This window comes from Hypanus sabinus, chromosome 22, assembly GCF_030144855.1.
Source record: "Hypanus sabinus isolate sHypSab1 chromosome 22, sHypSab1.hap1, whole genome shotgun sequence".
Taxonomy (NCBI): domain Eukaryota; kingdom Metazoa; phylum Chordata; class Chondrichthyes; order Myliobatiformes; family Dasyatidae; genus Hypanus; species Hypanus sabinus.
This window is the reverse complement of record NC_082727.1, coordinates 36,894,868-36,966,956: the sequence shown is the minus strand read 5'-3', so window position 1 is coordinate 36,966,956 and position 72,089 is coordinate 36,894,868. Positions and strand designations below refer to the sequence as shown.

The 72,089-nt window shown below is 43.5% G+C and overlaps 2 protein-coding genes and 1 pseudogene across 2 annotated transcripts; all 3 read right to left on the bottom strand.

Moving 5' to 3' along the window:
- Positions 1-9,131: 9,131 nt before the first annotated feature.
- On the bottom strand, positions 9,132-12,206 carry LOC132379701 (interferon-induced protein with tetratricopeptide repeats 1-like). The gene is made up of 2 exons (XM_059947990.1): positions 12,202-12,206; positions 9,132-10,566 (listed from the first exon to the last, which is right to left on the bottom strand). Exons 1-2 carry the CDS (start codon positions 12,204-12,206, stop codon positions 9,132-9,134), a joined length of 1,440 nt encoding a protein of 479 aa, XP_059803973.1.
- A 16,699-nt stretch (positions 12,207-28,905) lies between these two features.
- Positions 28,906-42,279, bottom strand: LOC132379838 (interferon-induced protein with tetratricopeptide repeats 1-like). Its single transcript, XM_059948114.1, has 3 exons — positions 42,041-42,279; positions 40,947-41,054; positions 28,906-30,358 (listed from the first exon to the last, which is right to left on the bottom strand). The coding sequence occupies exons 1-3, from the start codon at positions 42,277-42,279 to the stop codon at positions 28,906-28,908; spliced, it is 1,800 nt and encodes a 599-aa protein (XP_059804097.1).
- An 8,865-nt stretch (positions 42,280-51,144) lies between these two features.
- On the bottom strand, positions 51,145-69,291 carry LOC132379837 (interferon-induced protein with tetratricopeptide repeats 1-like; annotated as a pseudogene).
- Between the last annotated feature and the right edge of the window lie 2,798 nt (positions 69,292-72,089).

The window sequence follows — 72,089 nt, the reverse complement described above, 5'->3', positions numbered from 1 at the left end:
AGAGTGTGGCGACTAGTCACCCATGAGAAGACCAGTGATACACGGGTGATGCACCCTTCTTCATGTCTGATGAGGAAAGGGGGAAGACGCCAGATTAAAAAAAAGGTGGGGATGTGGAAGGGGAACAGTTAGAAGGTGGTCAGTGAATCCAGGAGGGTCGGAAAGATAAAGGGCTAGAGAGGAAGGAACCCGATCAGATAGGAGAGAGGACCAGAGGAGAAAAGGGAGGAGGAAGGGACCCAGAGGGAATTGATGGAGAGGTGAGAAGAGGTAAGAGGCCAGAGTGGGTAAGAGTAGAAGAGGGAAAGGGGTGGGAATTTTTTCACCCCAGTAGGAGAAATTGATAGGCATGTAATCAGATTGGAGGCTGCCCAGACGGAATGTAAGGTGTTGCTCCTCCATCCTGAGGGTGACCTCAAGAGGAGAACATGGACTGAGATGTCAGAATGAGAGTGGGATTAAAACGTTTTGCCACCAGGGTCAACATCTGTACCTGCTAGTCAATTCTGTCTAAAAAAAGATATTCCTCTGTTCAGACTTCAGAACAGTGTGGTGACAGGAGACACGCTCTTCTCCTTGTGCACAAGTAAATGAAGTTTAATTATATTTTATTTAGACATACAGCATGGAACAGCCCCTACAGGGACAATGAGACTCACCACCCAACAACACACCTATATAACCCTAGTGTAATATCAGGACAGTTTACAATGACAAATCAGCCTGCTGACAGGTTTGACTTTGTAATGAGGGAGTAAAATCGGAGCATCCGGAGGAAACTCGTGTATTCACGAGGAGGAATGGAAAAACTGCTTATACACGGAATCAGAATGAAACTCTGAACTCCGATGCCCCAGCTGTGCTAACCACTGTGCAACCGTGGTGACTGAGAAACAAGTGTCCAGTTAATTGGCGACGACACGTTCTCCCTTTGGAATTTCAGATGATTGATCCTGAGCTGGTGGTCATATGCTCTCTTTTCTCTTTTCTGCATCTTCCTTCTCATTCTTCCCCACCCCTGAAAATTTTATGGGACAATAGCTCACTTAATCTATAACCATATCTGATTTCCATCTCTTACTTACAGGATTATTACCTATCAGCAGCCGAGCTCATGGTTGCCTTTTGGCTATCAGTATAGCACCAGGTCAGGTCAAAGGCATGATCCTTGCACTATACCCTTCCATCTTCTTGTTCTGTTATGAGTTCATTGGCACAGAAACATAGAAAGCTTACAGCAAAATACAGGCCCTTCGGCCCACATTGCTGTGCCATACATTTACTTACTTTAAAAATCACTTCGGGGTACCCATAGCTCTCTATTTTTCTAAGCTCCATGTACCTGTCCAGGAATCTCTGCCTCCACCATTTTTTTCCCACAGACCATTCCACACACTAACCACTCTCTGTATAAAGAACTTAACCCTGACATCTCCTCTGTACCTACTTCCAAACACCTTACAACTGTGCCCTCTCACGTCAGCCATTTCAGCTCTGGGGAAAAGCCTCTGACTATCCAAATGATCAATGCCTCTCATCATCATATAATCCTCTATCAGGTCAGCTCTCCTCTGTCACTCCAAGGTGAAAAGACTGAGTTCACTCAACCTATTCTCATAAGCCGTGCTCCCCAATCTAGGTAACATCCCTGTAAATCTCCTCTGCACCTCTTCTATAGATTCCACATCCTTCACACTATCCACAACACCTCCAACATTAGTGTCATCAGCAAACTTACTAACACATCCCTGCACTTCGTCATCCATCTCATTTATAAAAATCACGAAGGGTCCGAGAACAGAGCCCTGAGATACACCACTGGCGACTGACCTCCATGCAGAATATGACCCATCTACAACCACTCTTTGCCTTCTGTGGGCAAGCCAGTTATGGATCCACAAAGCAATGTCCCCTTGGATCCCATGCCTCCTTACTTTCTCAAATGTCAAATTCCTTGCTGAAATCCATATACTATACTATATATTCTATATAGTATCCATATACTACATCCACTGCTCTACCATCATCAATGTATATAGTCACTTCCTCAAAATATTCATTCAGGCTTGTAAAGCACAACCTGCTCTTGCCAAAGCCATGCTGACTATTCCTAATCAGACTTTATATAAATCCTGACTCTCAGGATCTTCTCCATCAACTTACTAACCACAGAAGTAAGTCTCACTGGTCTATAATTTCCTGGGCTATCTCTACTCCCTCTCTTGAGTAAGGGAACAAAATCTGTAACCCTTTACTCCCCGGGAACATCTCCCATCCCCATTGTTGATGCAGTTATGCCTGCAGCCCTCTCCTTTGTGAGAATCACAAGATCACTATTGGGTTGGGTCAGGAGACCCAGGAAATGAGAGAGAGACGTGCGGAATGTCTCGCTCCCCGGCGATATAAAGCTATGGGACACGGCCATTGTCTCTTGAAGACAAACTTGTGGATTGAAATACCGTGCTCTGTGGATGCCCTCAGGCAAAGTGGGCTGGTTGAGGGAGGGATTGCATCACCCCCAACCTGATTGACATCTGAGACCCTGTGAGTCAGGATAAAAGAGGGTCTGTGGGAACAGCCCCTCATACGCACCAGAAGAAACGCTATTGATCCCGTAATAGCGGAAGCCATTGGAAGGAGGCCACGTGCATTTGGTTCCATTTGCCTCGGAACTGGTGGCTTGTACCACAGAAAACAGATTTTTGCTAACAACGGGGAAACCAACTCCCCACGACTCAAAGGATTGGCATCATAAATGATGTGGGCAAGTTTAACCCGTCTCTCTCTAAAACCCAAAAACGCTGCAGCTTGAACGAACTACAGTGACTTTTATATTTCCATTGGACAACACATTATCCCCTAGACAACGACAGAGCTATTTCTTATTGATTATTATTATACCCGCGCTTTTAGATTTAGTATTGACGACGTATATTATCTGTATGTTTGCATTTGTGCCCCTTTATCAATAAATACTGTTAAAAATAGTACCATCAGACTTCAACAATCCTCTCTATCTTTGCTGGTAAGTGACCCAGTTAGGGGGTTTTGTAACAAAAGTGGAGTTCTCATCTCGGGATTTGACACCAAATTGGGAGGCCAGTGAATCGGGTTTGTAAGTCCAAAACTTGCATCTGGTTATGCGGGTAGCCAGACGGGAAACCAGCAAAGATGGATGTGGGTGAATTTATAGAAAACCCGACTCTGGAGGTGCTGGAGGCGGCCACTAAATCAGACTTGATAAGTTTGGCAAAGGGGTTAAACCTCGTAGAGGTGAGGTTGTCAATGAAAAAGCGGGAGGTGCGAAGGGCAATAACTCAGTATTATATTGGGAAGAATGTGTTTGCAGCTGAAGTATTGGAAAATATCCCTGAAGAGGCACCAGCTGGTGGGACGGCTCAGTTAGAGTTGGAGAAATTAAAGTTGGAACATGCAATTAAGTTAAAGCAGCTGGAGGCAGCTGAGAAGGAGAGGGAAAGGGCCAAGAGAGAGAAAGAGAGGGAGCGTGCGCTCCAGTTAAAGGAGTTAGAGGTGAAACAGGAGCAGGAAAGAGCTGAGAAACAAAGAGAGCATGAACTTCGGTTAAAACAGCTGGAAGCAGCTCAGAAAGAGAAAGAAAGAGCTGAGAAGGAGAGGGAGTATGGGGAGGCAGAGAAACAGAGGAAACATGACTTGAAGATGGAGAAGTTACGGCAAGATCCATGAGTTCAGGGGTCAGACTGAGAGGAGCGGTTCAATGTTAGTCGAGAGTTGAGGTTAGTACCTCCGTTCGAGGAGACGGATGTTGATAATTATTTCTTGTTTTTTGAAAAAGTAGCAGTGAATCAGAAGTGGCCCAGAGATCAGTGGGTAGTGCTGTTACAAAGTGTGTTAATAGGGAAGGCACAGCGGGCATATACGGTGTTGGCCATGGAGGAGGAAGAAGAGGAGAGTTATGACAAAGTAAAGGCAGCCATTCTTCGGAGTCATGTGCTAGTACCGGAAGCGGATAGACAAAAGTTCAGAACTTTAAAGAAAGGGTGGAATCAGACGTATACCGAGTTTGCCTATGAGAAGTGTGTGCTCTTGGACCGTTGGTGCACCGCAGAGATAGTGGGGGAGGATTATTGGCGTCTCAGGGAGTTAATTCTGATTGAGGAATTTAAAGGTTGTTTTTCGGAGGATATCTGGATATATTTGAATGAGAAGCCAAATAAGTCCATCTCAGAATTTGCTAGGTTCACAGAGGAATATGCCCTAACCCACAAGACAAAGTTTTCCTCAAATTAAAGTTCCCAGAGAGACCGTGGGAACGATCGAGAAAGCCTGCCAGCTGAGGTAGAGGTCCCGCCGGGAGCTAGTGGTACGGTTGAGGGGGAAAGGCAAGACGGCCAGAGATTTCCGGGCTTGACCTGTTTTAATTGTGGAAAGAGGGTGCATATTGCATCTTGGTGCTTTGCTCCGAGGAAAGATACAGGAAAAGGGAAAGCAGTAGTCCCTATCAGATATGCCGTGGTAATCTGTAAATCAACAAGAGAGCCCCGGGTAGACAGAGTACAAGAAGGGTCTGAGACTTGTCTGTCACATGGAACCATGTCTGTGAGGGAGGGAGACACACCAGTTCCCATACGGATCTGGAGAGACACGGGGGCTGAGCTGTCGTTGATCAGCAGTAAGGTACTAGAGTTTGGTCACAAGATGAGAATGGTAGCTGTGAAAGGAATAAGTAAAGGGACAGAAATGGTGCCCTTACATAAGGTCATTCTAGATTGTGAGCTGGTGTCTGGACCAGTTGAAATAGGGGTGCGATCAGAATTTCCGAGAACTGACGCGGACGTCCTTTTCGGTAACGATTTAGCAGTTAGTAAGGTTTGGGCAGCAATGACGATGACAAGCCAGCCGGTGAGTGTTGCGGCCCCGCCCCTAGATTCCAAGATCTATCCCGCATGCGTGATCACTCACAGCATGTCGAGAAAGGCAGCTGTGAAAGGGAGCAGTTTAAATCCGGCCAGTTTCGATTTGGCCGAGACGTTTTTACCGACCCTGTACCACGAGGGTTCAGAGGGTGGTAAAGCGAAGAGTAGTAAAATGAAAGAGGGTAAGGGAGAGGAGGTAGACCCGCCCTTAGCAAGGAGAAAAGTTTTAGAGGCAGAATATAAAGATGAGAAACAGCTAGAGCTGTTAAAAGGTCCAGGATTGGATCTGGATGATCTGTCTGGGTTGGCAGAACTGTTTGAAGAAGTTGAAAATGCTAGAGGTGTTCCTGATAATGAAATGAGGGCAGTCCTAGATGAAAAGGGTGCCCTTGCCTTGAAGAAGTCTGCTGGGTTGGTAGATGAGGTTGTTTCAGCCCCCGGGGTTGAGTTTACTCCGGAAGGGAGTTGCCCAGAGAGTACCTGGGAGAAATGGGGGAACTTAGAATTTGGACCGGGTACGAGTATTGGAAGTCTGAAAGAGGCCAATGTCCTGCTTGAGTGTGTCCAAGATGGGGATGCACGTGGTACTGAACCTAGTAACGGAGCTCAGAAAAAGTATGGGGTATTTGATTCAGTTGAACAAAATGGCCGTCCTTGTGGGTCAGATAGACTTGGTTCAGTGAAGAAAGGGTTAACCTTGGTAATAGTGGGAACTGAGAGTTCCCAGGTGTTTGTGCTCGAAGGTGTGTTAAAAGTTAATGTGGAGCTCAAAAATGGGGAGATAAATATTATTATTGAAGGAAACGGGAAATATGTAGTTCCCAAATCGAATGAAGAAATTTAAAAACCTACGGATTGCTTACAGATTAAGGCGGGAGATGATGGTGCCCCCGTGCTATTGTTATTCCAGAGCGTGGTGTGAAAAGGCAGAATTTGAAATGCTGCTTGAACAACGAGTTCGAACTGAAAACGAATAGCCTGAAGGGTCCTGAAGAGAGGGCTAGCAACCTGTGTAAAATTAAAGAATTGGGTGGAAATTCAGAAGATGATCTAAGTTTGGGACACGGTGTTGATAAAATAACCCCTATGAAAGAGGCGGGTAAGAGTTTATCTCGCCAAGGTACCCAAGCTCCCCCCGTGGAAACTAACCAGAAAAGAGGCGACGGTTAATGGGGACGCCAGTTTTAAATAGCAAAAGCCGGTTGTACGGGATTTCGACAAAGCATGTGAATAATAAAGACAACCCCATGGAAGCCTGCCTGTTAAGTTTGAAAACAACAGAAAGATTAGTATTTGCATGAACTTTTGTAGATACATGTAAGCTAAGATCACAACTCCTTAGTTTTGTTTGCTGAAGGAAAGAAATAAAAATAGGTGGTTATTAAATTGAAGTCTGATGCTACAAGACTTTAGTAAGGTACAGGATGTTAAGATATTAAAGGAAGTGACACTGTAATCGTTAACTGTTTGGATGCTGAATTGAATGTATGACTGTATTACTCTGTAGTGAAAAGAAAAAGCTTTTGTATTGTGTTAGATTCTATAATCCTGTCGGACTCTGTACTACTTCATTTTAACTGCTGGTGAAAACGCGTTGAAGAAAGGGGGTGTTACGCCTGCAGCCCCCTCCTTTGTGAGAATCGCAAGATCACTATTGGGTTGGGTCATGAGACCCAGGAAATGAGAGAGAGACGTGCGGGATGTCTCGTTCCCCCGGCGATATAAAGCTATGGGACATGGCCATTGTCTCTTGAAGACGAACTTGTGGATTGAAATACTGTGCTACTTGGAAGCCCTCAGGCAAAGTGGGCTGGTTGAGGGAGGGATTGCATCACCCGCAACCTGATTGACATCTGCGACCCTGTGAGTCAGGATAAAAGAGGGTCTGTGGGAACAGCCCCTCAGACGCACCAGAAGAAACGCTAGCGATCCCGTAATAGCGAAAGGCATTGGGAGGAGGCCATGTGCATTCGGTTCCATTTGCCCAGAACTGGTGGCTTTTACCATGGGAAAACTGCTTTTAGCTAACAACGGGGAAACCAACTCCCCACGACTCGAAGGATTGGCATCATAAAAGAACTGGGCAAGTTTAACCCGTCTCTCTCTAAAACCCAAAAACGCTGCAGCTTGAACGAACTAACAGTGACTTTTATATTTCCATCGGACAATACATTATCCCCTAGACAATGACAGAGCTATTTCTTATTGATTATTATTATACCCGCACTTTTAGATTAAGTATTGACGACGTATATTGTCTGTATGTTTGCATTAATCTTACTTTTGTGCCCCTTTATCAATAAATACTGTTAAAAATAGTACCACCAGACTTCAACGAACCTCTCTACCTATGCTGGGAAGTGACCCAGTTATGGGGTTTCATAACAATGCAAACATCATTGCCACAGGCTCAACAAATACCTCCCTCGCCTCCCACAGTGGCCTGAGGTATATCTCATCTGGTCCCGGTGACTTACCCAACTTGATGCTTTCCAATAGCTCCAGCACATACACTTTCTTAATGATTATATGCTCATGTTTTTAGTCCACTGTAAGTCATCCCTACAATCGCCAAGGTCCTTTTCCATAGTGAATACTCAAGCAAAGTATTCATTAATTAACTTAGCTTCCTCCTCCTGTTCCAGACACTTTTCCACTGTCAGACTTGATTCGTCTTATTCTCTCCCATCTTATCCTCTTGCTCTTCACATACTTGTAGAATGCCTTGGGGTTTTCCTTAATCTTGCTTTTCTTTTCTTCTTGATGAGATTTTCAACAGCCTTTGTACACCATGCTTCCTGCACCCTACCATCCGTTCCCTGTCTCAGTGGGATGTACCACTGCAGAACTCCACACAAATATCCCCTGTACATTTCTCTGAGATCATCTGTTTCCAATTTAATGCTTCCAAGTTCCTGATTGACAGCTTCATATTTTCCCTTACTCCAATTAAGCGCTTTCCTAACTTTTCCGCTCCTATCCCTCTCCAATACTATGGTAAAGAAGATAGAATTGTGATCACTATCTCCAAAATGCTCTCCCACCGGGAGACCTGACACCTGACCAGATTCAGTTCCCAATACCAGATCAAGTACAGCCTTCCTCTTGTAGGCTTATCTACATATTGTGTCAAGGAACCTTCCTGAACACACCTAACAAACACAGAGCTAACCTCCTTACTCCAGGGAGATGCCAATCAATATTGGGGAATTAAACTCTCCCATCATAACAACCCCACTATTACTGCACCATTCCAGAACCTGTCTCTATATCTGCTCCTCGATGTCCCAATAACTCTTGGGTGGTCTATAAAAAACACACAGAAGAACAATTGACCCCTTCCTGATTCTAACTGCCACCAACAGAGACTCAGTAGACAATCCCTCATTGACTTCTTCCTTTCCTGCAGCCATCACAAAAAGTCTTCGCCCGAAAAGTTGACAGTGCTTGTCCTTATAGATGCTGCCTGGCCTGCTGTGTTCCACCAGCATTTTGTGCGTGTTGTTTGAATTTCCAGCATCTGCAGATTTCCTCATGTTTGCTTTTGACATGCACACACAAGGTTGTTTGGAATTTTGCTGATACATTGTCTAGGTTGGTAATTATTATGAATGAGATCTCTGATCATATTTTGTTGTTAAAAACATTATCTTTTTGAAATTTCATTAGTGATCCCCAAAGTCCCTCCACTTTCACTTCCCCGTCATTCCCCTTCCAAGCCACTCCAACACCACACTCAGCAGGTTGGAATCATACTGTGAAGGATTTGTTGCACATTTTTGTTTGATTTTGTCAAGACAAGACCAACTTCTGCTTTGAAGCTTTAATTACCAAACAAATCCTTACAGAATATTTTACAAAGATCTTTAAGATAAAATCAAACTCCATATATTTGAAAAACTAAAATACATTCGAAGGTTAAAATTTGAAACAACCATTTGAAAATTTGAAAAATTTTTGATTTCTCGGTTAACTCCACTTGCTGCAGTATCCCAATTCCCATTTTTCCAGTGTCCAAAGAGGCACAGTTAAATTCAGTTTGTTCAGGGTACTTGGGGAATTCATATATTTAAAAGAAACAGAATAGTTTGATCCAGTTACAAAGGGGCCGATTTTGCAAATTGAACACTAATGAGTAAGAGAAGGTGCTAGGAAGATATAATTAGTAAAGCAACACCCCATCAAACCGATCCTCAGATCAGATGGAAATGCATCTTTTAAACATCTCAGTGTTGCTCAGATGTGCAATTGAGAAAGAGCACTCACATATTCCTCATTGCCAGGATCAAACTTCAAGGCTTTCTCAAAGTATTCAGTCGCTTTATCCTTGATTCCATTCAGCTGATACAGAATTGCTTTAATACCAAGAGCCTTGCTGTCATGTGCATTTATTCTAAGTTTCCTATCTGCCCACTTCTCCAAATTCTTGCGACATTTTTCTCGTTCTCTTGAGTTATATTCAATTTTCGCTCCTTTTAGTAAGAGACGAACAGCATTTGTTTCAAATTTCTTCTGGTGCAGTTCAAATAATCCAGCTTCCAGACATATACGCTGCATATTCTCTGGACGAATGTCCACTAACTCCACCAATCTACAGTAAGTCTCTTCTGCTCTGGAATATTCCCCATTTGTTATGCAGATCTGTGCAAAGTCCAGCTGTGGTTGAATAGCTGACCTTCGATGGTGCTCAAAAGACTTTTCAAAATGATACTTGCACAGATTGATCAACTCAGCTTTCTGCTGAAATTCAGGATTGCGACAATATCTGCTGCAACAGTATTCCAGCTTACTTCTGTAGCACAATCCAAGTTGGTGGTGTAAGAAGGAACAGTATGGAGTTAATTCTAATGCCTTTTTCATTAGCTCGATTGCTTTCTCCACAGAACCTCTTCGTCTATAATATATTGCAGCATAGCAAAGCACATATGGAAGATCAGACCTTTTCTTCAATGCTTGTTCAACTAATTCATTTGCTTCCACATTTTGCCCTAACCTCTGCAGTTTTAGAGCCAACAGCACCATGGCCAAAGTATCATCTGGATCAAGCTCCAGTACTCGTCGGAAATACTTCACTGACTGACTCTGATCACGACTCTCTGGGTTTCCAGAAAATATTTCCAGCCGAAGCAGTGCAGTCGCATATCCCATTATCCACTCAGTGTTGTCAGGATCTTGCTCCAGAGCCTTTGCAAAGCATTCCTTTGCCTCCTCATAGTATTCAGCAGCAGAACCCAACAATGACAGTCCCTTCTCCCCGTACACCTCGGGTATCATTGCTGTATAGCGAGGGCCACCACTGAGCGGTTTACAGATCATCTCCAGCTTGTCGAGATAGGACTGGGCCTCGGTCAGTTGTCCCATGTGGTAATGCACCCAGGCAAAGTTTCCATAGGTGATGATGCTTCTTCTTTCAAATTCATCTTTGTATTTCTCCCTCAGAATCTTTTCAGCTTCCTTTAAATTTTCAATGGCTTCTTCAAAATTACCCTGCCTACAGTTTACAAAAGCCAGATGGTTATACGAGGCGGCTTGATATTTTACACCCAATGTCAGAGAATCTTGCAATCTGAGCATCAGATTGTCCAAGTCAATAGTTTCTTTCTGTGGCCTCCATGTGAAGTGACACTGCAGCTGATCGAGCTTCTCTTTCAATAAATCTCTCGATGTGTTGCTGCAAGAAAGAAAAAACATAATCATGAATTCCATCTGAGATCACTTGATGCAGGTCTGACCTGCAATCCCATAAAACGCAGATTTACTAATTGTATCAAAGCTGCCTTTTAAGAATTTATTTTATAATTATGGCATTGAAAACCTGGAAATGCTCAGCCTTCAGTCTGCATCTGAGGAAGGAGAATGTTTCAGGTCAGTAACCCAATATGAAGAATTGATTCATGTGATGAAGATGGAAATGTGTCTCCTGAACTGCCAAGGCAGCTGATCTGTTGCTTTGTTACACTGATGGTGGACTTGGTTTTATTACCAGACGTTGAGCTCTCCCACTATTGCAGACTTTGTTTTTTTGCCAGCAGCCTGAGCATAACTCCAGATCTCAGTACAGAGAATTGGTGCTTTTCCCCAGACAGCCACCAGTCCTCAGACTCAATGTCCAGAAGATTGAGAACTTCAATAACATTAGTGAGATAAAGCTGTTTAGTGAAGCCCACTGAAGTCTGGCAAATTACGAGTTACCAGACCAGTTCACAGAACAATTGCATGAACAACGTCCCCGATTATGCTGCACATTTCTGAAGAAAATAGACCAGCACAGAACATAGAACATGTTGTGCCGACCTTTAACCCTAGTCTGAGATCAACTCTGCTTCCTGCTTCCTCCCAAAGGAGATGAATTTGCCGCACCGTGGATGCAGCTCCTCCATTCTGTCCTGAAAGCCGCTAGGGGCTGGAAATTATGACAGTTTAGAGTAGCATGTTCCTCTGGTGTCTTACCTCAGTACTGAATGCAGCCCGTAGGCTCCAACGTGCTCAAATCTACATGGCTGTAGTGTATGGCAAAGTTGAGTCAACTCCTGTTTCTAAAAACTTTGAAGGTTAAAGATGAACTTTCTTTGTCACATGTACATCAAAACATATAATGAAATGCATCGTTTGGCATCATATCAGATCAAAAAGAATTGTGCCGGACAGTCGGAAAGTGTGTCAGCACGTTTCTGACACCAAATACTCACTAAACCTAACCAGTACATCTTTGTAATATAGGATGACAGTCGAGTTCCCAGAGGAAATGCACACCGTCACAGAGAGAATGTCCACATTCCTTACAAATTACCGTGGAAATCAATCCGCGGTAAAGTGATTACGCTGACTGCTAATCTTTTCAAATGATGTCATTGTTCTCAGTCGTATTCCACCGAAGACCCCTGTTTGAGGAAGACAAGTGCAGGTAAACCGACTTGATCAGACTCCTACTCTCCTACTCCTCTTGCCTCTCCTGCCGTGAGTGAGGATTATTTATGATCACTTGAACTTGCTGTTGGATCTGGAGATCAGACATAACAGAAGGCTCTTCAGAAGTCAGGAATCAGCTGCAACTCTTGTGTTTACTGCGTTTTTAATTCATGGTAATCACAAAAATAACAGTAAAGCACTGCAGTTCCCTGCACTGTTTCCACCCCAGCAGAGTAACGTAGGGATCACCCGAGTCTCGTCATTCAACCATCATGTTAGCCAATGTGTCCTCTCTCAGTTTTTCAAAGTTATTGCACTTTGATCCACTAATTTTTGTAAACCACCTCCTCTATAATAATCTGTACATAAAGATAAACTGCAAGGAAACATCCTTTACCTCATGATGTTCGTTGGATGGAAAGCAATTTGTGCTCTTTCTCAGTTTGTGCGGTTCTTCTTCTGCTGAGTCTCCGTTGTTGCGTCTGATGTTCGACCTGACAACCCTTTATACTATCCATTACTTCCTGATTATCACCAGAAACTCAAATTCAAAGTCTATTGATAACACTGAGGCAATGAAAAATCATTTGGAAGCATTTTCTGCTGCAACATTGCTTAGCCATAGAAATAATCCATGTGTCAGCAAAATGCCAGTGTAATTGGTTGTTCTGAGCATTTGTTTTCAAATAATTATAATTTTCCCTTTTTCTAATTATCAGCAATCTGCAATTCTGGTCACCTTTGTAGTGCCCTGCTTGACATCTTTACAGTCGGTATTTCATTTATCAGTTCTGTAAGAGCAGTTTGTTCTGCTTTCAGTCTGTTTGGGTTATTGATGAAGATAAGTGATGTTGTGTGGAATGTGTGCCATCCAATTAGTGGGAGGTTTTATTGGTGAAGGACAATCAGGTAGGTCTTGGGCTGCTGTTCGGTGGGAGATGGAGAGAGAAGACACTGGGGAGAACCAGTCATAGCATACGATCCAGTGGTAGACCCTTTCGTTCGAGATGGATTGTGAGTGATGCTCGGAAGGTGCTATGTGATTTCACGCTGACTGAAGGCCCAGCGTGTGAGTGACAGAGAAGTTCAGGATGAGCTGCACCTTGTGCACATTTGCCTGTTTAATTAGAATGGGCCCTGTTCTTTCTGTTATTCTTACTAACCCTTAAACATAGAGACATAGAAAACTTAAAGCACAATACAGGCCCTTCAGCCCACAATGCTGTGCTGAACATGTCCTGAGCTGAAAACTACCTAGGGTTACCCATAGCCCCTTATTTTGCTGAGCTCAATGTACCTATCCAGGAGCCTCTTAAAAGACCCTGTTGTATCTGCCTCCATCACCATTGCCAGCAGCCTGGTGTACACACTTACCACTCTGTGTAAAAAATTTACCCTTGACATCTCCTCTGTACCTACTCTCAACTCCTAAAAACTGTGCCCTCTCACGTTAGCCATTTCTGTTCTAGGAAAAACCCTCTGACTATTCACATGATCAATGCCTGACTTCATCTTATACCCCTCTATTAGGTCACCACTCAACCTACACCTCTCCAAGAAGAAAAGGCAGAGTTCACTCAAAATATTCTAATAAGGCTTTCTTCCCAGTCCAGCCAAATCTCCGCAGCATCTTTTCTATAGTTTCCACGTCCTTCCTTTCAGTGAAGTGACCAGAACTGAGCACAGTACTCCAACTGGGTCTGACCAGTGTCCTGTAAAGCTGTAAAATCACCTCTCGGCTCCTAAACTCAATCCCACGGTTGATGAAGGCCAATAAACCATATGCTTTCTTAACCACACAGTCAACCTGTGCAGTAGCTTTGAGTGCCCTATGGACTCAAACATCAAGATCCCTCTGATCCTCCACACTGCCAAGAGTCTTACCTTTAATAGTATATTCTGCCATCATATTTGAACTACCAAAATGAACCACACCAAACGTATCTGGGTTGAACGCAATCTGTCACTTTTCAGCCCAGTTTTGCATCCTATCGATGTCCTGCTGTAACTTCTGACACTCCTCCACAATATCCACAACACCTCCAACCTTTGTGTCATCTTAAATTTACTAACACAACTTCCACTTCCTCATCCAGGTCATTTATGAAAATGACTAAGAGGAGTCCCAGATCAGATCCCTGAGGCACTCCACATGGAGACTGACATCCATGCAGAATATGACCCATCTACGACCACACTTTGCCCTCTGTGAGCATGCCAATTCTGGATCCAGAAAGAAAGGTCCCTTTAGATCCCACGCCTCCTTACTTACTCAATAAGCCTTCCATGGAATACCTCATCAAATGCCTTGCTGAAATCCATATACACTGTATCTACTGTGTTACCTCCGTCAATGTGTTTAGGTTAATCCTCAAAATATTCAGTCAGGCATGTAAGGCATGAACTGCCTTTGACTCAGCCATACTGACTATTCCTCATCACATTATGCCTCTCCAAATGTTCAAAAACTGAACCTCCCAGGACCTTTTCCAACAACTTACTGATCACTGAATTAAGTCTCACTGTTCTATAGTTTACTGGGCTATCTCTACTCCCTTTCTTGAATAATGTAACAACATCTGCAAACCTCCAATTGTCCAGAACCTCTCCCGTCCCCATTGATAATGCAAAGATAATCTGCAGAGGGTCAGCAATCTCCTCCCTCGCGTCCCATCTTACCCTGGGGTACATCTTGTCCGGTCTCGGGGACTTATCCAACTTTATACATTCCAAAAGCTCCAGCACATTCTCTTTCTTAATGTCTATATGCTTAATCTTTTCAATCCGCTGTAAGTCATCCCTACAATCGGTTGAATTAAGTTAAGATTCATAAGTATAATTCCTTTAATTGTATGCAGTGTACTTTCTGTTATTTTGTGGCACTAATTTGTAACAGGTTTGCAAATTACACAGCATCCACACAAACCGTGGTTTCGGCTGGAATGAACCACATCAATCTCACGGGTTTGGTGGGACTTGAGAATGTCTTCCCTAGACTTACGCAGCCAAGTAAACCAGGGTGAATCATTGTGGGGACGCATCCAGGATCGAAATAGTTGAATGCTTTGTAATTGCCCGGAGCATTGATCCGGTGGGTTGTGTGTTTAAGTCTGGGAAAAACTATTGTCCGTAAAGTGGTTATGAGACGTCGTTATGGATGCTGCAGAGCCAGATCGGATGTTTGATAAAATTGCAGGCAAGGATTTTGTTCGAGTTCAGAGTAGCACTGAGATAACGGCAGTTGAACTGTCTGGTCCTTTAGGGGTACCGGGGGAGGGGGGTTGTGTGCTGTCCGTTCTTTCTGGGATGAGGGGAGTGTAGGCGATCGTGCCGAATCACAAGCTGAGTCTTCCGTAGCTGGGGCCGGGGACTTCAAAGACAGGTTGCTCCCCTTCCTGAGGAGCGAGGGGAAGGAGTGGTCTGATTTGAAATGTCTAATGAGTCCCCAGAGAGGAGCGAAAATTCAGAATTACTATCACCCTTACCTCTCTGGCAAACAAATGCCCCAGTGTACAGGCTGAGCGTCCTTGCTATTGAAAGCTGAGAACGCTCTGAGGGGTGAAGCGACCCCAAGGGCAAAGAGGAGTGTGAGGCTTGGAGTCGTGAGACAAGTCGGGGAGAAACTCTTTCCGGAAAGTGGAAAGTTAACTGCCGAGTCATTCAACTTTGGGTATTCCCCGATACCTGGTGGTTGTAAGCAGAGGTTGATCCAGAAAATGTTGAAGCTGGAAGATGTCTTTTTCTTGATGAGTTTGATGTGGGTTGTTTTGTGAAGCCCACTGAAGTCTTGACAATTTACCAGTTACCAGACCAGTTCACAGAACAATTGCATTAGCAACGTCCCATAATCCTGCTGCACATTTCTGAAAGAACATAGACCAGCATCGAACATAGAACATGTTGTGCCAACCTTTAACCCTACTCTGAGATCAACTCTGCTTCCTGCTTTCTCCCAAAGGAGATGAATTTGCCGCACCGTGGATGTAGCTCCTCCATTCTGACCTAAAAGCCACTAGAGGCTGGAAATTATGACAGTTTAGAGTAGCATGTTCCTCTGGTGTATTACCTCAGTACTGAATGCAGCCCGTAGGCTCCAACATGCTCAAATCTACGCAGCTGTAGTGTATGGCAGAGTTGAGTGAACTCCAGCTTCTAAAAATTTTGAAGATTAAAGATGAACTTTTGAAGAGCACCCAAGAGCACCCGCCGCATCATTCAGGTGACAGAGGACACCCCGTTCTGAGAATGGTCACTGCGACCGGCTCCTGCAGAGGTGAAGGACGTTTGGCCACATCTGCAGAAGTTGAAGGAATCTGGGCTCATCACTGTGTCCAGAAACCCTTACACATCTCCAATAATGGTGGCCAGGAAAAATAAGGGGAAGGTACAGATGTGCGTGGACTATCGGACTCTGAACAGGCGTACAGTCCACAACCAGCATACAGACCTGAGAATCAAGGACGAGCAGGCCTGTCTGAATGGTGTGAGGTGTTTCAGTGTGCTGGACTTGAGTGGGTATTACCAGATCCCCATGAGTGAGGCTGACAAAGAGAAGGCAGTATTTATATGTCCACTGGCATTCTTCCATTTTGAAAGATGCTCCAGGGCATAGCTGTGAGTGCCATGCGGTCGTTCCTTGGGTTCTGTGGGTACTATCGGAGGTTCGTGATCGTCTACTCTAAAGTGATTCACCCTTTAAATCAGCTTCTGTGCGTTGACTGCAACCTGACTGCTCTGAAGATAAAGCAGTTGCCAGAATTGAGCCCCAGAAAGTGGCAGCTGGTCAGCGAGATGACCCATGTATTGGTACTCTTTGGTCAGCGACTGCTAAAGGAGACCGGACCCAAACAGAAAAGATGAAACACTCTGCGGTGTCTCTACTACTGAGAGAATGGCCCAGACTGGAGTTGAGGAACCAGATACTACAGGTGGTTCTGCCTGAGATGTATCCTAAGGAGTGTCTGAAACTGAAGATGAAGATGATGAGATAAGGAGGCCTCAAAGAGTCAGGAGACCCCAGATTGGCTGGTCTTTGTGGCACCAGGGTGTGGTTGCGTGAATGAAATCACCGGAGGAAATTACTGGTAGATACAAAACAATTTCTGTATTATTCAAAACAAGGTCCAGCAGGCATCATGTAGAGATGCCTTTGGTGGAAAGGTCTGCTGGCCCAACGTGGGGCTCGATATTTTGTGTCAAACAACAAGAGACAACTCCATATTTTCAATGTACGATCAACTCTTTCTTTGAAACTACACACAACCTTCACACACTCTGATTCACATCCACACCATGGAGACTAAAATGAATTTTAATCAGCATTGTCGGGACTGGGACTCACAGCTTTTAGGAACTCTACAAAGAAGGGATCCGTGTATTCCATGACCGCTGGACTAAGTGTGTAAATGTAGGAGGGGACTATGGTGAAAAATAAATTTGCCAGGTTTTCTAAAATTGATTCCTTCTTACTTAGGCCACGAACTTATCATCACCCCTCGTATACTGTTATGCTGTAGGTATTTCATTTATCATTTCTGTCAGAGCAGTTTGTTCTGCTTTCAGTCTGTTTGGGTTATTGATGAAGATAAGTGATGTTGTGGAATGTGAGCCATCCAATTAATGGGAGGTTTTCTTGGTGAGGGACAATAAGATTGGTTTTGGGTTTGTGTTATAACATAGAACATAGAACAGTACAGCACATTTCAGGCCCTTCGGCCCACAATGTTGTATTGACCCTCAAACCCTGCCTCCTATATAACACCCCACCTTAAATTCCTCCATATATTTGTCTAGTAGTCTCTTAAACTTCACTAGTCTGCCTCCACCACTGACTCAGGCAGTGCATTCCACGCACCAACCACTCTCTGAGTGAAAAACCTTCCTCTAATATTCCCCTTGAACTTCCCTCCCCTTAACTTAAAGCCATGTCCTCTTGTACTGAGCAGTGGTGCCCTGGTGAAGGGGTGCTGGCTGTCCACTCTGTCTATTCCTCTTAATATCTTGTACACCTCTATCATCTCTCCTCTCATCCTCCTTCTCTCCAAAGAGTAAAGCACTAGCTCCCTTCATCTCTGATCATAATCTATTCTTTCTAAACCAGGCAGCATCCAGGTAAATCTCCTCTGTACGCTTTCCAATGCTTCTACATCCTTCCTATAGTGAGGGGACCAGAACTGGACACAGTACTCCAAGTGTGGCCTAACTAGACTTTTATAGATCTGCATCATTACATTGCATCTCTTAAAATCTAGCCCTCGGCTTATGAAAGCTAAAACCCCATAAGCTTTCTTAACTACGATATCTACCTGTGAGGCAACTTTTAGGGATCTGTGGACATGTACCCCCAGATCTCTCTGCTCCTCCACACTTCCAAGTGTCCTGCCATTTACTTTGTACTCTGTCTTGAAGTTTGTCCTTCCAAAGTGTACCACCTCACATTTCTGCGGGTTGAATTCCATCTGCCACTTCTGAGCCCACTTCTGCATCCTATCAATGTCTCTTTGCAATCTTTGACTATCTACAACACCACCAACCTTTGTTTCATCTGCAAACTTGCCAACCCACCCTTCTACCCCCACATTCAGGTCGTTAATAAAAATCACGAAAAGTAGAGGTCCCAGAACAGACCCTTCTGGGACACCACTAGTCACAACCCGCCAATCTGAATGTATTCCCTCCATCACAACCCTCTGCCTTTTGCGGGCGAGCCAATTCTGAATCCACCTGGCCAAACTCCCCTGGATCCCAATCCTTCTGACTTTCTGAATAAGCCTACTGTGTGGATCCTTTTCAAATGCCTTACTAAAATCCATGTAAATCACATCCACTGCACTACCCTCATCTATATACCTGGTCATCTCCTTAAAGAACTCTATCAGGCTTGCTAGGCATGATCTGCCCTTCACAAAGCCATGCTGACTGCCCCTGATCATATCTTTTCCAACAGCTTTCCCACCTCAGATGTAAGGCTCGCTGGTCTATAATTACCCAGACAATCCCTACTGTCTTTTTTGAACAAGGGGACAACATTCGCCTCCCTCTAATTCTCCGGTACCATTCCTGTGGACAATGAGGACATAAGGATCCTAGCCAGAGGCTCAGCAATCTTTTCCCTCTCCTCGTGGAGCAGCCTGAGGAATATTCCGTCAGGCCCAGGGGACTGATCCATCCTAATGTATTTTAACAACTCCACACCTCCTCTCTCTTAATATCAACATGCTCCAGAACATCAACCTCACTCATATTGTCCTCACCGTCATCAAGTTCCCTCTCATTGGTGAATACCGATGAGAAGTATTCATTGAGGACCTCGCTCACTTCCGCAGCCTCCAGGCATATCTTCCCACATTTATCTCTAATCAGTCCTACCTTTACTCCTGTCATCCTTTTGTTCTTCATATAATTGAAGAATACCTTGGGGTTTTCCTTTACCCTACTCGCCAAGGCCTTCTCATGCCCCCTTCTTGCTCTTCTCAGCCCCTTCTTAAGCTCCTTTCTTGCTACCCTATATTCCTCAATAGACCCATCTGATCCTTGCTTCCTAAACCTCATGTATGCTGCCTTCTTCCACCTGACTAGGTTTTCCACTTCACTTGTCACCCGTGTTCAGTGGGAGATGGAGAGAGAAGATGCTGAGGAGATCTGGGCACAGCATACGATCCAGTGGTAGACTCGTTTGTTCGAGATGGATCGTGAGCGACGTTTGAAGGTTGTGTGGGCTTTTACGCTGATCGAAGCCCAGCGAGTGTTCTCAGCAGAGAAGTTCAAGATGAGCTCCAACTTGTGCACATTTGACTGTTTCATTAGAATGGGCTCTTTTCTTTTTGTTATTCTTGTTTTTACTTCTGTTTCTTCTTTTCTAAGTCAATCCCTTGCCAGGTGCCCTATTTGCTGGCACAGAAAACATGTTCACTGTGGCTTCATAGCAGCTACATCCACTACAGCCACTTAACAACCTCTTTTCCTCCTTCTCTGATTTATCTCTCGGGTGGAATAGTTCGATCCCACAACTGTCCACAAAACTAAAATTTCCTCGTGGGTTGAGCTCAGGTCTTCAATCTGCATTTTCATGTGGACTGGATCAGCCATCCCTGGATTTTCCAACCGGAGTTTTCCTCATTTGCTTGATATTTACACTCTGTATCATCCATGGCAGGCTCATCAGCTCTCTGAACCACGGGCATTATCATTCCCCAGAGGGTATAACCCCTCCCTCAGAAATCTCCAAACTATTTGAAAATATGAGGGATGGATAAAAATTCCACACACTTCTCCTGCACATTTATAGCCCAGTGGCGGTGGTTGGTGTGGTATGGACAAGACAAAACAAGACAAGACAATTAAACAGTACGTACTTAAAAGCAGACGGTATGTACTGTGCAATCTCCCACTTGTGTGCCACTTAGTTACAATGCCTGTTGTATAAAAGTGTGTTACATCAAAATTTCAAAATTAATCTTAAAGAAAACAAACACACTTACAAACACTATACATTCTCACAAACAAGTACACACGCATCCTCTTGTATCCTGAATGGTCAGTAAGCGCATTTCACTTCTGCGCTTTCCATAACACCACCGACCTTCGTGTCACCTGCAGTGAAGGAATCTCATACGAAGACTCATCGTGATTTTCAGAGTTGGTTTCTTTATACTTAAATCCCCAAAACCCACTTTTGTTTCTGAATACTGGAGTAAGTAATCTTCAATGAAGCACAAGGACTGGGAATCATAATAACGAAGTTTCTATTTCAAAATCACGCTTTCATAAATGGTTGCCATCGTAGCAACCACGGTTTGTGCAACACTATTACAGCTCAGGTCGCTTGGAGTTCAGATTCAATTCTGGCAGCACCTGTAAGGAGTTTGTATATTCTCTCCGAGTTTCCTCCTGGTGCTCCAGTTTTATCCCACTGTCCAAAGACGCACAGTTCGTGGGTTAATTGGTCATTTTAAGTTGCTCTGTGATTTCTCCTGCGTTATATAAGAGTTTGCTGAGCAGTGTGGATCATTTCCTGGAAGGACCCGTTCTGCACTGTATCTTGAAATAAATGAAACCCTGTTTGAGCAGACATCTCCAGATACACAAATGGTTAGCCTCTCACTAATAAGCCAATGTATTCAGTGGTGAGAAAACCACCTTTCTTGAACTCCATACATCTAGGACTTGGGTCCCACCAGACTGGGAGAGCCAGGATGTATCAACCACCCACACCCCAATTTGAGCAAAAACTGTGTAAATATTGTCCACATGCATTTTGCCATCAGCAAGAAATAACAGATCGTACACTGTGTATATTGTAAAGAAAGTATATTTACAAATTTCAGCTTTATTGATCATTTAGGAAAGATTTACAGGATGAATATCATCTAATTTCAAAAGATCACTGTACATTTCTTTCACTTTGGAATACTCTCCATTTCTTACAATTACAACTGCAAAATCCAGTTGTGGTTCAATAGCTGATATTAGACATTACTCAAATGACTTTCCAAAGTGATATTTGCATGGATTAAACAACTTAGCTTTCTGGCAAAATGCAGGATAGTGAGAGTTTCATTGAAGTTCTGAATGGCTTGTTTATTGTTTCCCGGCAGTCATTTTACGAAAGTGATTTAGTTGTGATACATGGCTTGATATTTCACACCGAGATTTCTAGCATCTTGCAATCTGTACATCACGTCTTCCAAGTCGATGGTTCCCTTCTGAGGGCCCCACGTGAAGTGACACTGAAGCTGATCGAGCTTCTCTTTCAACAAATCTCTTTGTGTGTTGCTGCAAGTGAAGAAAGTTCATGAAATTGGTCACTTCATACATGATCATTTTTCTTCACGTCATTACCTGTAACAGAGCTAGGAGTCCACCAAACTTTAAACACATGAATAAATTTCAATTTGCGCATATATTGAGCTGAAACAGAAGTTACTTTTATTTTATATTTGAATTATTACTTCTATGTCCAGTTGTACACTTGAACACCTGCTCGTTAATGCCAATATCCGATCGGCCAATCATGTGGCAGCAACTTAATGATGCTACTTTTGTCTGTGTGACACTAGGATTGACTGACATCTCCCTCTCACCAGTCGTGGAACTGCTGAGCATCCAAAATGGTCCAGAAAGTGTTACAGATAGTAGTCATGTAAATAACAACAGAAAGTACTGGATATGCTTAATTGTCTGAAGTTGTTGAAACAAGTGACTGGGCTGTAATCTGTTTAAGTGGGAGATAATTTTTTGCAATGAAAGCTTATTGGCCTGAAATAATAACTCTGCTTTACTTTCGACACAAGCAGCCTGATCTGCCTTTAATGATGTGCCTATGAATGCACAACATCAACACTGTGCACCAGGTACAGTTACAGCAATGCATTCGGCACAATTATATAATCAAGCTTCTGTGCTTGGTTAAGAAATAAAATATAAATACAGGAGAATTTACAGTGTTCTGTAACTCAGTATGTTCATTTGAAATAACATTCTTTGAATTTCTTTCACAGCTTCAGATGGACTTTTAATGTTGAGTCGATAATGCCCCCCATCACTCCCCCACCACCTCTTTCTCCATTTCCCAGTCCCTTTTCCCTCCCTTACTTCATTCTGCAAATGGATCCACAACTTCCTAATCGGAAGACCACAATCTGCATGGATTGGTGATAATAGCTCTTCCTCACTAATGATCAACACTGGGGCACCTCAGGTGTGTGTGCTTAACCCACTGCTCTATCCTCTCTATACCCATGACTGTAGGGCTAAGCATTGCTCAAACACTATCTATAAATTTACTGATGATTAAACCATAGCTGGTAGAATCTCAGATGGAGGAAGTATGCCAAGTGGTGGAGTGCTGTCAAAGAAACTACCTTGCACTCAACTTTAGTAAGATGAAAGAGCTGATTATGGAGTCAGGAAGGGTGAGATGAAGGAACACACGCCAATCCTCATAGAGGGACCAGAAGTGGAGAGAGTGTGCAGGGTCAAGTTCCTCGGTGTCAAGATCTCTGAGGTCCTAACCTGGTCCCAACATATCAATGCAATTATAAAGAAGGCAAGACAGCAACTATACTTCATTAAGAATTTGAGAGATTCGACATGTCAATAAATACATAAAAACTGCTATAGATGTACCATAGGAGCATTCTGACAGGCTGCATCACAGATGACCATGGAGGCCATGTCACTGTGTATATATAAAGCGGAGGATGATAGGTACTTCATTATAAAGTTGTCAAATTTTATGGGCAGAAGGCCGGAGAATGGGGTTGAGAGGGACAATGAATCGGCCATGATGGAATAGTGATGCAGGCTCAATGGGCCCAATGGCCTCATTCTACTCCTATGTCTTCTACTTGGATTGCAAAAATTTTTCCTAGTTTACTTAGGAAATGGATCATGCAGTCCACAATGTAGGGTCAAACCATCCAAATTTGAGATAGATAATCTACTGATATCTAAAATAAATCTGATATCTCCTTCGTCTTTCTCAATCTCACCGTCTCTGTCTCTGGAGACAGTTTATCTACTGAAGTCTATAATAAACCCACAGACTCTCACAGCTACCTGGACTAGAACTCATCCGACTGTATTACTTGTAAAAATGCCCCTCCTTCTCTCAATTCCTCCGTCTCCGCCGCATTTGCTCTCAGGCTGAAGCTTTTCATTCTAGATGTCCTTCCGTCCTCCTGCCACCCTACCAGGGATAGGGTTCCTCTTGTCCTCACCTACCATCTGACCAGCCTCCACATCGGCACATAATTCTATGGAATTTCCGCCATCTCCTGTGTGATTCCAACAGCAAATTTTTCCCTGACCCAAACTTTATGTTTTCCACAGAGATCGCGTGCTGCATAACTTTTTGAAATTCAATCAGAGTGAGATGAATGAACAACTTAGGGAGAAGGGTTGGATGTATAAGTTTATTTGCATTTGAAGAATCCGCATTTGATTAACTGCAAGAACTGATTATTTTTGCAAAGACTACGATGAGTTACTGAATGAGGTTTACTTTGTTTGAAAGCTGTGATGTCATGAAAGGAGTTAAACTGTGTATATTTAATATTTAAATTTGAATTTAACTTGTAGATATACTGCCTGGAACTGAACCTGGAGTTCACGATAATACTTGAGAAAAGGAATTAAATTTGGTATTCTAATTAACTAGGGATAGGTAACAGACAGACAGATATACCTTATTGATCCTGAGGGAAATTGGGTTTCGTTACAGTCGTACCACCATGAATAGTGAAGAAATATTGCAATACTAAACCATAAATAATATTAATTAATCATGCCATGTGTAAAAAATAAGTCCAGGACCCGTCTATTGGCTCAGGGTTTCTGACACTCCGAGGGAAGAGTTGTAAAGTTTGATGGCCACAGGCAGGAATGACTTCCTATGACGTCCAGTGTTACATCTTGGTGGAATAAGTCTCTGGATGAATGTACTCCTGTGCCTAACCAGTACATTATGGAGTGGATGGGAGTCATTGTCCAAGATGGCATTCAACTTGGACAGCATCCTCTTTTCAGACACCACCGTCAGAGAGTCCAGTTCCACTCCCACAGCATCACTGGCCTTACGAATGAGTTTGTTGATTCTGTTGGTGTCTGCTACTCTCAGCCTGCTGCCACAGCACACAACAGCAAACATGATAGCACTGGCCACCACAGACTCGTAGAACATCTTCAGCATCGTCTGGCAGATGTTAAAGGACCTCAGTCTCCTCTGGAAATAGCGACAGCTCTGATCCTTCTTGTAGACAGCTTCAGTGTTCTTTGACCAGTCCAGTTTATTGTCCAGTATCCCCAGGTATCTGTAATCCTCCACCATGTCTATACTGACCCCTTTGATGGAAACAGGGGTCTCTGGTGACTTAATCCTCCTCAGGTCCACCACCAGCTCCTTAGTCTTTTTCACATTAAGCTGCAGATGATTCTGCTCGCACCATGTGACAAAGTTTCCCACCGTAGCCCTGTACTCAACCTCATCTCCCTTGCTAATGAATCCAACTATGGCAGAGTCATCAGAAAACTTCTGAAGATGACAAGACTCTGCGTTGTAGTTGATCCGAGGTTTAAAAAGGAAAGTTTAGTCTGTAAGCTTGTAAATAGGGAATAACAGTTGATCTAATGAATTAGAGAGATTGGAGTAATAAAGGAATCTCACCGATTTTAATTAAAAAGGAATTTGATCTACTTGGCATCTAAGATTTGCAATGTAAACAAAATACTGAAATTTTGAATTGTTCTTGCTTGTGCAAATATTTCGTACGAATAGTTTTTGTCTTAGAAACAAAACCTTATTTCCAAACGTGTGTGGCTTCTATTCACTGCCTCCTTTGGACACCTGGATTCCTCTGACAGCTCAGTGGCACCGAGAGTAATTTGATTTTCTCAAAGAGTGTGGCGACCAGTCACCCGTGAGAAGACCAGTGATACACGGGTGATGCACCCTTCTTCATGTCTGGTGAGGGAAGGGGGAAGATGCCAGATTTAAAAAAAAGGTGGGGATGTGGAAGGGGGAACAGTTAGAAGGTGGTCAGTGAATCCAGGAGGGTCAGAAAGATAAAGGGCTAGAGAGGAAGGAACCCGATCAGATCGGAGAGAGGACCAGAGGAGAAAAGGGAGGAGGAAGGGACCAAGGGCGATGTGATGGGGAGGTGAGAAGAGGTAAGAGGCCAGAGTGGATAATAGAAGAAGAGGGAAGAGGGTGGGAATTTTTCTCCCCAGAAGGAGAAGCTGATATTCATGCCATCAGCTTGGAGGCTGCCCAGACGGAATGTAAGGTGTTGCTCCTCCATCCTGAGGGTGACCTCAAGAGGAGAACATGGACTGAGATGTCAGAATGAGAGTGGGAATCAGAATTAAAACATTTCACCACCAGGAAGGGTCAACGTCTGTACCTGCTAGACAATTCTGCATAAAAATGACATTCCTCTGTTCAGACTTCAGAACAGTGTGGTGATAGGAGACACACTCTTCTCCTTGTGCACAAGTAAATGAAGTATAATTATATTTTATTTAGACATACAGCATGGAACAGCCCCTACAGGGACAATGAGACTCACCACCCAACAACACACCTATATAACCCTAGCATAATATCAGGACAGTTTACAATGACAAATCAGCCTGCTAACAGGTTTGACTTTGGAATGTGGAAGGAAAAGCGGAGCATCCGGAGGAAACTGACGTATTCACGAGGAGGAATGGAAAAACTACTTATACACGACATCAGAATGAAACTCTGAACTCCGATGCCCCAGCTGTGCTAACCACTATGCTACCGTGGTGACTGAGGAACAAGTGTCCAGTTAATTGGTGACGACACGTTCTCTCTTTGAAATTTCAAATGTTTGATCCCAAGCTGGTGGTCATATGCTCTCTTTTCTCCTTTCTGCTTCTTTCTTCTCATTCTTCCCCACCCCTGAAAATTTTATGGGACAATAGCTCACTTAATCTATAACCATATCTGATTTCCATCTCCTACTTACAGGATTATCACCTATCAGCAGCCAAGCTCATGGTTGTCTTTTGGCTATCAGTATAGCACCAGTTCAGGTCAAAGGCGTGATTCTTGCACTATACCCTTCCATCTTCTTGTTCTGTTATTAGTCCATTGGCAGAGAAACATAGAAAGACTACAGCACAATACAGGCCCTTCGTCCCACAATGCTGGGCTGTACATTTATTTGTTTTAAAATTCACTTCCGGGTACCTCTTGCTCTCCATTTTTCTAAGCTCCATGTACCTATCCAGGAGTCTCCGCCTCCACCATCGTTGCCCACAGACCATTCCACACACTAACCACTCTCTGTGTAAAGAACTTAACCCTGACATCTCCTCTGTATCTACTTCCAAACACCTTACAACTGTGCCCTCTCACATGAGCCATTTCAGCTCTGGGAAAAGGCCTCTGACTATCCACATCATCAGTGCGTCTCATCATCATATAATCCTCTATCAGGTCAGCTCTCCTCTGTCGCTCCAAGGTGAAAAGATCGAGTTCACTCAACCTATTCTCATAAGCCATGCTCCCCAATGCCTGTAAATCTCCTCTGCACCTCTTCTATAGATTCCACATCCTTCCCACTATGCACAACACCTCCAACATTAGTGTCATCAGCAAACTTACTAACACAATCCTGCACTTCCTCATCCATCTCATTTATAAAAATCACTGGTCTATAATTTCCTGGGCTATCTCTACTCCCTCTCTTGAATAAGGGAACAACATCTGCAACCCTTTACTCCCCGGGAACATCTTCCGTCCCCATTGTTGATGCAAAGATCATTGCCACAGGCACAGCAAACACCTCCCTCACCTCGCACAGTGGCCTGGGGTATATCTCATCTGGTACTGGTGACTTACCCATCTTGATGCTTTCCAATACCTCCAGCACATACTCTTGCTTAATGTTTATACGCACATGCTTTTAGTCTGTGGTAAGTCATCCCTACAATCGCCAAGGTGCTTTTCCTGGGTGAATAATCAAGCAACGTATTCATTAATTACCTCTGCTTCCTCCTCCGGTTCCAGACACTTTTCCACTGTCAAAATTGGTCTTACTCTCTCCCATGTGATCCTCTTGTTCTTCACAAACTTGTAGAATGCCTTGGGGTTTTCCTTAATCCTGCTTTTCTTTCTTCTTGATGAGATTTTCAACAGCCTTTGTACACCATGGTTCCTGTACCCTACCATCCTTTCTCTGTCTCATTGGAATGTACCACTGCAGAACTCCATGCAAATATCCCCTGTACATTTCCCTGAGAACATCTGTTTGCAATTTAATGCTTCCAAGTTCCTGCTTGACAGCTTCATATTTCCCCTCACTCCAATTAAACGCTTTCCTAACTTTTCTACTCCTAACCCTCTCCAATACTATGGTAAAGGAGATAGAATTGTGATCACTATCTGCAAAATGCTCTCCCACCGGGAGACCTGACACCTGACCAGATTCAGTTCCCAATACCAGATCAAGTACAGCCTTCCTCTTGTAGGTTTATCTACATATTGTGTCAAGGAACCTTCCTGAACACACCTAACAAACACCGAGCTAAACTCCTTACTCCAGGGATATGGCAATCAATATTGGGGAATTAAACTCTCCCATCATAACAACCCCACTATTACTGCACCATTACTGCACTATTACTGTCTCCATATCTGCTCCTCAATGTCCCTATAACTCTTGGGTGGTCTATAAAAAACACACAGATGAACATTGACCCCTTCCTGATTCTAACTGCCACCAACAGAGACTCAGTAGACAATCCCTCATTGACTTCTTCCTTTTCTGCAGCCATCACGAAGGGTCTAGGCTCGAAAAGTTGACAGTGCTTGTCCTTATAGATGCTGCCAGGCCTGCTGTGTTTCACCAGCATTTTGTGCGTGTTGTTTGAATTTCCAGCATCTGCAGATTTCCTTGTGTTTGCTTTTGATATGTACACACAAGGTAGTTTGGAATTTTGCAGATACATTGTCTTGGTTGTTAATTATTATGAATGAAAACTCTGATCATATTTTGTTGTTATAAACATTATCTTTTTGAAATTTCATTAGTGATCCCCAAAGCCCCTCCACATTCACTTCCCAGTCATTCTCTTCCAAGCCACTCCAACACCACCCTCAGCAGGTTGGAATCATACTGTGAAGGATTTGTTGCTCATTTTCGTTTGATTTTGTCAAGACAAGACAAACTTCTGCTTTGAAGCTTTAATTACCAAACACATCCTTACAGGATATTTTACAAAGATCTTTAAGATAAAATCAAACTCTATATATTTGAAAAATAAAATACATTTGAAGATTAAAATTTGAAACAACAAATGTGGAAAAATTTTTGATTTCTCAGTTACTTTCACTTGCTGCAGTATCCCAAATCCCATTTTTCCAGTGTCCAGAGAAGCACAGTTAAATTCAGTTTGTTCAGGGTACTTGGGGAATTCATATTGTTAAAAGAAACAGAATAGTTTGATCCAGTTACAAAGGTACCGATTTTCCAAATTGAACACTAATGAGTAAGTGAAGGTGTTAAGAGGATATAACTGGTAAAGCAACACCCCACCAAACCTATCCTCAGTTCAGATGGAAATGCATCTTTTAAATATCCCAGTGGTGCTCAGATGTTAATTGAGAAAGAGCACTCACATATTCCTCATTGTCAGGATCAAACTTCAAGGCTTTCTCGAAGTATTCAGTTGCTTTATCCTTGATTCCTTTCAACTGATACAGAATTGCTTTAATACCAAGAGCCTTGCTGTCATGTGCATTTATTCTAAGTTTCCTATCTGCCCACTTCTGCAAATATATGCGACATTCTTCCCGTTCTCTTGAGTTATATTCAATTTTCACTCCTTTCAGGAAGAGGCGAACAGCATTTGTTTCAGATCTTTTCTGGTGCAGTTCAAATAACCCAGCTTCCAGACATATACGCTGCATATTCTCTGGACGAATGTCCACTAACTCCAGCAATCTACGGTAAGTCTCCTCTGCTCTGGAATATTCCCTATTTGTTATGCAGATCTGTGCAAAGTCCAGCTGTGGTTGAATAGCTAACCTTCGACGGTGCTCAAAAGACTTTTCAAAGTGATACTTGCACAGATTGATCAACTCAGCTTTCTGATGAAATTCAAGATTGCGAGGATATCTGCTACAAGAGTATTCCAGCTTACTTCTGTAGCACAATCCAAGTTGGTGGTGTATGAAATAAGAGTTTGGAGTTAATTCTAATGCTTTTTTGAAGAGCTCAATTGTTTTCTCCACAGAACCTCTTTCTCTATAATATATTGCAGCATAGCAAAGCATATATGGAAGATCAGAACTTTTCTTCAATGCTTGTTCAACTAATTCATTTGCTTCCTCATTTTGCCCTAACCCCTGCAGTTTTAGAGCCAACAGCACCATGGCCACAGTATCATCTGGATCAAGGTCCAGTACTCGTCGGAAATACTTCACTGACTGTCTCTGATCACGACTCTCTGGGGTTCTAGAAAATACCTCCAGCCGATACAGTGCGATCGCATATCCCATTATCCACTCAGTGTTGTCAGGATCTTGCTCTCGAGCCTTTGCAAAGCATTCCTTTGCCTCCTCATAGTATTCAGCAGCAGAACTCAACAATGACAGTCCCTTCTCCCCGTACAACTCGGGTATCATTGCTGTATAGCGAGGGCCATCACTGAGCAGTTTACAGATCATCTCCAGCTTGTCGAGATAGGACTGGGCCTCGGTCAGTTGTCCCATGTGGTAATGCACCCAGGCAAAGTTTCCATAGGTGATGATGCTCCTTCTTTCAAATTCAACTTTGTACTCCTCCCTCAGAATCTTTTCAGCTTCCTTTAAGTTTTCAATGGCTTCTTCAAAATTACCCTGCAGACAGTTTACAAAAGCAAGATGGTTATACGAGACGGCTTGATATTTTACACCCAATGTCAGAGAATCTTGCAATTTGAGCATCAGATCGTCCAAGTCAATAGTTTCCTTCTGTGGCCTCCATGTGAAGTGACACTGCAGCTGATCGAGCTTCTCTTTCAATAAATCTCCCGGAGTGTTGCTGCAAGAGAGAAAAAACGGAATCATGAATTCCATCTCAGATCACTTCGTGCAGGTCTGACCTGCAATCCCATGAATAGCAGAGTTACTAAGTGTATCAAACCTGCCTTTTAAAGATTTATCTTATAATTATGGCATAGAAGACCTGGAAATGCTCAGACTTCAGTCTGCATCTGAGGAAGGAGAATGTTTCAGATCAGTAACCCAAAATGAAGAATTGATTCATGTGATGAAGATGGAAATGTGTCTCCTGAACAGCCAAGGCAGCTGATCTGTTGCTTTGTTACACTGACGGTGGACTTGGTTTTATTACCAGACGTTGAGCTCTCCCACTATTGCAGACTTTCGTTTTTTTGCCAGCAGCCTGAGCATAGCTCCAGATCTCGGTACAGAGAAGTGGTGTTTTCCCCCAGACAGTCACCAGTACTCAGACTCAATGTCCAGAAGATCGAGAACTTCAGTAACATTAGTGAGATAAAGCTGTATTGTGAAGCCCACTGAAGTCTGGCAATTTACGAGTTACCAGACCAGTTCACAGAACAATTGCATGAGCAACGTCCCCGATCATGCTGCACATTTCTGAAAGAACATAGACCAGCATTGAACATAGAACATGTCGTGCCGACCTTTAACCCTACTCTGAGATCAACTCTGCTTCCTGCTTCCTCCCAAAGGAGATGAATTTGCCGCACCGTGGATGCAGCTCCTCCATTCTGTCCTGAAAGCCGCTAGGGGCTGGAAATTATGACAGTTTAGAGTAGCATGTTCCTCTGGTGTATTACCTCAGTACTGAATGCAGCCCGTAGGCTCCAACGTGCTCAAATCTACGTGGCTGTAGTGTATGGCAGAGTTGAGTCAACTCCTGTTTCTAAAAACTTTGAAGATTAAAGATGAACTTTCTTTGTCACATGTACATCAAAACATACAGTGAAATGCATCGTTTGGCATCATATCAGATCAAAAAGAATTGTGCAGGACAGTCGGCAAGTGTGTCAGCACGTTTCTGACACCAAATATTCACTAACCCCAACCCGTACATCTTTCTAATAAAAGATGACAGTCGAGTACCCAGAGGAAATGCACACCGTCACAGAGAGAATGTCCACATTCCTTACAAATTACCGTGGAAATCAATCCGTGGTAAAGTGATTACGCTGACTGCTAAGTTTTTCAAATGATGTCATTGTTCTCAGTCGTATTCCACCGAAGACCCCTGTTTGAGGAAGACAAGTGCAGGTAAACCGACTTCATCAGACTCCTACTCTCCTACTCCTCTTGCCTCTCCTGCCGTGAGTGAGGATTATTTATGATCCCTTGAACTTGCTCTTGGATCTGGAGATCAGACAGCACAGAAGGCTCTTCAGAAGTCTGAAATCAGATGCGAATCTTGTGTTTACTGCCTTTTTAATTCTTGGTATTAACAAAAATAACAGTAAAGCACTGCAGTTCCCTGCACTGTTTCCACCCCAGCAGAGTAACGTAGGGATCACCCTACAGTCTCGTCATTCACCTATCGTGTTAGCCTGTGTGTCCAATCTCAATTTTTCAAAGTTATTGCACTTTGATTCACTAATTTTCGTAAACCACCTCCTCTATAATAATCTGTACATAAAGATAAACTGCAAGGAAACGTCCTTTACCTCATGATGTTCGTTGGATGGAAAGCAATTTGTGCTCTTTCTCAGTTTGTGCGGTTCTTCCTCTGCTGAGTCTCCGTTGTTGCGTCTGATGTTCGACCTGACAACCCTTTATACTATCCATTACTTCCTGATTATCACTAGAAACTCAAATTCAAAGTCCATTGATAACACTGAGGCAATTAAAAATAATTTGGAAATATTTTCTGCTTCAGCATTGCTTAGCCATAGAAATAATCCAAGTGTGAGCAACATGCCAGTGTAATGGGTTGTTTAGACCATTTGTTTTCAAATTATTATAATTTTCCCTTTTTCGAAATTATAAGCAATCTGCAATTATGGTCAGAATAGTACTGCCCTGGTTGACATCTTTACTGTCGGTATTTCATTTATCAGATCTGTAAGAGCAGTTTGTTCTGCTTTCAGTCTGTTTGGGTTATTGATGAAGATAAGTGATGTTGTGGAATGTGTGCCATTCAATTAGTGGGAGATTTTCTTGGTGAGGTATAATAAGGTAGGTCTTGGGCTTGTGTTCGGTGGGAGATGGAGAGAGAAGATGCTGGGGAGAACCGGTCATTGCAAAGGATCCAGTGGTAGACCCATTCATTCGAGATGGATTGTGAGTGACGCATGGAAGGTGCTGTGTGATTTCAAGCTGACCAACGGCCCAGTGTGTGAGTAACAGAGAAGTTCAAGATGAGCTGCACCTTGTGCACATTTGCCTGTTTAATTAGAATTGGCCCTTTTCTTTCTGTTATTCTTACTAACACTTTAACGTAGAAACATAGAAAACCTACAGCACAATACAGGCCCTTCAGCCCACAAAACTGTGCCGAACATGTCCTTACCTGAAAACTACCTAGGGTTACCTATAGCCCTCTATTTTGCTGAGCTCAATGTACCTATCCAGGAGCCTCTTAAAAGACCCTATTGTATCTGCCTCTGTCACCGTTGCCAGCAGCCCGTTCTACACACTTACCACTCTGTGTAAAAATTTACCCCTGACATTTCCTCTGCACTTACTTTCAACTACTTAAAACTGTACCCTCTCATGTTAGCCATTTCTGTTCTAGAAAAAACCCTCTGACTATTCACATGATCAATGCATTACGTCATCTTATACCCCTCTATTAGGTCACCACTCAACCTACACCTCGCCAAGAAGAAAAGGCAGAGTTCACTCAACCTATTCTCATGAGGCATTCTTCCCAGTCCAGCCAAATCTCCTCAGCACCTTTTCTATAGTTTCCACGTCCTTCCTTTCAGTGAAGTGACCAGAACTGAGCACAGTACTCCAACTGGGTCTGACCAGTGTCCTGTACAACAGTAACATCACCTCTTGGCTCCTAAACTCAATCCCACGTTTGATGAAGGCCAATACACCGTATGCTTTCTTAACCACACAGTCAACCTGCGCAGTAGCTTTGAGTGCCCTATGGACTCAGACATCAAGATCCCTCTGATCCTCCACACTGCCAAGAGTCTGACCTTTAATAGTATATTCTGCCATCATATTTGAGCTACCAAAATGAACCACACCAAACTTATTAGGGTTGAACTCAATCTGTCACTTCTCCGCCCTGTTTTGCATCCTATCGATGTCCCGCTGTAACTTCTGACACTCCTCCACAATATCCACAACACTCCCAACATTTGTGTCATCTGAAAATTTACTAACACAACCTCCACTTCCTTATCCAGATCATTTATGAAAATGACTAAGAGAAGGAGATCCAGATCAGATCCCTAAGGCACTCCACATGGAGACTGACATCCATGCAGAATATGACCAATCTTTGCCCTCTGTGAGCATGCCAATTCTAGATCCAGAATGGAAGGTCCCTTTATATCCAATGCCTCCTTACTTACTCAATAAGCCTCCCATGGAATACCTCATCAATGCCTTGCTGAAATCCATATACACTGTATCTACTGCGTTACCTCCGTCAATGTGTTTAGTCACATCCTCAAAATATTCAGTCAGGCATGTAAGGCATGACGTGCCTTTGACAAAGCCCTGCTGACTATTCCTCATCATATTATGCCTTTCCAAATGTTTATAAATTGAACCTCCCAGAACCTTCTCCAACAACTTACTAATCGCTGAATTAAGTCTCACTGGTCTATAGTTTACTGGGCTATCTCTACTCCCTTTCTTGAATAATGGAACAACATCTGCAAACCTCCAATTGTCCAGAACCTCTCCCGTCCCCATTGATAATGCAAAGATAATCTGCAGAGGCTCAACAATCTCCTCCCTCGCGTCCCATCTTAGCCTGGGGTACATCTTGTCCGGTCCTGGGGACTTATCCAACTTTATACATTCCAAAAGCTCCAGCACATTCTCGTTCTTAATGTCTATATGCTTAATCTTTTCAATCCTCTGTAAGTCATCCCTACAATCGGTTGAAATAAGTTAAGATTCATAAGTATAATTCCTTTAATTGTATGCAATGTACTTTCTGTTATTTCGTGGCACTAATTTGTAACAAGGTGGCAAATTACACAGCATCCACACAAACCGTGGTTACGGCTGGAATGAGCAAACTCAATCTCACGGGTTTGGTGGGACTTGAGAGTGTCTTCCCTAGACTTACACAGCCAAGGAAACCAGGGTGAATCATTGTGGGGACGCGTCCAGGATCGAGATCGTTTGATGCTTTGTAATTGCCCTGAGCATTGATCCGGTGGGTTGTGTGTTTAAGTCTGGGTAAAACTATTGTCCGTAAAGTGATTACGATATGTGTTTATGGATGATACAGGGTCTGAGCGGAGGTTTGATAAAATTGCAGGCAAGGATTTTGTTTGAGTTCATAGTAGCACTGAGATAACGGCAGTTGAACTGTCTGGTCCTTTTGGGGTACTGGGGGAGGGGGGTCATGTGCTGTCCATTCTTTCTGGGATGAGGGGAGTGTAGGCGATCGTGCCGAATCACAAGCTGAGTCTCCTGTAGCTGGGGCCGGCAACTTCAAAGACAGGTTGCTCCCCTTCCTGAGGAACGAGGGGGGAAGGAGTGGTCTGATTGGAAATGTCTAATGAGTCCCCAGCGAGGAGTGAGAATTCAGAATTACTATCACCCTTACCTCTCTGGTGAACAAATGTCCCAGTGCACAGGCTGAGGGTCCTTGCTCTCGAAAGCTGAGAACGCTCTGAGGGGTGAAGCTGACCCCGAGGGCAAAAAGGAGTGTGAGGCTTGGGGTCATGAGACAAGTCGGGGAGAAACACTTTCCGGAAAGAGGAAATTTAACTGCCAACTCATTCATCTTTGGGGATTCCCCGATACCTGGAGGTTGGAAGGAGAGGTTGACTGAGAAAATGTTGAAGATGGAAGATGTCTTTGTCCTGACGAATTTGATGTCAGTTGTTCCAAGAGCTCCCGCCACAGAATTCGGGTGACAGAGGACACCCCGTTCTGAGAATGGTCACTGGGACTGGCTGCTGCAGAGGTGAAGGACGTTTGGCCACATCCGCAGAAGTTGAAGGAAGTTGGGGTCATCACTGTGACCAGAAACACTTATGCATCTCCAATAGTGGTGGCCAGAAAAATGAAGGGGAAGGTACAGATGTGTGTGGACTATCGGACTCTGAACAGGCATACAGTCCACAACCAGCTTACAGACCCGAGAATCAAGGACGAGCAGGCCTGACTGAATAGTGTGAGGTGTTTCAGTGTGCTGGACTTGAGGAGTGGGTATTACCAGATCCCCATGAGTGAGGCTGACAAAGAGAAGGCAGTATTTATATGTCCACTGGGATTCTTCCATTTTGAAAGATGCCCCAGGACATAGCTGGAGCCTTTGGCACCATCCGGTGTGTCACGGAGAAAACCGTGGGGAATATGAAATTGCTTGAGGTATTGGTGTATCTGGATGACCTCATAGTGTTTGGATCCACCTTGGAGGAACAGGAAGCGAGGCTACTGATGGGGCTGGGCTGCCTGAAAGCTGAAGGGTTAAAGCTTTCCCCGGACAAGTGCCAGTTTTACAAGACCTCTGCCAGCTCTATGTTGGGGACGGGATGGAGTAGCTACGGATCCGTCAAAGATAGGGGCGGTGACCACATGGCCAAGACCACAGACTGTGAGTGCCATGTGCTTGTTCCTTGGGTTCTGTGGGTACTATCGGAGGTTTGTGATAGACTACTCTAAAGTGAGTCACCCTTTAAATCAGCTTCTGTGCATTGACCCTCGGATGCTGCATGTATTGCTCACAGATGCCAGCAGAGAGAGCTTTGGTGGTGTTCTATATGGTGCCAAATTCGAGATAAGGACAGCAACCCATTAACTTATATCCTGACCTCACGGTGGTTGTTGGTGTTGTCTGCCTATGATTTCAGTCTGAAGTACCGTCTGGGAAGCAGAAACAGTGATGTTGAAGTGTTATCCAAATGTGCGCATGACAGAGAGTGGGAGCGCTTTCCTGCCATTGGAGTGAAAGCCATGTGCCAGTTTTCCATCACGGGAAGGTGCAGGAAAGGCAAGGACAGAATCGAGATGTAGATCATTTGGGAGGTTCTGACGGTGCCATTCCACAAGCTTACTGCAACCTGACTGCTCTGAAGACAAAGCAGTTGCCAGAATTGAGCCCCAAGAAGTGGCAGCTGGTCAGCGAGATGACCCGTGTATTGGTACTGTTCGGTCAGCGACTGCGAAAGGAGACAGGAACCAAATAGAAAAGATGAAACACTCTGTGGTGTCTCTACTACTGAGAGAATGGCCCAGACTGGAGTTGAGGAACCAGGTTCTACACCGGGTCACATCGCCTCTGGACTGGCCTCAGTGTCCCCAGGTGGTTCTGCCTGAGAAGTATCACAAGGAGTGTCTGAGACTGAAGGTGTAGATGATGAGATAAGGAGGCCTCAAAGAGTCAGGAGTCCCCCAGATAGGCTGGTCTATGTAGCACCAGAGTGTGGTTGTGTGAATGAAATCACCGGAGACAATCACTGGTAGATACAAAACAGTTACTTTATTAGACAAAACAAGGTACTGCAGGCATCATGTAGAGATCCCTTCGGTGGAAAGATCTGCTGGCCCAACGTGGGGCTCGATATTTTGTGTCAAACATCAATAGACAACTCCGTATTTTCAATGTATGGACAATTCTTTCTTTGAAACTACACACAACCTTCACACCCTCTGATTCACATCCACACCACAGAGACAGAAATGAATTTTAATCAGCATTATCGAGACTGGGACTCACAGCTTTTAGGAACTCTTCAACGAAGGGATCCGTATATTCCATGACCACTGGACTAAGTGTGTAAATGTAGGAGGGGACTATGGTGAAAAATAAATGTGCCAGGTTTTCTAAAATTGATTCCTTCTTACTTAGGACACAAACTTATCATCACCCCTCGTATACTGTTATGCTGTAGGTATTTCATTTATCAGTTCTGTAAGAGCAGTTTGTTCTGCTTTCAGTCTGTTTGGGTTATTGATGAAGATAAGTGATGTTGTGGAATGTGTGCCATCCAATTAGTGGGAGGTTTTCTTGGTGAGGGACAATAAGGTTGGATTTGGGCTTGTGTTCGGTGGGAGATGGAGAGAGAAGATGCTGGGGAGATCTGGGCACAGCATACGATCCAGTGGTAGACTCGTTTGCTCGAGATAGATCGTGACCGACGTTTGAAGGGTGGTGTGGGCTTTTACGCTGATCGAAGCCCAGCGCGTGTTCTCAGCAGAGAAGTTCAAGATGAGGTCCAACTTGTGCACATTTGACTTTCATTAGAATGGGCTCTTTTCTTTTTGTTATTCTTGTTCTTACTTTTGTTTCTTCTTTCCTAAGTCTTCAGTTAAAATTCATAAATATAATTCCTTTAATCATATACAGTCAGATATTCCACCTCTGCCAGAAGTACCGAGAGTCTCCTGCATATAGCCGTTCCCTGATCCCTGCAAATCATATACAATATCCCAGAAATTTATTCATGTGGGTGGGCTTAACAATCGACTTCTGTCTCTCTTTCATTGTCCAGAGTAAAATCTGTGAGCACAGGACAGTTGGGATTCAAAGAGCCCTGCCAGTTGATGAAGCTGTTTTTGGTGCTGCCAGATTCTAATTGTGATGTAGAAAGGGAATTCAGCATGGTGCGTCACATTAAGACAGAATTCAGAAGTCAGCTGTCTCACAAAACACTTGTCAATCTGATATCTTGCAATATTAATACATTCATCGACACAGACTGCTATGATGTTGAGATTTCTGGCAAAATGCTCAAATCTGCCAAGCAAGCCACATCACAGCATAAGCAACTTTACAAAAGAAATAGAAAAGCTATTTGCATTAGCGTTCAGCTATTAGCATTAAGACTGCCAACAAGCTACTCCACAAGGAATAGAAATATATATATATATATCTGTGTGTATATAGTTTCAGTATGTAAACAAATCAATTGTTGTGTTCTTTCATAATCAAATGTCCTGCATACATACATCCATGGCTGGGGTGGGGGGATGGATATTAGGTTGTGGGGGCAGGGGTGGTGGTGCTACCTCCTTGAAATGGGTGTTTGCAGGGTTGTATGTCTGTACAGTGTACTGTCTATAATTTCATGGCACCAATTTGAAACAGGGTAGAAAATTACACAGCATCCTCACAAACTGGGGTTTGGGGTGGGAGAAGCCGTCTCAATCTCACGAGCTGGGCAGGACCGGAGAGTGTCTTCACTAGACTTACGCAGCCACGGAAACCAGTTGCCTTTTCCAGTTGTCTGAAAGTCTGGAAACAGATCACATTCAATTTAATGAATCCAGTTATCCGTGCTCGCATCACTGTGATCCCTCAATCTCAAGTAAGTGAGGCTCCCTTCTCTCTGCCCTCATTCATTCACTTCTACACTCATAATGTAAATCATCTCTCCAGCCACTGGCAAAGCTGGATCAGTTATTCACTGGTAACCCAGTGTCCACAGGCATATCACATTGCTAGTATACAATGAAACCGCTTGTGTACATCCGTGGGTGACCAGTATTAACAATGGATGCTACCACCAGCTATTTGTCTGACCTGGATGCTGACTTCACCAACTTAATAATCTGGTCAGACAGAGAAAGAGTTGCTGTCATTCCTGCCTGTTTTGATGGGTGATTTTCACACTTCTCTCTGTTTTATCGGACACATTGTCCAACTATGCCTGGTAGGCCTTAGCTGTAACATACTGAGCCATCACCTTTACCAATCTATGTCTATTTGGGCACTCCCTTGCCAGGTGCCCTATTTGTTGGCACAGAAAGCATGTTCACTGTGTCTTCATAGCATCCTCTACAGCCACTTAACTACATCTTTTCCTCCTCCTCTGATTTATTTCTGTTGGAATAGTTCGATCCCACAACTGTCCCCAAAACTAAAATTTCCTGGTGGGTTGAGCTCAGGCCTTCATTCTGCATTTCCATGTGGACTGGATCAGCCATCCCTGGATTTTTCAACCGGAGTTTTCCTCATATGCTTTATATTTATACTCTGCATAATCCATGGCAGGCTCATCAGCTCTCTGAACCACGGGCATTATCATTCTCCAGAGGGTATAACCTCTCCCTCAGAAATCTCCAAACTAATTGAAAATATGAGGGATGGATAAAAATTCCACACACTGCTCCTGCACATTTATAGCCCAGTGGCGGTGGTTGGTGTGGTATGGACAAGACAAGACAAGACAAGACAATTAAACAGTACGTACTTAAAAACAGATGGTATGTACTGTGCAATCTTCCACTTCTGTGCCACTTAGTTACAATGCTTATTGCATAAAAGTGTACTATATCAAAATTTCAAAATTAACCTTAATGAACACAAACACTATACATTCTCTCAAACAAGTACACACGCATCCTATTGTACCCTGACTGGTCAGTAAGCGCCTTTCACTTCTGCGCTCTCCATAACACCACCGACCTTCGTGTCACCTGCAGTGAAGGAATCTCATACGAAGACTCATCGTGATTTTCAGAGTTGGTTCCTTTAGACTTAAATCCCCAAAACCCACTTTTGTTTCTGAATACTGGAGTGGAAGCACAAGGACTGGGAATCATAATAACAAACTTTCTATTTCAAAATCACGCTTTCATAAATGGTTGCCATCGTAACAACCCGGTTTGTGCGACACTATTACAGCTCGGGCCGTTTGGAGTTCGTATTCAATTCTGGCAGCACCTGTAAGGAGTTTGTATATTCTCTCCGAGTTTCCTCCAGGTGTTCCAGTTTTCTTCCACTGTGTAAAGATGCACCGCTCGTGGGTTAATTGGTCATTTTAAATTGCCCTGTGATTTGGCCTGTGTTAAATAAGAGTTTGCTGGGCAGTGTGGATCATTTCATTCTGCACTTTATCTTGATATAAATGAAATCCTGTTTGAGCAGATATCTCCAAATACACGACTGGTTAGCCTCTCACTAATAAGCCAATGTATTCAGCGGTGAGAAAACCACCTTTCTCGAATGTCGTACATCCAGGGCTTGGGTCCCACCAGAATGGGAGAGCCAGGATGTATCGACCACCCACACCCCAATCTGAGCAAAAACTGTGTAAATACTGTCCACATGCATTTTGACATCAGCAAGAAATAACAGATTGTACACTGTGTATATTGTAAAGAAAGTATATTTACAAATTTCTGTTTTATTGAACATTTAGGAAAGATTTACTGGATGAATATCATCTAATTTCAAAAGATTACTCTACATCTCTTTCACTTTGGAATACTTTCCATTTCTTACACTTATAACTGCAAAATCCAGTTGTGGTTCAATAGCTGATATTGGACGATGCTCAAATGCCTTTCCAAAGTGATATTTGCATAGATTAAACAACTTAGTTTTCTGGCAAAATGCAGGATAGCGAGAGTTTCATTGAAGTTCTGAATGGCTTGTTTATTGTTTCCCTGCAGACAGTTTACGAAAGTGAGTTGGGTTGTGACACGTGGCTTGATATTTCACAATGAGATTTCTAGAATCTCACAATTTGTACATCACATCTTCCAAGTCGATGGTTCCCTTCTGAGGGCCCCACGTGAAGTGACACTGAAGCTGATCGAGCTTCTCTTTCAACAAATATCTTTGTGTGTTGCTGCAAGTGAAGAAAATTCATGAAATTCATCACTTCATACATGATCAATTTTCATTATGTCATAACTTGTAACAGAGCCAAGAGTCCACCGAACTTTAAAAAACACATGAATAAATTTCAATTTGTATATATATTGAGCCGAAATGGAAGTTACTTTTATTTCATATTTGAATTATTACCTCTATGTCCAGTTGTACACTTGAACACCTGCTCGTTGATGTCAATATCCGATCGGCCAATCACGTGGCAGCAACTTAATGATGGGCCAAAGGCCTATTTTTGTCTGTGTGACACTGAGATTGTCTGACATCTCCCTCTCACCGGTCGTGGAACTGCTGAGCATCCAAAATGGTACAGAAAGTGTTGCAGACACTCGATGTCTCAATGAGAACAGAAAACACTGGATATGCTTTTTTGTCTGAAGTTGTTGAAACAAATGACTGGGCTGTGATCTGTTTAAGTGGGAGATAATTTTTTGCAATGAAAGCTTATTGGTCTGAGATAATAACTCTGCTTTACTTTCGACACAAGCAGCCTGATCTGCCTTTAATGATGTGCCTATGAATGCACAACACCAACACTGTGCACCAGTTACAGTTACAGCAATGCATTCGGCACACTTATATAATCAAGCTTCTGTGCTTGGTTAAGAAATAAAATATAAATATGGGAGAACTTCCAGTCTTCTGTAACTCATGTTCATTGGAAATAATGTTGTTTGAATTTCTTTCACAGCTTCAGATGGACTTTTAAAGTTGAGTCAATGGAGAAGTCTGTACTGTGTTCTGATTTCCTGCTCTAACAGATTGACAGCAATTTCCTGTTGCTGAATACAAACTTATCCTAGAAAGGAAACTAGCTTTCTCCAAGAAATGATGCCATTGAAACAACAATGCAGGCTGATGCAGAGCTCTCAGTATCCATTACCTTACAAAGGCATGCTGGGATAGCAACAGTAATAAATAACTCGGCCCATCAGACCCAACCTGATTGGCTGATCTTCTATCTGTTCACTCTTCATACCTGGCAGCATCTCAGACAGTCCTTTAACTATTTGTGTTTCCCTGCTTTTCCCCTTCCCGGAGTTCTGTGGAAGGAAGACAGAGACATTGGTAGCAGTGATGTTCTCAGAGTCAGCAAGGGCCCCTGGTTTCTTGGAAATCTCTACTTTGAAATCTGGACTGGATGAACGAGATTGTTCGATATTAAACCGCTCACACCCCATCACCCCAGAGGGTAGTGTAGCGACCCCTAGAGGACGGTGTAGTGAGATGACAGAGGCAGTCCATAGTACCTCAACACAGTGCAGTAAGACCTACAGTGACCTCATGAGTGTAACTAATGTGCGATAATGAGCAGTTCTGAAAAAAAAATGGCTTGCCTCTATCGTTCATGTGCCTAGAAATTCCATTGCATAGCACAATATTTGTCAAAGTTCTGAAACAAAATATATTTAACATGGAATAAATCATACTTGTCCTCAAATAACTCTACTCATAACATTCCACTGCATGCATGCACAATGGCACAGTACTGCTTAGTTTTGTTGCCGTTGGGGACCAGGTACTACAGTGTGTGCTGATGCAGAAACTTCTGGATCTGGGACTTGTTTGTGAGGTCAAGTAGCACATCTACTCTTACCCCATCATCCCGTCACCCTACCAGAGATAGGGTTCCTCTTGTCCTCACCTACCAGCCAACCAGCCTTCATGTCCAGCACATAATTCTTCAAAACTTTCGCCACCTCCAACGGTTCCCGCCACCTAGCAGATCTTTCCCTGCCCACACCTTCTGTTTTCCACAGGGATTTACCCGACACTACTCCCTTGTCTATTCATCCCTCCCCACTGATCTCCCTTCTGGAACTCATCTTTATAAGCTTAACAAGTGTTACCCCTGCCCCTACACCTCCTCACTCACTACCATTCAAGACCCTAAACAGTCCTTCCACGTGAGCCAACACTTCACCTGAGAGCCTGTTGAAGTTGTTTACTGTGTTCGGTGCTCCCAGTGCGGCCTCCTGTACATCGGTGAGTCCCGACATTGATTGGGAGACTGTTTCACCGAGTACCTACACTCTGTCTGACCGAACATGTGGGATCTCCCAGTGGCCAGCCCCTTCAGTTCCACTTCCCATACGTTCATCCACGGCCTTCTCCACTGTCGTCATAAAGTCACTCTATATTCCGTTTGGGTAGCCTCCAACCTGATGACGTGAAAATCAACTTTTCAAATTTCTGATATCTGGTAATGCCCCCCATCACTCCCCCACCACCTCTTTCTCCATTTCCCATTCCCTTTTCCCTCTCTTACTTCATTCTGCAAATGGATCCACAACTTCCTAATCGGAAGACCACAATCTGCATGGATTGGTGATAATAGCTCCTCCTCACTAATGATCAACACTGGGGCACCTCAGGTGTGTGTGCTTAACCCACTGCTCTATTCTCACTATACCCATGACTGTATGGCTAAGCATAGCTCAAATAACATCTATAAATTTGCTGATGATTAAACCACTGTTGGTAGAATCTCAGATAGAGGAGATTTGCCAACTAGTGGAGTGGTGTCGAAGAAACTACCTTGCACTCAACGTTAGTAAAATGAAAGAGCTGATTATGGACTCAGGGAGAGTGGGATGAAAGAACACACGCCAATCCTCATAGAGGGATCAGAAGTGGAGAGAGTGAGCAGCTTCAAGTTCCTGTGTGTCAGGATCTCTGAGGACCTAACCTGGTCCCAACATATCAATGCAATTATTGTTACGTATTCAGGCAACAATAAATATATGAGTTCGGCAAGGGTTTATATAACAAATAACACGTTTACTAAACACTGAAAACAAACCCCCCAAAAGTAGACAAACACTAACGTAACTGGAAATCAGCTGCTGTGCGGCAGCTTAAACAGTTCTTAAAGCGATGCAGCTCAAACAGTTCTTAAAGCGATGTTGCAAAAACAGTTCTTTAAAGTAGGATTGCCAAAAGTTCAAAAATGCTCACAGTCCATTTAAAAGGATTTAAATTCTCTTTCACATCGTTTTGCTTCTATCCCCGACGTCGAACTTTTCCCACGAAGAATTTGTAAAACGAAACAGCTTAAAGGCACTAACCTTTCCTTTATCACAGTGTCCTCAATCTTCTGCTATCCCGCAGAGATTAACATGAGAACAGTCAACAAATTCCTTTCAAATAAGAATTAAATAAGGTCGAACCCGTTTCACCGTTGAAATAGATTCTCCTCGATCTTTAACTCCCGAACTCCGATCTTCACTCTCCACTGATCCTCAACTAGTAGTATTGTAAAGAAACTGCTGGCAATGACCTTTTAAACTTTAGGCATTAGATAAAACTTCATCTTTCAACTAAACTGCGTCTTCACATTAAAACATGCAGTGGCATGAAGTCAGGTTGGCAAAACCAGCCACGAACTGCCCCTCCTCACAGGGTGGGGTCTTCCTTTTATAACCTGTAAAAAAAACCTGTCACATGATCTCTACTGGTGGGAAACTGACATCACTCCACCATCACATTACCATTACCTCAAGTCCAGTATAGCTTCAACCCCAGTCATGTGACAAGGGTACCACTGTCATGTCACGAGTACGTAACATTATAAAGAAGGCAAGACAGCAACTATACTTCTTTAAGAATTTGAGAGATTCGACATGTCAATAAATACACAATAACTGCTATAGATGTACCATAGGAGCATTCTGACAGGCTGCATCACAGATGGCCATGGGGGCCAAGTCACTGTGTATATATAAAGCGGAGGATGATAGGTACTTCATTATGAAGATGTCAAATGTTATGGGCAGAAGGTTGGAGAATGGGGTTGAGAGGGATGATGAATCGGCATAATCGAATAGTGATGCAGGTTCAATGGGCCAAGTGGCCAAACTCTACACCTATGTCTTCTATTTTGATTGCAAAAATTTTTTCTAGTTTATTTAGAAAATGGATCATGCAGTGCACAATGTAAGGTCAAACCATCCAAATTTGAGATAGATAATCTACTGATATCTAAAATAAATCTGATATCTCCTTCGTCTTTCTCAATCTCACCATCTCTGTCTCTGGAGACAGCTTATCTACTGAAGTCTGTAATAAACCCTCAGACTCTCACAGCTACCTGGACTATAACTCATCCGACTGTATTACTTGTAAAAATGCCTCTCCTTCTCTCAATTCCTCCGTCTCCGCCGCATCTGCTCTCAGGCTGAAGCTTTTCATTGTAGAATGAAGGAATGAAGGAGATGTCCTTCCGTCCTCCCACCACCCTACCAGGGATAGGGTTCCTCTTGTCCTCACTTACCATCTGACCAGCCTCCACATCCGGTACATATTTCTGTGGAACTTCCGCCATATCCTGTGTGATTCCAACAGCAAATTTTTCCCTGACCCGAACTTTATGCTTTCCACAGAGATCGCGTGCTGCATAACTTTTGGAAATTGAATCAGAGTGAGATGAATGAACATCTTAGGGAGAAGGGTTGGATGTATAAGTTTATTCTTATTTGAAGAATCCGCACTTGATTTTCTGCAAGAACTGATTATTTTTGCAAAGACTATGATGAGTTACTGAATGAGATTTACTTTGTTTGAAAGCTGTGATGTCATGAAAGGAGATAAACTGTGTATATTTAATATTTAAATTTGAATTTAAACTTGTAGATATACTGCCTGGGACTGAATCTGAAGTTAACAATAATACTTGAGAAAAGGAATTAAATTTGGTATTCTAATTAACTAGGGATAGGTAACAGACAGACAGACATACTTTATTGATCCTGAGGGAAATTGGGTTTTGTTACAGCCGCACCACCATGAATAGTGAAATAATATTGCGATATAAAACCATAAATAATAATAATTAATCATGCCATGTGGACCGGCCTATTGGCTCAGGGTTTCTGACACTCCGAGGGAGGAGCTGTAAAGTTTGATGGCCACAGGTAGGAATGACTTCCTATGACGTCCAGTGTTACATCTCGGTGGAATGAGTCTCTGGATGAATGTACTCCTGTGCCTAACCAGTACATTATGGAGTGGATGGGAGTCGTTGTCCAAGATGGCATTCAACTTGGACAGCATCCTCTTTTCAGACACCACCGTCAGAGAGTCCAGTTCCACCCCCACAGCATCACTGGCCTTATGAATGAGTTTGTTGATTCTGTTGGTGTCTGCTACCCTCAGCCTGCTGCCCAGGACACAACAGCAAACATGATAGCACTGGCCACCACAGACTCGTAGAACATCTTCAGCATCGTCTGGCAGATGTTAAAGAACATCAGTCTCCTCAGGAAATAACGACAGCTCTGACCCTTCTTGTAGAGAGCTTCAGTGTTCTTTGACCAGTCCAGTTTATTGTCCATTCGTATCCCCAGGTATTTGTAATCTTCCACCATGTCCACAATGACCCCTTTGATGGAAACAGGGGTCTCCAGTGCCTTAATCCTCCTCAGGTCCACCGCCAGTTCCTTAGCCTTTTTCACATTAAGCTGCAGATGATTCTGCTCGCACCATGTGACAAAGTTTCCCACCGTAGCCCTGTACTCAGCCTCATCTCCCTTGCTGATGCATCCAACTATGGCCGAGTCATCAGAAAACTTCTGAAGATGACAAGACTCTGTGTTGTAGTTGATCCGAGGTTTAAAAATGAAAGTTTAGTCTGTAAGCTTGTAAATAGGGAATAACAGTTGATCTAATGAGTTAGAGAGATTGGAGTAATAAAGGAATCTCACTGATTTTAATTAAAAAGGAATTCGATCTATTTGGCATCTAAGATTTGCAACGTAAGCAAAATATTGAAATTTTGAATTGTTCTTGCTCGTGCAAATATTTCGTACGAATAGTTTTTGTCTTAGAAACAAAACCTTATTTCCAAACGTGTGTGGCTTCTATTCACTGCCTCCTTTGGACACCTGGATTCCTCTGACGGCTCAGTGGCACCGAGAGTAATTTGATTTTCTCAAAGAGTGTGGCGACCAGTCACCCATGAGAAGACCAGTGATACACGGGTGATGCAGCCTTCTTCATGTCTGGTGAGGAAAGGGGGAAGACGCCAAATTTAAAAAAAGGTGGGGATGTGGAAGGGGGAACAGTTAGAAGGTGGTCAGTGAATCCAGGAGGGTCAGAAAGATAAAGGGCTAGAGAGGAAGGAACCCGATCAGATAGGAGAATGGACCAGAGGAGAAAAGGGAGAAGGAAGGGACCCAGAGGGAAGTAATGGAGAGGTGAGAAGAGGTAAGAGGCCAGAGTGGGTAAGAGAAGAAGAGGGAAGGGGGTGGGAATTTTTTCACCCCAGAAGGAGAAATTGATAGGCATGCAATCAAATTGGAGACTGCCCAGACAGAATGTAATGTGCTGCTCCTCCATCCTGAGGGTGGCCTCAAGAGGAGAACATGGACTGAGATGTCAGGATGAGAATGGGATTAAAACGATTTGCCACCAAGAATGGGCAACATCTGTATCTGCTAGTCAATTCTGTATAAAAATGACATTCCCCTCTTCAGACGTCAGAACAGTGTGGTGACAGGAGACATACTCTTCTCCTTGTGCACAAGTAAATGAAGTATAATTATATTTTATTTAGACATACAGCATGGAACAGCCCCAACTGGCTGAATGAGACTTACCACCCAACAAAACACCTATATAACGCTAGCGTAATATCAGGACTATTTACAATGACAAATCAGCCTGCTAACAGGTTTGACTTTGGAATGAGGGAGGAAAAGCGGAGCATCCAGATTAAACTGACGTATTCACGAGGAGGAATAGAAAAACTGCTTATACACGACATCAGAATGAAACTCTGAACTCCGATGCCCCAGCTGTGCTAACCACTATGCTACCGTGGTGACTGAGGAACAAATGTCCAGTTAATTGGCGACGACACCTTCTCTCTTTGAAATTTCAGATGATTGATCCCGAACTGGAGGTCATATGCTCTCTTTTCTCCTTTCTGCATCTCCCTTCTCATTCTTCCCCAGCCCTGAAAATTTTATGCGACAATAGTTCACTTAATCTATAACCATATCTGATTTCCATCTCCTACTTACAGGATTATCACCTATCAGCAGCCGAGCTCATGGTTGTCTTTTGGCTATCAGTATAGCACCAGTTCAAGTCAAAGGCATGATTCCTGCACTATACCCTTTCATCTTCTTGTTCCGTTATGAGTCCATTGGCACAGAAACATAGCAAGCCTACAATAAAATATAGGCCATTCGGCTCACAATACTGTACCATACATTTAATTACTTTAAAAATCACTTCGGGGTACCCATAGCTCTCTATTTTTTTAAGCTCCATGTACCTGTCCAGGAGTCTCTGCCTCCACCATCATTGCCCACAGACCATTCCACACACTAACCACTCTTTGTGTAAAGAACTTAACCCTGACATCTCCTCTGTAACTACTTCCAAACACCTTACAACTGTGCCCTCTCACGTTAGCCATTTCAGCCCTGGGAAAATGCCTCTGACTATCCACATGATCAATGCCTCTCATCATCATATAATCCTCTATCAGGTCAGCTCTCCTCTGTCGCTCCAAGGTGAAAAGATCGAGTTCACTCAACCTATTCTCATAAGCCATGCTCCCCAATCTAGGCAACATCCCTGTAAATCTCCTCTGCACCTCTTCTATAGATTCCACATCCTTCACACTATCCACAACACATCCAACCTTAGTGTCGTCAGCAAACTTACTAACACATCCCTGCAGTTCCTCATACATCTCATTTATAAAAATCACGAAGGGTCCGAGAACAGAGCCCTGAGACACTCCACTGGCAACCGACCTCCATGCAGAATATGACCCATCTACAACCACTCTTTGCCTTCTGTGGGCAAGCCAGTTATGGATCCACAAAGCAATGTCCCCTTTGATTCCATGCCTCACTACTTGCTGAAATCCATATACTACATATATATACTATATAGTATCCATATACTATATCTACTGCACTACCATCATCAATGTATACAGTTACATCCTCAAAATATTCAGTCAGGCTTGTAAGGCACAACCTGCTCTTGCCAAAGCCATGCTGACTATTCCTAGTCAGACTATGCATAAATCCTGACTCTCAGGATCTTCTCCATCAACTTACTAACCACAGTAAGCTGATTTCCTGGGCTATCTCTATAAATTCCTGGTCTATCTCTATTCGCTTTCTTGAATAAGGAAACAACATCTGCAACCCTTTACTCCCCGGGAACATCTTCCATCCCCATTGTTGATGCAGATATCATTGCCACATGCTCAGTAAACACCTCCCTCGCCTCCCACAGTAGCCTGGGGTACATCTCATCCGGTCCTGGTGACTTACCCAACTTGATGCTTTCCAATAGCTCCAGCACATACTCTTTCTTAATGTTTATACGCACATGCTTTTAGTCTGCTGTAAGTCATCCCTACAATTGCCAAGGTCCTTTTCCAAAGTGAATACTCAAGCAAAGTATTCATTAATTACCTGTGCTTCCTCCTCCTGTTCCAGACACTTCTCCACTGTCAGACTTGATTGGTCTTATTCTCTCCCATCTTATCGTCTTGCTCTTCACGTACTTGTAGAATGCCTTGGGGTTTTCCTGAATCCTGCTTTTCTTTACTTCTTGATGAGATTTTCAACAGCCTTTGTACACCATGTTTCCTGTACCCTAACATCCTTTCCCTGTCTCAGTGGAATGTACCACTGCAGAACTCCATGCAAATATCCCCTGTACATTTGCCTGAGACCATCTGTTTGCAATTTAATGCTTCCAAGTTCCTGCTTGACAGCTTCATTATTCCCCTCACTCCAATTAAAAGCTTTCCTAACTTTTCTACTCCTATCCCTCTCCATTACTATTGTAAAGGAGATAGAATTGTGATCACTATCTCCAAAATGCTCTCCCACCGGGAGACCTGACACCTGACCAGATTCAGTTCCCAATACCAGATCAAGTACAGCCTTTCTCTTGTAGGCTTATCTACATATTATGTCAAGGAACCTTCCTGAACACACCTAACAAACACCGAGCTAAACTCCTTACTCCACAGAGATGCCAATCAATATTGGGGAATTAAACTCTCCCATCATAACAACCCCACTATTACTGCACCATTCCAGAACCTGTCTCCATATCTGCTCCTCGATGTCCCTATAACTCTTGGGTGGTCTATATAAAACACACAGATGAACATTGACCCCTTCCTGATTCTAACTGCCACCAACAGAGACTCAGTAGACAATCCCTCATTGACTTCTTCCTTTTCTGCAGCCATCACCAAGGGTCTTGGCCCGAAAAGTCAACAGTGCTTGTCCTTATAGATGCTGCCAGGCCTGCTGTGTTCCACCAGCATTTTGTGTGTGTTGTTTGAATTTCCAGCATCTGCAGATTTCCTCGTGTTTGCTTTTGATATGTACACACAAGGTTGTTTGGAATTTTGCAGATACATTGTCTCGGTTGTTAATTATTATGAATGAAAACTCTGATCATATTTTGTTGTTATAAACATTATCTTTTTGAAATTTCATTAGTGATCCCCAAAGCCCCTCCACTTTCACTTCCCCGTCATTCCCTTCCAAGCCACTCCAACACCACACTCCGCAGGTTGGAATCATACTGTTAAGGATTTGTTGCTCATTTTCGTTTGATTTTGTCAAGACAAGACCAACTTCTGCTTTGAAGCTTTAATCAACAAACACATCCTTACAGGATATTTTACAAAGTTCTTTAAGTTAAAATCAAACTCCATATATTTGAAAAATTAAATATATTCGACAATTAAAATTTGAAAAAACAAATGTGGAAATATTTTTGATTTCTCGGTTAACTCCACTTGCTGCAGTATCCCAAATCCCTTTTTTCAGTGTCCAGAGAAGCACAGTTAAATTCAGTTTGTTCAGGGTACTTGGGGAATTCATATATTTAAAAGAAACACAATAGTTTGATCCAGTTACAAGGGGACCATTTTTGCAAATTGAACACTAATGAGTAAGTGAAGGTGTTAAGAGGATATAACTGGTAAAGCAACACCCCACCAAACTTATCCTCAGATCAGATGGAAATACATCTTTTAAAGATCCCAGTGGTGCTCAGATGTGCAATTGAGAAAGAGCACTCACATATTCCTCATTGCCAGGATCAAACTTCAAGGCTTTCTCAAAGTATTCAGTTGCTTTATGCTTGATTCCATTCAGCTGATACAGAATTGCTTTAATACCAAGAGCCTTGCTATCATGGGCATTTATTCTAAGTTTCCTATCTGCCCACATCCAAATTCATGCGACATTTTTCCCGTTCACTTGAGTTATATGCAATTTTCGCTCCTTTCAGGAAGAGGCGAACAGCATTTGTTTCAGATTTCTTCTGGTACAGTTCAAATAGCCCAGCTTCCAGACATATACGCTGCATATTCTCTGGACAAATGTCCATTAACTCCACCAATCTACGGTAAGTCTTCTCTGCTCTGGAATATTCCCTATTTGTTATGCAGATCTGTGCAAAGTCCAGCTGTGGTTGAATAGCTAACCTTCGACGGTGCTCAAAAGACTTTTCAAAGTGATACTTGCACAGATTGATCAACTCAGCTTTCTGATGAAATTCAGGATTGTGAGGATATCTGCTACAAGAGTATTCCAGCTTACTTCTGTAGCACAATCCAAGTTGGTGGTGTATGAAATAAGAGTATGGAGTTAATTCTAATGCTTTGTTCAAGAGCTCGATTGTTTTCTCCACAGAACCTCTTTGTCTATAATGTATTGCAGCATAGCAAAGCATATATGGAAGATCAGACCTTTTCTTCAATGCTTGTTCAACTAATTCATTTGTTTCCTCGTTTTGACTTAGCCACTGCAGTTTTAGAGCCAACAGCACCTTTGCCAAAGTATCAACTGGATCAAGTTCCAGTACTCGTCAGGAATGCTTCACTGACTGACTCTGATCACGACGCTCTGGGGTTCCAGAAAATGTATGCAGCCGAGACAGTGCAATCGCATATCCCATTATCCACTCAGTGTTGTCAGGATCTTGCTCCCGAGCCTTTGCAAAGCATTCCTTTGCCTCTTCATAGTATTCACTAGCAGAACCCAACAATGACAGTCCCTTCTCCCCGTACACCTCGGGTATCATTGCTGTATAGCGAGGGCCATCACTGAGCGGTTTACAGATCATCTCCAGCTTGTCGAGATAGGACTGGGCCTCGGTCAGTTGTCCCATGTGGTAATGCACCCAGGCAAAGTTTCCATAGGTGATGATGCTTCTTCTTTCAAATTCATCTTTGTACTCCTCCCTCAGAATCTTTTCAGCTTCCTTTAAGTTTTCAATGGCTTCTTCAAAATTATCCTGCAGACAGTTTACAAAAGCAAGATGGTTATACGAGGCGGCTTGATATTTTACACCCAATGTCAGAGAATCTTGCAATCTGAGCATCAGATTGTCCAAGTCAATAGTTTCTTTCTGTGGCCTCCATGTGAAGTGACACTGCAGCTGATCGAGCTTCTCTTTCAATAAATCTCTCGATGTGTTGCTGCAAGAGAGGAAAAACAGAATCATGAATTCCATGTCAAGTCACTTGGTGCCGGTCTGACCTGCAATCCCATAAAACGCAGATTTGCTAACTGCATGAAAGCTGCATCTAAATGATTTTCTTATAATTATGGCATTGAAAACCTGGAGATGCTCAGCCTTCAGTCAGCATCTGAAGAAGGAGTATGTTTCAGATCAGTAACTCAATATGAAGAATTGATTCATGTGATGAAGTTGAAAATGTGTCTCCTGAACAGCCAAGGCAGCTGATCTGTTGCTTTGTTACACTGATGCTGGACTTGGTTTTATTACCAGACATCGAGCTCTCCCACTATTGCAGACTTTCATTTTTTTGCCAGCAGCCTGAGCATAACTCCAGATCTCGGTACAGAGAAGTGGTGCTTTTCCCCAGACAGCCACCAGTACTCAGACTCAATGTCTAGAAGATTGAGAACTTCAATAACATTAGTGAGATAAAGCTGTTTTGTGAAGCCCACTGAAGTCTGGCAATTTACGAGTTACCAGACCAGTTCACAGAACAATTGCATTAGCAACGTCCCCTGATCGTGCTGCACATTTCTGAAAGAACATCGACCAGCATCGAACATAGAACATGTTGTGCTGACCTTTAACCCTACTGTGAGATCAACTCTGCTTCCTGCTTCCTCCCAAAGGAGATGAATTTGCCGCACCGTGGATGCAGCTCCTCCATTCTGTCCTGAAAGCCGCTAGGGGCTGGAAATTATGACAGTTTAGAGTAGCATGTTCCTCTGGTGTATTACCTCAGTACCGAATGCACCCCGTAGGCTCCAACGTGCTCAAATCTACACGGCTGTAGTGTATGGCAGAGTTGAGTCAACTCCTACTTCTAAAAACTTTGAAAATTAAAGATGAACTTTCTTTGTCACATGTACATCAAAACATACAGTGAAATGCATCGTTTGGCATCATATCAAATGAAAAAGAATTGTGCAGGACAGTCGGCAAGTGTGTCAGCACGTTTCTGGCACCAAATACTCACTAACCCTAACCCGTACATCTTTGTAACATAGGATGACAATCAAGAACCCAGAGGAAATGCACACCTTCACAGAGAGAATGTCCCCATTCCTTACAAATTACCGTGGAAATCAATCCGTGGTAAAGTGATTACGCTGACTGCTAAGTTTTTCAAATAATGTCATTGTTCTCAGTCGTATTCCACCGAAGCCCCCTGTTTGAGGAAGACAAGTGCAGATAAACCGACTTCATCAGACTCCTACTCTCCTACTCCTCTTGCCTCTCCTGCCGTGAGTAAAGATTATTTATTGAACTTGCTCTTGGATCTGGTGATCAGACAGCACAGAAGGCTCTTAAGAAGTCAGGAATGAGATGCAAATATTGTGTTTAGTGCCTTTTTAATTCTTGGTATTAACAAAAATAACAGTAAAGCACTGCAGTTCCCTGCACTGTTTCCACCCCAGCAGAGTAACGTAGGGATCACCCTACAGTCTCGTCATTCAGCTACTGTGTTAGCCTGTATGTCCACTCTCAGTTTTTCAAAGTTATTGCACTTTGATTCACTAATTTTCGTAAACCACCTCCTCTATAATAATCTGTACATAAAGATAAACTGCAAGGAAATGTCCTTTACCTCATGATGTTCATTGGATGGAAAGCAATTTGTGCTCTTTCTCAGTTTGTGCCGTTCTTCTTCTGCTGAGTCTCCGTTGTTGTGTCTGATGTTCGATCTGACAACCCTTTATACAATCCATTACTTCCTGATTATCAGTAGAAACTCAAATTCAAAGTCAGTTGATAACACTGAGGTAATGAAAAATAATTTGGTTGCATTTTCTGTTACAACATTGCTGAGCCATAGAAATAATCCATGTGTCGGCAAAATGCCAGTGTAATTGGTTGCTCAAACCATTTGTTTTCAAATAATTATAATTTTCCCTTTTTCTAATTATCAACAATTTGCAATTCTGGTCACAATTGTAGTGCCCTGGTTGACATCTTTACTGTCGGTATTTCATTTATCAATTCTGTAAGAGCAGTTTGTTCTGCTTTCAGTCTGTTTGGGTTATTGATGAAGATAAGTGATGTTGTGGAATATGTGTCATCCAATTAGTGGGAGGTTTTCTTGGTGAGGGACAATAAGGTAGGTCTTGGGCTTCTGTTCAGTGGGAGATGGAGAGAGAAGATGCTGGGGAGAACCAGTCATAGCATACAATCCAGTGGTAGACCCTTTTGTTCGCGATGGATTGTGAGTGACGCTCAGAAGGTGGTGTGTGATTTCTCGCTGACCGAAGGCCCAGCGTGTGAGTGACAGAGAAGTTCAGGATGAGCTGCACCTTGTGCACATTTGCCTGTTTAATTAGAATTGGCCCTTTTCTTTCTGTTATTCTCACTAACACTTTAACATAGAAACATAGAAAACCTAAAGCACAATACAGGCCTTTCAGCCCACAATGCTGTGTTGAACATGTCCTTACCTGAAAACTACCTAGGGTTACCCATAGCCCTCTATTTTGCTCTCAATGTACCTATCCAGGAGCCTCTTAAAAGACCCTATTGTATCTGCCTCTGTCACCGTTGCCAGCAGCCTGGTGTACACACTCACCACACTGTGTAAAAATTTACCCCTGACATCTCCTCTGTACCTACTCTCAACTCCTAAAAACTGTGCCCTCTCATGTTAGCCATTTCTGTTCTAGGAAAAACCCTCTGACTATTCACATGATCAATGCCTGACTTCATCTTATACCCCTCTATTAGGTCACCACTCAACCTACACCTCTCCAAGAAGAAAAGGCAGAGTTCACTCAACCTATTCTCATAAGGCTTTCTTCCCAGTCCAGCCAAATCTCCTCAGCACCTTTTCTATAGTTTCCACGTCCTTCCTTTCAGTGAAGTGACCAGAACTGAGCAAAGTACTCCAACTGGGTCTGACCAGTGTTCTGTAAAGCTGTAAAATCACCTCTCGGCTCCTAAGCTTAACCCCACGGTTGATGAAGGCCAATAAACCGTATGCTTTCTTAACCACACAGTCAACCTGCGCAGTAGCTTTGAGTGCCCTATGGACTCAGGCATCAAGATCCCTCTGATCCTCCACACTGCCAAGAGTCTTACCTTTAATAGTATATTCTGCCATCATATTTGATCTACCAAAATGAACCACACCAAACTTATCTGGGTTGAACTCAATCTGTCCCTTCTCCTCCCAGTTTTGCATCATATTGATGTCCCACTGTGACTTCTGACACTCCTCCACAATATCCACAACACCCCCAACCTTTGTGCCATCTGCAAATTTACTAACCCAACCTTCACTTCCTCATTCAGGTCACTTATGAAAATGACAAAGAGAAGGAGATCCAGATCAGATCACATGGAGACTGACATTCATGCAGAAAATGACCCATCCACGACCACACTTTGCCCTCTGTGAGCATGCCAATTCTGGATCCACAAAGAAAGGTCCCTTTAGATCCCACGCCTCCTTACTTACTCAAAAAGCCTCCCATGGAATACCTCATCAATGCCTCGCTGAAATCCATATACACTGTATCTACTGCGTTACCTCCGTCAATGTGTTTACTCATATCCTCAAAATATTCAGTCAGGCATTTAAGGCACGACCTGCCTTTGACACAGCCATGCTGACTATTCCTCATCATGTTATGCCTCTCCAAATGTTCATAAATTGAACCTCCCAGGAATTTTTCCAACAACTTACTGATCACTGAATTAAGTGTCACTGGTCTACAGTTTACTGGGCTAACTCTACTCCCTTTCTTGAATAATGTAACAATATCTGCAAGCCTCCAATTGTCCAGAACCTCTCTCGTCCCCATTGATAATGCAAAGGTCATCTCCAGAGGCTCAGCAATCTCCTCCCTCGTGTCCCATATTAGCCTGGGGTACATCTCCTCCAGTCCTGGAAACTTAACCAACTTTTTACACTTTCCAAAAGCTCCAGCACATTCTCTTTCTTAATGTCTATATGCTTAATCTTTTCAATCCGCTGTAAGTCATCCCAACAATCAGTTGTGTTAAGTTAACTCGTAAGTATAATTCCTTTAATTGTATGCAGTGTACTTTCTGTTATTTCATGGCACTAATTTGTAACAAGGTGGCAAATTACACAGCATCCACACAAACCGTGGTTTCGGCTGGAATGAGCAACCTCAATCTCATGAGTTTGGTGGGACTTGAGAGTGTCTTCCCTAGACTTACACAGCCAAGGAAACCAGGGTAAATCATTGTGGGGACGCGTCCAGGATCGAGATCGTTGGATGCTTTGTAATTGCCCTGAGCATTTATCCGGTGGGTTGTGTGTTTAAGTCTGGGTAGAACTACTGTCCGTAAAGTGATTGCGATATGTGGTTATGGATGCTGCAGAGCCTGATTGGAGGTTCGATAAAATTGCAGGCAAGGATTTTTTTAAGTTCAGAGTAGCACTGACATAACGGCAGTTGAACTGTCTGGTCCTTTTGGGGTCCCAGGGGAGGGGGGGTCGTGAGCTGTCCAGACTTTCTGGGATGAGGGGAGTGTAGGCGATCGTGCCGAATCACAAGCTGAGTCTCCTGTAGCTGGGGCCGGGGACTTCAAAGACAGGTTGCTCCCCTTCCTGAGGAGCGAGGGGAAGGAGTGGTCTGATATGAAATGTCTAAGGAGCCCCCAGAGAGGAGCGAGAATTCAGAATTACAATCACTCTTACCTCTCTGGCAAACAAATGTCCCAGTGCACAGACTGAGGGTCCTTGCTATCGAAAGCTGAGAACGCTCTGAGGGGTGAAGCCCACCCCAAGGGGAAAGATGAGTGTGAGGCTTGGGGTCGTGAGACAAGCCGGGGAGAAATACTTTCCAGAAAGAGGAAAGTTAACTGCCAAGTCATTCAACTTTGGGTATTCCCCGATACCTGGTGGTTGTAAGCAGAGGTTGATCCAGAAAATGTTGAAGCTGAAAGATGTCTTTTTCCGGATGAGATTGACGTGGGTAGTTTTGTGAAGCCCAGAGAAGTCTTGACAATTTATGAGTTACCAGACCAGTTCACAGAACGATTGCATTAACAACATCCCCTGATCATGCTGCACATTTCTGAAACAACATAGACCAGCATCGAACATAGAACATGTTGTGCCGACCTTTAACCCTTCTCTGAGATCAACTCTGCTTCCTTCTTCCTCCCAAAGGAGATGAATTTGCAGCATAGTGGATGCAGCTCCTCCATTCTGTCCTGAAAGCCGCTAGGGGCTGGAAATTATGATAGTTTAGAGTAGCATGTTCCTCTGGTGTATTACCTCAGTACTGAATGCAGCTCGTAGGCTCCAACGTGCTCAAATCTACGTGGCTGTAGTGTATGGCAGAGTTGAGTCTCCTCCTACTTCTAAAAATTTTGAAGATAAATGATGAACTTTTGAAGAGCACCCAAGAGCACCTGCCGCATCATTCGGGTGACAGATGACACCCCGTTCTGAGAAAGGTAACTGCGACCTGCTCCTGCAGAGGTGAGGGACGTTTGGCCGCATCCACAGAAGTTGAAGGTAGCTGGGGTCATCACTGTGACCAGAAACCCTTACACATCTCCAATAGTGGTGGCCAGAAAAATGAATGGGTAGGTGCAGATGTGTGTAGACTATCAGACTCTGAACAGGTGTACAGTCCACAACCGGTATACAGACCTGAGAATCAAGGACGAGCAGGCCTGTCTGAATGGTGTGAGGTGTTTCAGTGTGCTGGACTTGAGGAGTGGGTATTACCAGATCCCCATGAGTGAGGCTGACAAAGAGAAGGCAGTATTTATATGTCCACTGGGATTCTTCCATTTTGAAAGATGCCCCAGGACATAGCTGGAGCCTTTGGCACCATCCGGTGTGTCACGGAGAAAACCGTGGGGAATATGAAATTGCTTGAGGTATTGGTGTATCTGGATGACCTCATAGTGTTTGGATCCACCTTGGAGGAACAGGAAGCGAGGCTACTGATGGGGCTGGGCTGCCTGAAAGCTGAAGGGTTAAAGCTTTCCCCGGACAAGTGCCAGTTTTACAAGACCTCTGCCAACTCTATGTTGGGGACGGGATGGAGTAGCTAAGGATCTGTCAAAGATAGAGGCGGTGACCACATGGCCAAGACCACAGACTGTGAGTGCCATGTGCTCATTCCTTGGGTTCTGTGGGTACTATCGGAGGTTCATGATAGACTACTCTAAAGTGAGACACCCTTTAAATCAGCTTCTGTGCATTGACCCTCCATTGGGGAAGGAAGGGAGGAAGAAAGGAGTGGATGGTAGAGATTATCTTAACACTTCAGAGCCTTTTGTGGTAAGATGGGATGTGAAATAGGAAGAGTCCTTTCAGTTGCTGAAGGATCTGCTGACAAAAGTGCCAGTGTGAGCTTTCACAGACCCCCGGATGCTGTACATGCTCACAGATGCCAGCAGAGAGAGCTTAGTCGGTGTTCTATATCAGGATCAGAGCACAGGGATGAGAATTGGCATTTGTCAGCTGGAGTGTGTCTCCCTCAGAGAAAATCTATCCCACACACAAGTTGGAGTTCCTGGCATTGAAATGGGCAGTTGTGCATAAGTTAGGCGAATGTTTATATGGTGCCAAATTCAAGGTATGAATGGACTGCAACACATTAACTTCTATCCTGACCTTGATGAAATTGGATGCCACAGGCCATCGCTGGTTGTTGGTGTTGTCTGCCTATGATTTCAGTCTGAAGTCCCATCTGGGAAGCAGAAACACTGATGTCGAAGCGTTGTCCCAATGTGTGCATGACGGGCTGGACAGGGACGGAGAGTGGGAGCGCTTTCCTGCCATTGGAGTGAAAGCCATGTGCCAGTTATCCATCACGGGAAGGTGCAGGAAAGGCAAGGACAGAATCGAGATGTAGATCATTTGGGAGGTTCTGATGGTGCCATTCCACAAGCTTACTGCAACCTGACTGCTCTGAAGACAAAGCAGTTGCCAGAATTGAGCCCCAGGAAGTGGCAGCTGGTCAGCGAGATGACCCGTGTATTGGTACTGTTTGGTCAGCGACTGCGAAAGGGAACGTGACCCAAACAGAAAAGATGAAACACTCTGCGGTGTCTCTACTACTGAGAGAATGGCCCAGACTGGAGTTGAGGAACCAGGTTCTACACCGGGTCACATCGCCTCCGGACCGGCCTCAGCGTTCCCACGTGGTTCTGCCTGAGAAGTATCACAAGGAGTGTCTGAGACTGAAGGTGTAGATGATGAGATAAGGAGGCCTCAAAGAGTCAGGAGTCCCCCAGATAGGCTGGTCTATGTAGCACCAGAGTGTGGTTGTGTGAATGAAATCACCGGAGACAATCACTGGTAGATACAAAACAGTTACTTTATTAGACAAAACAAGGTACAGCAGGCATCATGTAGAGATGCCTTTGGTGGAAAGGTCTGCTGGCCCAACGTGGGGCTCGATATTTTGTGTGTCAAACATCAATAGACAGCTCCATAATTTCAATATATGGACAATTCTTTCTTTTGAACTACACACAACCTTCACACCCTCTGATTCACATCCACACCACAGAGACTGAAATGATTTTTAATCAGCATTGTCGGGACTGGGACTAACAGCTTTTAGGAACTCTACAAAGAAGGGATCCGTATATTCTTGGACTAAGTGTGTAAATGTAGGAGGGGACTATGGTGAAAAATAAATGTGCTAGGTTTTCTAAAATTGATTCCTTCTTAATTAGGCCATGAACTTATCATCATCCCTCGTATACTGTTATGCTGTAGGTATTTCATTTATCAGTTCTGTAAGAGCAGGTTGTTTGGCTTTCAGTCTGTTTGGGTTATTGATGAAGATAAGTGATGTTGTGGAATGTGTGCCATCCAATTAAAGGGAGGTTTTCTTGGTGAGGGACAATAAGGTTGGTTTTGGGTTTGTGTTAGAACATAGAACATAGAAAAGTGCAGCACATTTCAGGCCCTTCGGCTCACACTGTTGAGCTGACCCTCAACATGTCTCCCATATAACACCCCACCTTAAATTCCTCCATATATTTGTCTAGTAGTCTCTTAAACTTCACTAGTGTGTCTGCCTCCACCACTGACTCAGGCAGTGCATTCCACGCATCGACCACTCTCTGAGTGAAAATCCTTCCTCTAATCTCCCACTTGAATTCTCTCCCCTTACCTTAAAGCCATGTCCTCTTGTACTGAGCAGTGGTGCCCTGGGGAAGAGGCGCTGGCTGTCCACTCTGTCTATTCCTCTTAATATCTTGTACACCTCTATCATGTCTCCTCTCATCCTCCTTCTCTCCAAAGAGTAATGCCCTAGCTCCCTTCATTTCTGATCATAATCCATACTCTCTAAACCAGGCAGCATCCTGGTAAATTTCCTCTGTATCTTTTCCAATGCTTCCACATCCTTCCTATAGTGAGGCGAGCAGAACTGGACACAGTACTCCAAGTGTGGCCTAACTAGACTTTTATAGAGCTGCATTATTACATCACGTCGCTTACACTCTATCCCTCGGGTTATGAAAGCTAACACCCCATAAGCTTTCTTAACTACTGTTTCTACCTGTGAGGCAACTTTCAGGGATCTGTGGACAAGTACCCCCAGATCCCTCTGCTTCTCCACACTACCAAGTATCCGGCCATTTACATTGTACTCTGTCTTGAAGTTTGTCCTTCCAAAGTGTACCACCTCATATTTTTCCGGGTTGAACTCCATCTGCCACTTCTCAGCCCACTTCTGCATCCTATCACTGTCTCTCTGCAATCTTCGACAATCCTCTACACTATCTATAACACCACCAACCTTTGTGTCATCTGCAAACTTGCCAACCCACACTTCTACCCCCACATCCAGGTCGTTAATAAAAATCACGAAAAGTAAAGGTCCCAGAACAGATCCTTCTGGGACACCACTGGTCACAACCCTCCAATCTGAATGTATTCCCTCCACTACAACCCTCTGCCTTCTGCAGGCAAGCCAATTCTGAATCCACCTGTCCAAACTCCCCTGGATCCCATGCCTTCTGACTTTCTGAATAAGCCTAGGGTGTGGATCCTTTTCAAAGCCTTACTAAAATCCATGTAGATCACATCCACTGCACTACCCTCATCTATATGCCTGGTCACCTCCTCAAAGAAATCTATCAGGCTTCTTAGGCACGATCTGCCCTTCACAAAGACCTGCTGACTGCCCCTGATCATACCATGATTCTCTAAATGCCCATAGATCCTATCTCTAAGAATCTTTTCCAACAGTTTTCCCACCACAGACGTAAGGCTCACTGGTCTATAATTACCTGGACTATCCCTACTTCCTTTTTTGAACAAGGGGACAACATTCGCCTCCCTCTAATCCTCCGGTACCATTCCTGTGGACAAGAAGGACATAAGGATCCTAGCCAGAGCCTCAGCAATCACTTCCCTTGCCTTGTGGAGCAGCCTGGGGAATATTCCATCAGGTCCTGGGGACTGATCCGTCCTAATGTATTTTAACAACTCCAACACCTCCTCTCCCTTAATATCAACATGCTCCAGAACATCAACCTCACTCATATTGTCCTCACCATCATCAAGTTCCCTCTCATTGGTGAATACCAAAGAGAAGTATTCATTTCGGTATTTCGGTATGCCTCCAGGCATTTCTTACCACTTTTATCTCTAATCGGTCCTACCTTTACTCCTGTCATCCTTTTATTGTTCACATAATTGAAGAATACATTGGGGTTTTCCTTTACCTTATTCGCCAAGGCCTTCTCATGACCCCTTCTTGTTCTTCTCAGCCTCTTCTTAAGCTCCTTTCTTGCCACCCTATATTCCTCAATAGACCCATCTGATCCTTGCTTCCTAAAACTCATGTAGGCTGCCTTCTTGCACCTGAGTAGATTTTCCACTACACTTGTCACCCGTGTTCGGTGGGAGATGGAGAGAGAAGATGCTGGGGAGATCTGGGCACAGCATACGATCCAGTGATAGACTTGTTTGCTCAAGATAGATCGTGAGCGATGTTTGAAGGGTGGTGTGGGCTTTTACGCTGATCGAAGCCCAGCACGTGTTCTCAGCAGAGAAGTTTAAGATGAGCTCCAACTTGTGCACAGTTGACTTTCATTAGAATGGGCTCTTTTCTTTTTGTTATTCTTGTTTTTACTTTTGTTTCTTCTTTCCTAAGTCTTCAGTTAAAATTCATAAATATAATTCCTTTAATCATATACAGTCAGATATTCCACCTCTCCCTGAAGTACTGAGAATCTCCTGCATGTTAATAGCCGCTCCCTGATCCCTGCAAATCATATACAATATCCCAGAAATTTATTTATGTGGGTGGGCTTAACAATCGACTTCTCTCTCTCTTTCATTGTCCAAAGTAAAATCTGTGAGCACAGGACAGTTGGGATTCAAAGAGCCCTGCCAGTTGATGAAGCTGTTTTTGATGCTGCCAAATTCTAATTGTGATGTAGAAAGGGAATTCAGCATGGTGCGTCACATTAAGACAGAATTCAGAAGTCAGCTGTCTCACAAAACACTTGTCAATCTGATATCTTGCAATATTAATACATTCATAGACACAGACTGCTATGATGTTGAGTTTTCTGTCAAAATGCTCAAATCTGCCAAGCAAGCCACATCACAGCATAAGCAACTTTGCATAAGAAATAGAAAAGCTATTTGCATTAGCGTTTAGCTATTAGCATTGAGACTGCCAACAATCTACTCAACAAGGAATAGAAATTATATATATATAAAACTGTGTGTGTATAGTTTCAGTATGTGATCAAAACAATTGTTGTGTTCAATCATAATCAAATATCCTGTATGCATACATTCTAGGAGGTGCACCGGGGGTGGGGTGGATAAGGGGTTGTGGGGGCAGGGGTGGTGGTGCTACCTCCCTGAAATGGGTGTTTGCAGGGTTGTATGTCTGTACAGTGTACTGTCTATAATTTCATGGCACTAATTTGTAACAGGGTAGCAAATTACACAGCATCCTCACAAACTTGGGTTTGGGGTGGGAGAAGCCGTCTCAATCTCACGAGCTGGGCAGGACCGGAGAGTGTCTTCCCTAGACTTATGCAGCCAAGGAAACCAGTTGCCTTTTCCAGTTGTCTGAAAGTCTGGAAACAGATCACATTAAATTTAACGGATCCAGTTATCCATGCTCGCATCACTGCGATCCCTCAATCTCAAGTAGGTGAGGCTCCCTTCTCTCTGCTCTCATTCATTCACCTCCACACTCGTAATGTAAATCATCTCTCCAGCCACTGGCAAAGCTGGATCAGTTATTCACTGGTAACCCCGTGTCCACAGGCATATCACATTGCTAGTATACAAAGAAACCGCTTGTGTACGTCCGTCGGTGACCAGTATTAACAATCGATGCAGCCACCAGCTATTTGTCTGACCTGGATGCTGACCTCACCAACTTAATAATCTGGTCAGACAGAGAAAGCGTTGCTGTCATTCCTGCCTGTTTTGGTGGGTGACTTTCACACTTTTCTCTGTTTTGTCGAGCACATTGTCCAACTCTGTCCTGGTAGGCCATAGCTGTAACATACTGTGACATCACCTTTACCAATCTATGTCTATTTGGGCAATCTCTTGCCAGGTGCCCTATTTTCTGGCACAGAAAACATGTCCACTGTGTCTTCATAGCAGCTACATCCAATACAGCCACTTTATGACCTCTCTTTCTCCTTCTCTGATTTATCTCTCGAGTGGAATATTTAGGTCCCACAACTGTCCCCAAAACTAAAATTTCCTCATGGGTTGAGCTCAGGCCTTCATTCTGCATTTCCATGTGGACTGGATCAGCCATCCCTGGATTTTCCAACCAGAGTGTTCCTCATATGCTTGATATTTATACTCTGCATAATCCATGGGAGGCTCATCAGCTCTCTGAACCATGGGCATTATCATTCCCCAGAGGATATAACCTCTCCCTCAGAAATCTCCAAACTAATTGAAAATATGAGGGATGGATAAAAATTCCACACACTGCTCCTGCACATTTATAGCCCAGTGGCGGTGGTTGGTGCGGTATGGACAAGACAAGACAAGACAATTAAACAGTATGTACTTAAAAGCAGATGGTATGTACTGTGCAATCTTCCACTTCTGTGCAAGAAAGCTAAGTTGTTTAGTTACGATGCCTGTTGTATAAAAGTGCGCTATATCAAAATTTCAAAATTAATCTTAACGAACACAAACACACTTACAAACACTATATATTCTCTCAAACAAGTACACACTCTTCCTCTTGTCTCCTGAATGGTCAGTAAGCGCCTTTCACTTCTGCGCTCTCCATAACACCACCGACCTTCGTGTCACCTGCAGTGAAGGAATCTCATACGAAGACTCATCGTGATTTTCAGAGTTAGTTTCTTTAGACTTAAATCCCCAAAACCCACTTTTGTTTCTAAATACTGGAGTGAGTAATCTTCAGTGAAGCACAGGGACTGGGAATCATAATAACAAAGTTTCTATTTCAAAATCACGCTTTCATAAATGGTTGCCATCGTAGCAACCTGGTTTGTGCGATACTATTATAGCTCAGGCCATTTGGAGTTCGGAGTTCAATTCTGGCAGCACCTGTAAGGAGTTTGTATATTCTCTCCGAGTTTCCTCCAGGTGCTCCAGTTTTCTTCCACTGTGTAAAGATGCACAGTTCGTGGGTTAATTGGTCATTTTAAATTGCCCTGTGATTTGGCTTGTGTTATATGGGAGTTTGCTGGGCAGTGTGGATCATTTCCTGGAAGGATCTGTTCTGCACTTTATCTTGATATAAATGAAACCCTGTTTGAGCGGACATCTCCAGATACATGACTGGTTAGCCTCTCACTAATAAGCCAATGTATTCAGCGGTGATAAAAACAACTTTCTCGAATGTCGTACATCCATGGCTTGGGTCCCACCAGACCGGGAGAGCCAGGATGTATCGACCACCCGCACCCCAATCTGAGCAAAAACTGTGTAAATACTGTCCGCAATCATTTTGCCATCAACAAGAAATAACAGATCGTACACCATGTATAATTGTAAAGAAAGTATATTTACTAATTTCAGCTTTATTGAACATTTAGGAAAGATTTACAGGATGAATATCATCTAATTTCAAAAGATTACTCTACAACTCTTTCACTTTGGAATACTCTCCATTTCTTACACTTATAACTGCAAAATCCAGTTGTGGTTCAATAGCTGATATTGGACGATGCTCAAATTCCTTTCCAAAGTGATATTTGCATTGATTAAACAACTTAGCTTCCTTGCAAAATGCGGGATAGCGAGAGTTTCATTGAAGTTATGAATGGCTTGTTTATTGTTTCCCGGCAGACGATTTACTAAAGTGAGTTGGGTTGTGACATGTGGCTTGATATTTCACACCGAGATTTCTAGCATCTTGCAATATGTACATCACATCTTCCAAGTCAATGGTTCCCTTCTGAGGGCCCCACGTGAAGTGACAGTGAAGCTGATCGAGCTTCTCTTTCAACAAATCTCTTTGTGTGTTGCTGCAAGTGAAGAAAATTCATGAAATTGGTCACTTCATACATGATCATTTTTCTTCACGTCAATACCTGTAACAGAGCTAGGAGTCCACCAAACTTTAAACACATGAATAAATTTCAATGTGTACATGTATTGACCCGAAATGGAAGTTACTTTTATTTCATATTTGAATTATTACCTCTGTGTCCAGTTGTACACCTGAACACCTGCTCGTTGATGTCAATATCCGATCAGCCAATCACGTGGCAGCAACTTAATGATGGACCAAATGCCTACTTTTGACTGTGTGACACTGAGATTGTCTGACATCTCCCTCTCACCAATCATGGAACTGCTGAGCATCCAAAATGGTACAGAATGTGTTGCAGACACTCGATGTCTCAATAACAACAGACTGTACTGGATATGCTTTTTTGTCTGAAGTTGTTGAACCAAGTGACTGGGCTGTAATCTGTTTAACTGGGAGATAACTGTTTGCAATGAAAGCTTATTGGCCTGAAATAATAACTCTGCTTTACTTTCGACAGAAGCAGCCTGATCTGCCTTTAATGATGTGCCTATGAATGCACAACACCAACACTGTGCACCAGGTACAGTTACAAAAATTCATTCGGCATACTTATGTAATCAAGCCTCTGTGCTTGGTTAAGAAATAAAGTATAAATACAGGAGAACTTACAGTGTTCTGTAACTCATGTTCATTTGAAATAATGTTCTCTGAATTTCTTTCACAGCTTCAGATGAACTTTTAATGTTGAGTCGATGGAGAAGTGTGTCCTGTGTTCTGATTTCCTGCTCTAACAGATTGACAGCAATTAACTGATGGTGAATATAAACTTATCCTAGAAAGGAAACCAGCTTTCTCCAAGAAATGATGCCACTGAAACAACAATGCAGGCAGATGCAGAGCTCTCAGTATCCAATTACCGTACAAAGGCATGCTGGGATAGCAACAGTAATAAATAACTTGGCCCATCAGACCCAACCTGATTGGCTGATCTTCTATCTGTCCACTCTTCCTACCTGGCAGCATCTCAGACTGTCTTTTAACTATTTGTGTTTCCCTGCTTTCCCCCTTCCCAGAATTCTGTGGAAGGAAGACAGAGACATTGGTAGCAGTGATGTTCTCAGAGTCAGCAAGGGCCCCTGGTTTGTTGGAAATCTCTACTTTGAAATCTGGACTGGATGAACAAGATTGTTCTACACTAAACCCCACTCACCCCATCACCCCAGAGGGTAGTGTAGTGACCCCTAGAGGACGGTGTAGTGAAGTGACAGAGGCAGTCCATAGTACCTCAACACAGTGCAGTAAGACCTACAGTGACCTCATGATTGTAGTTAATGTGTCACAGATTGGCTGATCTAAGTTCAAATCTGGACTGGATGAACGAGACTGTTCTAATTTAAAACCCCACACACCCCATCACCCCAGAGGGTAGTGTAGCGACCCCTAGAGGACGGTGTAGCACGGTGACAGAGGCAGTCCATAGTACCTCAACACAGTGCAGTAAGGCCTTCAGTGATCTCATGAGTGTAACTAATGTGCAACAATGAGCAGTTCTGAAAAAAATGGCTTGTCTCTATCGTTCATATTCTAGAAATTCCGTTGCATAGCACAATATTTGTCAAAGGGATGAAACAAAATATATTTAACCTGGAATAAATCATACTTGCCCTCAAATAACTCTACTCATAACATTCCACTGCATGCACACACAATGACACAGTACTGCTTAGTTTTGTTGCCTTTCAGGTCCAGGGGCTATAGTGAGTGCTGATGCAGAACCTTCTGGATCTGGAGACTTGTTTGTGAGGTCAAGTAGCACATCTACTCTTACCCCATCGTCCCACCACCCCACCAGAGATAGGGTTCCTCTTGTCCTCACCTACCAGCCAACCAGCCTTCATGTCCAGCACATAATTCTTCAAAACTTTCACCACCTCCAATGTTTCCCACCACCTAGTGTTACAAACCCCGTAACTGGGTCACTTACCAGCAAAGATAGAGAGGTCCGTTGAAGTCTGATGATACTATTTTTAACAGTATTTATTGGTAAAAATACACAAAACTAATATCAATGCAAATATACAGATAATATACATCGTCAATACTAAATCTAAAAATGTGCGTGTAATAATAATCAATAAAAATAAGCTCTATCGTTTTCTAGGGGATAATGTATTGTCCAATGGATATATAAAGTCACTCAGTTCATGCAGGCCGCAGCCTTTGAGGACTGCTGGGTTTGCAATGGTTGGAGAGAGAGAGAGTTTTGGAGAAAAACTTGCCGGCTTTCCTTTTATGATTTCGAACCGTCGGAGTCTCGTTGTTGTGGCCGTTCACCTGTGGCCTCTTCTTTAGCTAAAGCCGTTCTTCCGTGGTGAGCACGCCAATCCCAGGCAAGGGAAGGATGCACAGGAGCCCCCCACCGGCTGTCACTATTAAACGTTGTCACGGGATTTCCAGTGTTTCTCCTGGTGTGTCTAAAGGGGTTGAGCCCCAGACCCTCTTTTATCCTTACTCACGGGGTCTCAGATGTCAATCAGGTTGGGATGATGCAATCCCTCAACCAGTCCACCCTGGTCATCCCCTGAGGGGCTTCAATGAATAGTACAGTACTCAATACGCAATTCCGTCTCTGAGAGACAATAGCCGTTATCAATGGTTTTGTTTTGCTGAGGCCAGGACACATTCCAAACCTGGTGGATTTTCTTTCATTTCCTGGGTCCCAGACCTGAATTAGTAGCGATATTGCGATTCTCAAAAAGGAGGGGCGACTTTGTACCCTTTGGCCCCTCCAAGTTGCGGCACATTCGTAACACTAGCAGATCTTTCCCTGCCCACACCTTCTGTTTTCCACAGGGATTTTCCCGATGCTACTCCCTTGTCTATTTATCCCTCCCCACTGATCTCCCTTCTGGAACTCATCCTTATAAGCTGAACAAGTTTTACCCCTGCACCTACACCTCCTCACTCACTACCATTCAAGACCCTAAACAGTCCTTCCAGGTGAGCCAACACTTCACCTGAGAGCCTGTTGAAGTTGTTTACTGTGTTTGGTGCTCCCAGTGCGGCCTCCTGTACATTGGTGAGTCCCAACATAGATCGGGAGACTGTTTCGCTGAGCACCTACACTCTGTCTGACCGAACATGAGGGATCTCCCAGCGGCCAGCCCCTTCAGTTCCACTTCCCATATGTTCATCCACGGCCTTCTCCACTGTCGTCATAAGGTCACCCTATATTCCGTTTGGGTAGCCTCCAACCTGATGACGTGAACATCAACTTTTCAAATTTCTGATATCTGGTAATGCCCCCCATCACTCCCCCATCACCTCTTTCTCCATTTCCCATTCCCTTTTCCCTCTCTTACTTCATTCTGCAAATGGATCCACAACTTCCTAATCGGAAGAGCATAATCTGCATGGATTGGTGATAATAGCTCTTCCTCACTAATGATCAACACTGGGGCACCTCAGGCGTGTGTGCTTAACCCCCTGCTCTATTCTCTCTATACCCATGACTGTAGGGCTAAGTATTGCTCAAACACTATCTATAAATTTACTGATGATTAAACCATTGTTGGTAGAATCTCAGATGGAGGAGATATGCCAACTAGGGAGTGGTGTCACAGTAACAACTTTGCCTCAATGTTAGTAAGATGAAAGAGCTGATTATGGACTCAGGGAGAGTGAGATGAAGGAACACATGCCAATCCTCATAGAGGAATCAGAAGTGGAGAGAGTGTGTAGGGTCAAGTTTCTGGTTGTCAAGATCTCTGAGGTCCTAACCTGGTCCCAACATATCAATGCAATTATAAAGAAGGCAAGACAGCAACTATACTTCATTAAGAGTTTGAGAGATTCAACAAGTCAATAAATACACAAAAATTGCTACAGATGTACCATAGAAGCATTCTGACAGGCTGCATCACAGATGGCCATGGAGGCCAAGTCACTGTGTATATATAAAGCGGAGGTTGATAGGTACTTCATTATAAAGGTGTCAAATGTTATGGGCAAAAGACAGGAAAATGGGGTTGAGAGGGACAATTAATCAGCCATGATCGAATAGTGATGCAGGCTCAATGGGCCAAATGGCCTAATTCTACTCCTATGTCTTATCCTTCGTTTGCAACAATTTTTTCTAGTTTACTTAGGAAATGGATCATGCAGTCCACAATGTAGGGTCAAACCATCCAAATTTGAGATAGCTAATCTACTGATATCTAAAATAAATCTGATATCTCCTTCGTCTTTCTCAATCTCACCATCTCTGTCTCTGGAGCCAGCTTATCTACTGAAGTCTATAATAAACCCTCAGACTCTCACAGCTATCTGGACTATAACTCATCCGACTGTATTACTTGTAAAAATGCCTCTCCTTCTCTCAATTCCTCCGTCTCCGCCGCATCTGCTCTCAGGCTGAAGCTTTTCATTGTAGAATGAAGGAATGAAGGAGATGTCCTTCTGCCCTCTTGCCACCCTACCAGGGATAGGGTTCCTCTTGTCCTCACCTACCATCTGACCAGCCTCCTCATTTGGCACACAAAAGGAATTCGAACTATTTGCCATCTAAGGTTTGCAACGTAAACAAAATATTGAAATTTTGAATTGTTCTTGCTCGTGCAAATATTTCGTATGAACAGTTTTTGTCTTAGAAACAAAACCTTATTTCCAAACGTGTGTGGCTTCTATTCACTGCCTCCTTTGGACACCTGGATTCCTCTGACAGCTCAGTGGCACCGAGAGTAATTTGATTTTCTCAAAGAGTGTGGCGACCAGTCACCCGTGAGAAGACCAGTGATACACGGGTGATGCACCCTTCTTCATGTCTGGTGAGGGAAGGGGGAAGACGCCAGATTTAAAAAAAGATGGGGGTGGGGAAGGGGGAACAGTTAGAAGGTGGTCAGTGAATCCAGGAGGGTCGTAAAGATAAAGGGCTAGAGAGGAAGGAACCCGATCAGACAGGAGAGTGGACCAGAGGAGAACAGGGAGGAGGAAGGGACCCAGAGGGAATTGATGGAGAGGTGAGAAGAGGTAAGAGGCCAGAGTGGGTAAGAGAAGAAGAGGGAAAGGGGTGGGAATTTTTTCACCCCAGAAGGAGAAATTGATATGCATGCAATCAGATTGGAAACTGCCCAGACAGAATGTAATGTGTTGTTCCTCCATCCTGAGGGTGGCCTCAAGAGGAGGACATGGACTGAGATGTCAGAATGAGAATGGGATCAAAACATTTTGCCACCAGGAAGGGTCAACATCTGTACCTGCTAGTCAATTCTGTATTAAAATGACATTCCTCTGTTCAGACTTCAGAACAGTGTGGTGACAGGAGACACACTCTTCCCCTTGTGCACAAATAAATGAAGTATAATTATATTTTATTTAGACATACAGCATGGAACAGCCCCAACTGGCCGAATGAGACTCAGCACCCAACAACACACCTATATAACCCTAGTGTGATATCAGGACAGTTTACAATGACAAATCAGCCTGCTAACAGGTTTGACTTTGGAATGAGGGAGGAAAAACGGAGCATCAGGAGGAAACTCACGTATTCACGAGGAGGAATAGAAAAACTGCTTATACACGACATCGGAATGAAACTCTGAACTCTGATACCCCAGCTGTGCTAACCACTATGCTACCGTGGTGACAGAGGAACAAGTGTCCAGTTAATTGGTGACGACACGTTCTCTCTTTGCAATTTCCGATGATTGATCCCGAGCTGGTGGTCATATGCTCTCTTTTCTCCTTTCTGCATCTCCCTTCTCATTCTTCCCCAGCCCTGAAAATTTTATGGGACAATAGCTCACTTAATCTATAACCATATCTGATTTCCATCTCTTACTTACAGGATTATTACCTATCAGCAGCCGAGCTCATGGTTGTCTTTTGGCTATCAGTATAGCACCAGGTCAGGTCAAAGGCATGATTCCTGCACTATACCCTTCCATCTTCTTGTTCTGTTATGAGTCCATTGGCACAGAAACAAAGAAAGCCTACAGCAAAATACAGGCCCTTTG

What these genes read in the sequence shown, in the direction of transcription:
- LOC132379838 (XM_059948114.1), bottom strand. Translation starts at nt 42,279, where the DNA reads ATGGGGTGTGAGCGGTTTAATATCGAACAATCTCGTTCATCCAGTCCA. An exon ending in ATAGAAGATCAGCCAATCAG is followed by an intron (nt 41,055 to 42,040) that starts GTTGGGTCTGAT and finishes CTTCACTTGCAG; the next exon opens with CAACACACAAAGATATTTGT. An exon ending in GAAGATGTGATGTACAAATT is followed by an intron (nt 30,359 to 40,946) that starts GTGAGATTCTAG and finishes TCTCTCTTGCAG; the next exon opens with CAACACTCCGGGAGATTTAT.